General features: G+C 41.5%; 4 protein-coding genes across 5 annotated transcripts in view; 3 read left to right on the top strand and 1 right to left on the bottom strand.

The window, feature by feature from the left end:
* The first annotated feature begins 250 nt into the window (after positions 1-250).
* Positions 251-22,762, top strand: itgb1a (integrin, beta 1a). 2 transcript variants are annotated; one of them, XM_085467555.1, is made up of 17 exons: positions 251-581; positions 14,031-14,097; positions 14,458-14,543; positions 14,975-15,206; positions 15,299-15,469; positions 15,825-16,063; positions 16,308-16,463; positions 16,556-16,651; positions 17,030-17,119; positions 17,373-17,513; positions 17,627-17,829; positions 17,945-18,183; positions 18,287-18,509; positions 19,196-19,428; positions 19,632-19,798; positions 21,176-21,253; positions 21,644-21,708. In XM_085467555.1, the coding sequence occupies exons 2-16, from the start codon at positions 14,031-14,033 to the stop codon at positions 21,251-21,253; spliced, it is 2,421 nt and encodes an 806-aa protein (XP_085323681.1). In that variant the 5' UTR covers positions 251-581; the 3' UTR covers positions 21,644-21,708. The 2 variants fall into 2 exon arrangements, with proteins under 2 accessions (XP_085323681.1, XP_085323682.1); XM_085467556.1 differs by lacking the exon at positions 21,176-21,253 and having other exon boundaries at positions 21,644-22,762.
* A 708-nt stretch (positions 22,763-23,470) lies between these two features.
* Positions 23,471-24,558, top strand: LOC146701224 (uncharacterized). The gene has a single exon (XM_085467557.1). It carries the CDS (start codon positions 23,491-23,493, stop codon positions 24,274-24,276), a length of 786 nt encoding a protein of 261 aa, XP_085323683.1. The 5' UTR covers positions 23,471-23,490; the 3' UTR covers positions 24,277-24,558.
* A 691-nt stretch (positions 24,559-25,249) lies between these two features.
* LOC146701223 (ras-related protein Rab-18) lies at positions 25,250-38,451 on the top strand. Its single transcript, XM_085467554.1, has 7 exons — positions 25,250-25,478; positions 27,463-27,518; positions 34,019-34,080; positions 34,360-34,432; positions 35,277-35,395; positions 35,810-35,876; positions 36,553-38,451. Exons 1-7 carry the CDS (start codon positions 25,411-25,413, stop codon positions 36,720-36,722), a joined length of 615 nt encoding a protein of 204 aa, XP_085323680.1. The 5' UTR covers positions 25,250-25,410; the 3' UTR covers positions 36,723-38,451.
* Positions 38,452-58,626: 20,175 nt separating this feature from the next.
* mkxa (mohawk homeobox a) overlaps positions 58,627-60,948 on the bottom strand; it is a 24,471-nt gene continuing 22,149 nt past the window's right edge. The window contains exons 5-6 of the mRNA XM_085467553.1: positions 59,024-59,057; positions 58,627-58,920 (exon numbers count right to left, since the gene is read on the bottom strand). Coding sequence (XP_085323679.1) covers positions 58,701-58,920; positions 59,024-59,057 — 254 coding nt within the window. The 3' untranslated portion in view covers positions 58,627-58,700. The remainder of the gene's footprint in view (positions 58,921-59,023; positions 59,058-60,948) is intronic.

Below are 60,948 nucleotides of genomic sequence, written 5' to 3'. Positions count from 1 at the left end.
CCATTTACCAGAGAATTCTTACTCTTCTGTAAAGCTTTCGTCCTTCTCGAAAGGGGCTATAAAAATCTTTAACTTAAAAGTTATTGAAATTTTTTCCTATTTTTGTTATATATACAATTATAAAATATAAAGATAATAAACAAAAAAATAAAAAGATTTGAATTTGATTTTATGTTGAAGGAGCTGTAACCGGAAACGCTCGGTGTGCCATTGTCCGCGATGCTGCTGCATTTTTTATTTATTTTTTTTTAGGAACAGCGGCGGAGGACTGAGGATTTCACTCTTCGCTCGTCCCCTTCATTTAGTCCGCGGTAAAGAGGTCCGCCCAGGCAGTGTGCGGATACTGTCTCCCTCTCCAACTACCGAATATTTGGTTTTAAACATATATACTGCCGACATATTTCTCTGCAGAGAGGAATGAGCAGCAGGATAAATCTCCAGTGACTTTTCGGAGGAGAGAGTGGTCCCCGGTGCCAGCAGGGCAGATAGTTGCTGTCTGCCTGTGCCGCTGCTGCGGGCAGAGGACTACAAACGCTAGCTTACTTCTGCTTATGTCTCCTGTATGAAATAACAGCGCCAAGGTAAACTTCATTCGTTCATTTATTTCCTCTTTTTTCTTCTTTTTTCTTTATTTTTATAAACGTAACCAGCCCGGTTAAGTTTATACTGTCACTGTTACATTTTAATGGCAGGTATATAAAGTTTGTAACATTTTATTATTTTTCTCATCGCCCACGTTTTTTTCACTGATACTTGAACCCGTTTGCAATAATCTAATCACGGGCATTGTGTTGTGGTTTAATTTGACATGACAGACATGCAGATTTAAAATGTAAAGATTCTGGCTGTTTATGGGGCATAGTTGTGGTTACTGGCCATGTGTCAGTGTGTTACATTGTCATTAATAGTCAAACTGAAGTGTACTAATGTGTTCGGTGTTGTGCCAGAAATCTGATCGTCAAAAAGTGATTTCCGGTATTTGCAAAAAAGTGATTAAATAATATTAAAATTAGATAGATGAGTTGTTGGCCTATGATATGCAAAACATGTGCCAAATGTATAATAATAGATGATATCATAATAAATGATATCATCTTCAGACACAAACAACATTCCTGTCACAAGGTAGAACATGCAATCAGTTTTTGGCAAAGTGACTAAAATGTATTCTTTATTTATCTAGTTAAAAAGTATCGTTGGCATTAAAAATGGCTTTTTAAAGAGAATTTGCAACAAATAAAACATAATAGTTCTACAAAGATATTTTAAGTGGCCACAAAGGTCTGAATTAGTTATAATGTAGGTACAATGTCACATAAAGTCATAACTTCCAAAACATTAATTTATTTATTTTATATAGAACCACTTTGTAAATACTGTTGACCTCAGTCTATTTACCAATATACGCAAAAAAACAAACAAACTGCTAAAAACCTAAAAACAGAGCTATACGACTTTATAAGTGTTTACTGTCTGCTGCTTGTTGTTGCCCATGCAGTGCGTGATTGATAGGCTGAACAACTTCCATTTATTGAGTAACCCCCCAACCCCCCAGTCATTTAAAGGAGAGCTGGAGAGTGAAGGCCTTGTAAATAATATAGCCCACTGCACTGAAACCACCACTAGGTAAAGATCCTAGAAGTTTAATCAGGAAAATGGAGGCAGGAAGAGAGACAAGGATGGAGGGAGTTTGGAGGGGGGAGGGGGTAGAAGGCAATATGAAGGAGGGTGATGGGGCTGGAGGAAGGACAGTAAGGACATGGGGGAGGAATGCTAACTGAGGAGGAGGGTAAATGTAGGACAATGAGGGGAGTTGTAGCCAGTAGCCACCAGCTGAATAGATGTGACCTCAGGTTCCCTGGGGAGCAGCTGCTGGGGGGTGGGGGTGGGGGGCTCCCAGCTGATTTATAATGCCACTTAGACTCAGAGCCACACCCAGGCGTTTCTTCTGGATGTGTGATGTTTCCCATGAACGTGAGTGCGTTTGTTTCTTTGTTGGGGAGTGGCACACACGTTATGTGCGAACTTGTTACACTGAGATAGATGCGATCAATGTGTGTGTTTGTGTTGCTCTGTGAGACATAAGTGATGAATGTGTACAATTGCCCCCTGCGAGACATGCTTTGTGCCGTAGGGGAACATTTCAAGCGGAAAGATGTAACGTGGCACAAATAATTGCCTTTTAAAGCCATTCACCTCAATTGCCTGCACACGTGCCCATCCTACCTTGAGTTTGAAAGCAGGTCAACAACCTGATGAGCTCTGAAACAGCGAGACATTCACATGCGATCAGCCAGCACCAACCTCAGCAGTCTTTTCTATAACAAGTGCTCTCCAACCTTATGAGATTTAAAAATCCTATAAGAGCAACAATTTCTAAACAATATAATCACTTTGATTTGTTGCCTTTACTGGGTGCCATTCTCTTAGCGCACAGTTTTTTGGCACAAATACATTTGTTCACTCATATTTTCACCACATTGAACGCCAGTGCACCTCTAGCCCCTTTTCTTCCCTGTTCTTTTTTTAGATGGGGTGCCTCCTCTTTCTAAAATCAGCCCCGGAAACACCAGGGAGGTATGAAGCGGTTAACGCTGACCTCGGCTCTACAAGGTCTGCTGAGAAAATGAAGAATTTGTTCTGCTGGGAGTAAATGACAGCAGACATTTGCAGGGCTGTAAACTCTGTCATTCTTTGTTTATTATTGTGACAGCGTGAGTTTTTAACTGGAAGGCTCCGTGAGTTTGTGTAACTCACAAATAGAGGCAGTTTGTGTTTAGCAGGACAGAAAAATTACATGCGCTGTTTGCGCTGGGTTTCTTTGTCAGATAAGCAAATGTAAGGAAATGACAGGAAATGAGAGATGAGACAGCTATGGCGTGCAGTAAACATCCCCAACTGCACTCAAACTTGCAATTTTACAGCATTCCAAGTTTATTCCTTGTAATTTTAAAGAACATACTACGTCTTAGATTGCTGACATCTCACAGAGCAGCACGTTGGTACTTTAACTAATAATTGTTATTGACTGATCTGCAGGCATTTAACATGAGACTCTAAAGGTGTCATTTTAAATGTTAAAGCTCATGACAGTACAATTAGAACTGAACTGAACACCATTGCACGCTAGGAAAGTGTCTTCTCTATAAAAAAAAAACAAAACATGGCACCACAGCTTTGGTTTGCAAATTTGAAGAAACAATAAGGCTTCTGGGACAGTGTCCTTTGAATAGATGAGACCAAAGCAGAGGTGTATGGCTGTAATGCAGAGCACCATGTGGCGAGAGCCAGTTTATCAGCACAAACACCTCATACCAACTATCAAGCATGGCCGTAAAGGAATGATGATTTGGGCTTGTTTTGCAGCTACAGCACTTGGGCACCTTGGAGTCATTGAGCTGACCATGAACGCCTATTTATAACATTTATAAGCATATTGCATTTTATAACTTTGGGGCCATCTGCCCAAAAGCCAAAATTGAAATAAAACTGGGTCCTGAAACACGACAGTGCTTCCAAGAGTCTACAATAAAGTGACTGAGTGTTGCAGTGGCCCAGTCGAAGTCCAGACGTCAATCCAACTGAAATGCTGCAATGGGACCTAAAGAGAGCTGTGCATGAACAAATACCCGTAAACCTCAATAAACTGTAGCAACGTAGGAAAGAAGAGAGCACCACAGCGATGCCAGAGACTGGCAGAAAACAATTCTTTCAACTTACTGCTGCTGAAGGTACAAGCTATTGAATTGTGGGCTGTACTTCATTTTTATACAAGCCCTCTAAATTTTGGCTTAAAAATGTGTTAAATAAATAATGGCACAGTATAATATGTGAAGTCTTTGTATTTACCTAATTTTAAGACACACTGGAAGGGTTGCACCAGAAGTGTTATTGCTGTGCCAGATATGCAGAGCCACCCACTGTGATGATCCATTGTGAATAAGGAAGCAGCCAAAAGAAATGTTTAACATAAAACCTTAAAATTAAAAGAGAGTCTACTTTTTTCTACCACAACAGTAGGAGATATTTAGGGGGTGCATTCTATTACAATATAATACAGCGGGTAACATCTGTTAAATGTATTGTATACAGAGGTTTTTGCAGGCTCTTAGCTACAGTTATTAAATAGTTAAACTGCTGACATCACAATCTGTCTTCGTGCTCAAGTCCTCTTTTGAGCAATAATCTCTCCCCATGTGTCTGTCTAAATCACATGTATGCATGAACACATAAAACAGGAACAATTTGAGCTGTGAAGTGTTTACTGCTCCAGTCTCTCCTGGAAGCAGAAGGGGAGGTCCTTCACTTTTAGTGTAAAGTATGAAGCTCTAATGAAAGACATCTGAGTGTCTTTAATGAGCTGTGGTTTCGAGCAGGCTCTCCATAGAAAAACAGTTGAGGTGTCCATGGGTGGCCTCATGCAGTGAAACCAAATGTCAAAGTTTCTTTATTACATGTGTCCGTCCACATATCTGTAAAAAAAACATGTAATGTCAGATTGCTGGTACTGTAGTTTCTTCCCTTTGAGTGTGTTCTCTTTGATTACCACCATGTAGTCTACATTCATAGCCTTGATTAAAATACCTAAACAGCGGCTGAATGTCCAGATGAACAGGATCAACAAAACTTTACTGTTTTTCAATCTGTCTGAGAGAATGACATCATCTGTGATTGAGTTACTACTGGACAACTGCCTCACTCTAGTATTGCAAGTAAGTCACTGACAATCAACTAGCTTCACACCTCCAGAACTAACATGCTGTTGTGTGAGTCCTTGATATCACCCAGCTGCTTCCCCAGAGAGGATCTCATGGTTATAGCCAGACATACTCAAGCACCACCTTCTTTGACTGCAGCTGGCAATGTTGGTCCTTTTTCTGTAACAAAGAGAATGTCAATCTCTTGGAATTGCTGCAATTGTCACATCTAGTGCATAGACCTGGAGAATTGACCTATTTCTAGTCAGCAGTTGCCCAGATTACTGACTCTACTGGAGAAATAATGTTTATTCCTGTCTCCATCCCAACAGACAATTCATTAATCATTTCACAGCTGCAAATATTTATGGGAGACTGCAGGCTGCTGTCAGCCCAGGTTCTGCTCTGATTTTTGTAGAATTAAAAAATGCTTCAGCTGTCAGTTAATTTCCAGTCGCTCCCTTTGGCTCCAGTGCTGCTGTTGTTTAAAGCAGTTTCCAAGTTTGTTTAGCTTCTTGCACAGTTCCGATTACAGTGATGGACTGGTTTAGGTTTAGATCAGACACGCTTCATTCAGAAAGTCAATAAGCTGCTGTTCCGGCAGATCACAACCATTTCACCTCTTTGTAGTAAAGTAGCCTTTTCCTGGCTCTCGCTTGTCATTAACTTTCTTTGTTCTCCTATTTCCCACTGAACATCCATATATGTCATGCCTGGCTGGTTTCCAGGCATATTGATGCAGGCTTCTTGTACGTTCTTTAGCTTCCTGTGTTTTAGAGCAGGAAGGACAGAGTCAGCAAAGACAGGGAGTTTGGAAGGGCTTATTGTACAGCTGCTCCCAGCTCCACAGACTGAGCCCAAGGCTCACACTGTCACAGCAAGATAACCCCACAAGATTTCCACAGCCATCCTACAGTTTAGACTGGTGGTTGGTAGTGGTAAAAACTGGACCCTCTTGCCTTGTCTCACTCTGCTTTTATAGCATTGCTGTAAATGGTAAAACAGATGGCTCCTTAAAACTAAACAAAGCTTGTCTTCTGTCAAACAAATCTGCCTTACTTCAACAGCAATTCTTTTTTCAAGAATGCTACAGAATAAAGTGTCTCGTTACTTCTACAGAAACAAGTATTAAATTGGTTATATGTTTGTAGGCTCGAGGGAGATTTATGATTAACTTTGTGTCAAACCAAAGAGAGATTGGAGAGGCCAGGCAGGGAGGACAAGTCCAAAATAACGTTAGCATTGCACAGCTATTTTCAACACAGGGATAGAGCCCTGAAAAGCGATATGGTCTTGGCCCTCCACCAAAGGCTGTGGCTGGGTTTCGATTGTTTCTACTTAGCTACCATGCGAGGACGTGATGTGATGAGATACAAACCCAGTTTGATGTGCACTTTTCTTTTTAAGAAAAAAAGAAACCAGTCCTATGAAAGTGTTATAGATTATCTGAGTGGAAAAGTCCTTCAAATGCAGTATCCCTTCTCAGAAGTATATCTTTAGCCTCTGTCACACACAAGGAGAATGTTGGCAGGGCTCAAGAGAGCATGCGTGGCTAAGTGTTTTGTGTGAAAAGCTGCAGCAGAATTTTTAAGGCCAGCAACAGGCTCTCTGTCGAATCGCTGATAAAACTGTTTTTTAGGCTGTAGCTATTATCCTTATTACTCTATTAAACTATCACACTGTGCATAATTACAGGTCTCTCAGGGAAATATTCTGGAAAACTTTGACATTGCCTGAAACACTTTTTAACAGGATTCCTGATTAAGAAAACAACTAGACGGCTTCTACCGGTATTATGTAAATGAGCTATCACCTTTAATAGCCAAAATGTGAGCAGCTGTTGTTATATAATGGCACATCACTGCTTTAAGCGTCAGGGGTGACAGCACACTTTTTTTTAAAGGTGCTAGGGTTATAATGGCAAAAACAAATTCAAGGTTGGGTTTGCAGTGAAGCAGAAAGTGCATAAATACACATTTTTTCTTATTTACTCACTAAAGAAGATGCCTAAAATGCCACTGCCTGTAACTGTTAAGGTTTTTGAAATTATGTGCTCTCTATCTTATACAGATCACATTAGTGCATTTCACTAGCATTTAAAGCTAGCTAATTTGAATGGAATTCAGTGACTGTTGCTGATATATGGACTGCTTTTAGCTACAGAAAATAACTCTTTCAACGGCTTTGAATTAATAAGTAAAGGAACCTGACTTATACTTATAAGTCCGATACCAGCACTAATATCTGGTGATTTAAAAATCAGATATATCAGCTGATACTGTCTCACTTAGTGAGTATGATAATAAAGTTTAATATTGTTTTTAGGCACAATAGGTGGATTACTCATGTACTCTCTTCAGGCTCTGCCTGGCTCTGCTTGGATCAGATGCTGCTTGTCATTGTGTTTCAAATGTGCTCCCAACAGGGAAGCTGCAGAGACAAACTATGCAGCATCAATAACATGGTTGCAGGGTGTTTTTCTTCTCTGAATTTGAATCTCTTAATTTATAAATGTAGATAAGAAATTATTGTCAAATAGCTAATACTGGCCGTTATAGGTCAGGATCTTAGCAAATCTGCGCATCACTATTATGCCGCTACAGTTTTTATGTTACAGTTACTGGGTAATTGTTGCTTCTGTCAGTTTCCTAGTTGAATATTCAGTATGCATTTTATATTACATATTTTACCCATAATCAATGAAAAACTTGTTAGCCGCTCTTAGAACCCCTGGATGGTTTTCTCGCAATGGGAAAATAGAAATGGAAGCTGAATATTGACTGTATGTTTTTCAGACTAAAAATGGGAAAGAAAACTCACTGCTCATCCCGTCTCATGCCTTTCAGCCTCACTCTTCGGGCCAGTTATTTTTAGTGTTTTTTCCATTTCTGGAAGCTGTTTCGCTTGAGGAATCGCACAGAACTAACATGCTGATGTAACGTGGAAACTATGACATTTCTCAGCCGCTGTCACCTGGAGTGTTTTACTCTTTTCTTCTGTGCAAAAATTCACATCGACTACTAAATTGGATTGTCTGCACTTATCAATCCCCTTGAAACAAAGAAGCACCAAAAGATATTGTATTTTGTCTCATTAGTATTATTTAGCGCACAGAGGCCCTTTTAAGCCAAAAATTGGATGGTGAGTGGGAGCACTTTAAGTATCAGATCCTCGTGGTCTCAGAGGGCAGCCTGATTCATTACTTTTGAGAGGGTCCTCTGGATGATGGTGGGGGTGGATAGAGACACAGGCAGACACTGTTTGGTATTCTCCTTCAGTTCTGTCCGGCGGCTTGTACGTCTCAGAGCTCAGACATGTTCCCCACTCCGCTGTGTTTGAAGGGTATGTGGAGTCAAAGGGGCCACCGGCTTGGCTCCACTCACAGCGGAGGGAGTGAACTGAGCGATTGTGCCGGGGATATGAGGGAGGAGGGAGGCAGCGCAAGGGAGTGCGTTAGGGAAATGAGGGAGAGAAAATGGGAGGGATGGGAGTATAGGATGCCAAAGATATGCCACAGGCAACTCTGGAAACTGAACACATGTTGGAATGCTGGAATTAAATATCAACTAAAAACTCCAAGCTATCAGTGTCTATGAAATGTATCAGTCTTAAGCTGTGAAGACCTGTTAAAAGTTACGTAATTGTCATTACCAATTAAAGTTAATGACAGTAAAAGTACAGTAAAAGTGCAAATGGAGGAGAGAGGATTAGGAGATACATGAGCAGAAGTAAAGTCTGTGGGATCCTTTCCTTTGGACTTGAGGCTACCCTTTTTCCTTTGAGCTGTGGACCGCCCTTTCCTGTTTTTCCTTCTTTTCCATTCCCTCTTTTCACAAACTTAGAAGAACAGCCTTTCTGAGGGAACCAAGCACCCAGCCTTTAGCCACAAAGAGAGCTGTGACTCTGAGCAGCAACCAGTTCTTTGCAGCTCCACTGTATGGTTTACCGTGTCTCCCTGTTTCTCTCCCTTGACTCCAGTGGTCATTATTCATGGCAGTGCTTGCTGAAGTAAGTAGTCCTAAGTACTTGCAAATGCAGCTCAGCTTGAAGGGAAGTAAATCCAGTCTTTTAAAGTAGCTCAATTAATTTCTGCACCACAGATTTTCACGCAGGGATTCACCCCCCACTCACCTCAAGCTAATATCTGTTAACGTGATGTAAAAAAGTCATAAACAATATGTGCAGATGAGAAAAGTCGTGGAAAAATGGAAAAAGTGGGTTTGTAATCGGGTTTAATCAGGAAAATTGAGGCAGGAAGAGAGACAAGGATGGAGGGAGTTTGTTTATGCATCGTGGGTGTCACAACAGCTCACATTTCCCCAAAGTGCAGTAACAGTGTTATGGGTTACTATCCTGGTCAGGCAATGTTCAGGCTCTCTGGAATGCCTCAGCCCGTTTTAGTCACGCACCACAGCGTCTGCCATACATCACTTTCTCTTGCCAACTGATAGAGCCTTCAGAAGCCTACGAAACGCTGGGCTGCCACTAGTCACAGTTCAGGTGTGTGTGAAGAGTTAAATTTCCATGTATGTATGCAGACGTCTGAGTGGGGGAGAGACAGGGAGTTAAAGTAACTGCTCTTTCTGCTGTAGTCAGGGAATTTATCTATATTACCCTTTCCATCTACTCACACATTAAAGCACACACATGTCATTACATTTGTTACGTAATAACACATTACCAAGTTTGATTCATATATTTTTCATAGTAAAAATTACCAGGTTGTTTGTGAAAGCATACTTCTAGGTGTACGGTCTTTTCGAACCTCATGAATTTTGCAAAGTTAGCGCAAAGAGAATTATAGATGATAACGTGTTCTTAGCATTAGTTTGCATGTTCATAAAATCCTGGTTCCAGCATCCTGGTGCCTGGAACCAGTTCTCCCACACACCAGTGCAGGATAACGACAGTGTGTTAAAAGCCTGGTTTCCTAGGAACTTATAAATAATAATATGTGCTGCCGTTTATTTGCACAGCTTCTGTCCTTGTGGGTATGCTTTTTACATTTCACCATATCAAAACATGTCTGAGTGAATAGTAATAGTAATTCTCAAGCAATTTTATTAATTACAAAAATATGATTTGGTTTCTTCTTACAGCCTAACTGTGTTTCTCATCCTGTAGCAGCACCTGACAGATATAAGATTTTTAAGACCAATATCAATATGTTGTGATTTAAAAATCTGATATTCAGATATCCTAGTAAGTAGAGGAGACTCTACTTACTACACACCGGCTCACTCCTTGGCGGCCGCTTATCGGGGCCTGGAGCCTGGGGCTCGCTCGGGCCACTTCGGAGGTGGGGTGCCCCCGGCCTCTCGGCCTGGGGCTCGGTCACTCAGGCACGGCTGGCTGCCGGCGGAGCTCACGGGCGCGTCACTGCAACCCCCCCTGGCTTCTGCTCCGCGGCTGCTGAGTGAGCCCTCATCTGGGACTCTCCTCAGCTCTTTCTGGGACAGTGGCGCCTGCCCCTCTGTTGGTCTTTCTTGGTCTCTTGTGTTCTGGGGGCCTCTGGATGTCTGGAGTTTTGATCTCCTCCATACCTGCTTCATGCCCTGGAGGACGGGGCTGTGGCCCCCCCACACCCTCTAGCAGATCATTACATGAAGGAACCTTTTAAAAAAACAAGCGCGTCCATGCTCACAGGTGTACAAACGGGTGATCACACCCACAAACTACACCCTTTTTGGCTCCTACCTCAAAGCACACTGTGTTCTGTTGATCTTATGTGCTGCACAATAATGTTTAATATTTAGTATTTACTGTCATATTCCCATATATCATTGTGATGCTGTTTATTCTATTACTCTTGTTCTCTTCTGCTTGTTTTCTTTTTTCTTTCTCAACAGGTGATCCAGGTGATTGATATATGCATTTTTTTTCTGCTCATTCTGTTGGTTTTTGTCTTTTGCCCTTCTCCCCCGTCCCTCTTCTCAGCTGTTTCTCTTTCCCTCTTTCTTTCTCCCCTTCTTTCCCCCAGTCAAGTCTGTCCCGTATTCAGCAAGTGAAAATAAAATAAACAATAAAAGGTGAATCAAATGGACCATTATGGCAAGGCTGGGATGGTCAATTTGGTAAAGTAAATCCGTTGGGCATCTTTCTTTGCCTTTAGACAACAATTCTGATGGCAAAAGAGCCAAACGGAACAGGCCAAAAAAAAAAAAGGATCATTATTAGGTTATCTACATTATTATGTAAATAACAAAATAACTTAAAGCAAAAATTGGGAAACGTGAAGTCCGAAGTCTTTATATTAAGGGCCATCAGTCAAACAATATTGTTTGCTCTGGATCTAAACAGAGCGCGTTGTGTGTGACGCCTTCTTTTGCGCATGCGGGCCGCTTTGAGCGTTCACACTAGAGCGCGTTTGCTGTCGCATTTTATTTGTAGTGTGAACGAGCAGACAAAAAAATCGGATTTGATCAAAAAATCGGAATTGAGCATTAAGACCTGCAGTGTGAACGTAGCCTAAATCACGGACAAACAGTATCTCACAGCTGTTTATGTTTTTAAACCCATTTTGCACAGAGAGGCATTTTTTGAAAAGTGTATTGATAGCAATGTTGAATATTATTACACAGGAAAAAAAAACAACTACACGTAAAATAATCACACCGTGACGCCTCTGCCTTTGTAAATGGAGGGACAGTAACTGCGTGTGTGTATGTAAGCCTGTAAAAACTGAAGATAGATTAACATTTTGTCTCTATCTGCTATTCTGCAATTCATCTCATGTAAACAATAACGTGGCGCACAGTGTGATGTGAAAAAAGGCACATACCTTTGACGTTGTGTGACGAACTCTGTATTCCTCGTCCACACGTAAACGCAAAGAAGGAGTTTTAAAAAATCTCAGTTTTCGGTGATTCGAAACGCCGTTTACGTGTGGACGAAACAGCTGCATTTTCAAAAATACCTGTGTAGGTGTGGACGCAGCATAAAAGAGTTAGTAGTTTATTTTATTACTACCTGTAATTTATTGCAGATTACTTGTATTTGCTTAATTGCTTACTAAATGTTTGAGGTGTGAAATAAACCGCAATGGAGCAAAATATGGGCGTGTGTGGTTGGAGGATGTGTGCGCGTGCGGGGGGGGGGGGCATCTTGGCTGCTTTCAGACCCATGAAACATAAGCATTTCCCTAAAAAAATGTTGTGTAGTTTTTTGTTTTCTTATATTTACTCTGCTCAACTCTGCTTGGATCAGCTGACTGCCAGCAAGAAAAGTAAAGAGTAGTTGAAGGGTGTCTCTCCCATTTCTTTACCTGTTAAATTTTCATTTATCAGCAGTTACGCATGCAGACACCAATAGACCAGATGGCTAATATCAGCTGATAAATTGGTCTGATTGCATTCTACGCTGAATTTTATCATTTATGAATTGCATAAACTGCATTTCTGAAATGCAAACAGACAGATTACAGTTGAGTTTAAACATTCATGCTTATATAATAAACAACTTTCCACCAAGTATGTCCTACCTTATCAGTGGTGGGTTTTTGCTTTCGAAGTAATCGTTTTTCTACCTTTTTATTTTACTAAAATATATAACAGTGTGTGAGGAAAATATTGACAAGTTATTTAGTTGATTTAGAAGTCTGGGAAGTCTGACGTTTCTGGATGACCTGTTCCTGAACCTTCCTTGGGCTGCTCTCAGTCTTCAGCTCTATATCCTACTGTAGTTATTTACTAAGCATTCCTCTGTACAGCTGCAAAGCTTCATGGGATTGAAGACAGCATGGTTATTTTTCTAACTTGACACCTGAAAAGAGTCTTATTGCCATTGTTTTTATTTGACTGCAAACAAGAAACATACACAGAAATATCATGTTTGTGAACCTCTTTGATTTTAAGATCAGGATTTTCACCTGAGTCACTTCTTTATCCTGTATACTGACTACACATAAACCAATCATTCGCAACATTTAAAGCTGGGTCATAGATCTGTATTCTACCATAGAAGATGCTATGGGATCTTTTTATTCTATTAAATGTCCAGCTCCAACACCAACTAGAACATGCTGCCCATGCCCAGCAGTGCCAAGCCAGCTGATCTAATCTGGGGGGCTGTAGACAGGCCGTCTGTCCCTCTGTGTCTGGATAAACGCACACACACATTCACACAAGTGCTTAGGAATGCATCAGTCAACACAGTGAACACTGAACATCAGAGCTTCCTTTAGCACAGTGTGAGGGAATGCAGTCTTTTATTGCAGCCTCCATGAATAGCCAGCAGCAGCCAGTAGTCTAAATAAGTTAAAATCAAAGTTTTGTGACTTTACCGCTGTCTGTCTGTCAGTCTCTAATTTGGATCCTTGACCTGTAGTGTGGTAGACTTCTATATTCTGAGAATATTTTAGCAATGACTCACCATCAGTTTGTGTTTTATGGTCAGATGGAGTGTTGGGTATACCTTCCACATGTTTTAGATTCAACATGATCTGATCCTTTGCTGGCTGGTGGTTGGTTGACAGTTCTGTCGAGGAGCTTTCTCAGCTGCGGCTGAGTAGGTCTGCCAGTAAGAGGTGCTGCGAATCTTAAAGAATGCCAGCACAAACTATATCTTAATATAATCATCGGTTATGCAGAATTTATAGTGACACAGAGGCATAAAAACGAAACACTGTGAAAACAGTAAAAAAAAAAACATAAAACGTAAAATACATAAAAATAAAGCCTGTAAACTCGAACTCAGCTGTTTTTAGCTAGGCTATGAGCTCGTGCCTACTTATTTGGGCATTAGCATGTTTGTTGCTAAAATAAGTTGTTGAGCATTTTAGCAGCTTTGAGCTATCTGTGATAAAATATGTCCACACACAGCAACTAGCCAACCAAATGGCCTGCAGTCAGACAGGGATCAATGTACACGACGACAGAGGGGATGACTCTAGGGAGCTGATGCTATTTACAGTAAAAGGAATTGTGGGAGAGAAATAAATAATAGGTACAGTCCAAGCTAAGGATGAGTTGATGTAATCTTGTGTGTGTGCGTGAGTGAAAGTGGTTTGATTTAAATGAGCGGCCTGTTACCCTATGACCATCTGAGAATAGCCAAGCACGCTATAACGGGATAATTTATTACCTCCAATTATAACCAAGCTATTTGCAGGTTTAATCTCTCATCTCTTGGACACTCGTTCTCACTCTTGTGGACCTTTTTATCCGGGGATATTATTAATTCAGACACTCAGGCCACCAAGCACACCAGATCCTGTTATTGGAAATAAAGGCACAGTCAAAATGGCATTGTGCTTTTCAAAACAGCAGTCGCTCTGTTTATGTCAAGACCAGAACACCTTGATGTATATATTTTTTCCCCTTGTGTGTTTTTCAGATGGACCTGAAGGTGATCTTGATATCTCTGTTGTTAGGAGTCTTTTGCTACTGTAATCCTCAGAAAGGTAAGATTTTCCTCTTGATATTTCCGTAGCATCCTTCATGTGTCCCAATTATATCATTTTGTTGATGTCAGCTCGTATAGTAAACATGCAGTTTATTTTGATGAGTCCCACTGTGGCGAGGGAGGGTTAATGATGTTGCTGAGCAGAGCTCCACTTCAGCATCAGGGCATAGAGGATAATGGAAAAAATGGAATTATCCGTCTCTGTCTCCCATTACCATTGAGACGCGGAGTGTTGCAGAGGAACCGATTTGTAAGCGCGCAGGCGGGGGCTTAACAGGACTGCTTATTTTGCAGCGACTGCGCTATACCTCTCCTCCCTCTGACTCTGCTCTCTCTTCTCTCTTTGTTTTCCATCTAGAGGGGAACGAGTGCATCAGTGCCAATGCCAAACACTGTGGGGAATGCATCCAGGCTGGAGCCAAATGTGGCTGGTGTGAACAGGAAGTACGTGAACTGAAGTGGTCAGCTGTTTTCACTGCTGCGGAAGTGAAAACAGCTGTTAAGCCTAACATTATGTTTTATGTTAGGCTTATACTCTTTGTTATCTTTGAAACATCGATAGATTCGTCAATTCCCAAAGAGAAGGGTGGCATTTTTAGCAATCTTTTATATCAATGATATACAGAGGAGCAAGAAGCCAGTATTTTACACTCATCCAATTTACAAAGACTGCTCCTACCTAGGAGCGCAGGGTAGGCTGTAGTCTGTTATACTTTTCTAGTCTCCACTCTCTCTCTCCAAAGTGATCATTTGGCTTGTTGTACATTGTAGAACATCCTTGTTTACACATAACAAAGATGCCTACATATGAACAGATTTTAACTTGTTAAACTGACAGACTGCTCCTTTAATTCTCTCTGTGCTGCTGCTCTTAGAACTTCCTGAAACAGGGTGAAGCCTTGTCAACCCGTTGTGATGAGGTAGAGTCTTTAAAAGACAGGGGTTGTAATGATTCGCAAATTCAGAATCCAACCGGCAAGAAGTGGATCATCACAAACAAGCGTGTGACCAATCGCAAAAAGGTTACTGGGGTCGAAACCAATAAACCAAAGCCAGAGGAAATCACTCAGATCCAGCCCCAGAAACTCAGACTCAACCTTCGATCTGGTGAGAACACATTTTATACTGTTACTGGAAGTGCATCCAGGCTGGAGCAACCTCAGTTTTATTTAAACTTTAAATGTGATCTCTTTATGTAGGTCAGCCCCAGTCTTTTGACTTGAAGTTCAAACGAGCTGAAGATTATCCCATTGACCTGTACTACTTGATGGACCTGTCCTACTCAATGAAGGATGATCTGGAGAATGTCAAGAACCTGGGAACCAGTCTCATGTTGGAGATGAAAAAGATCACCAGTGACTTTCATATAGGTGGGGATTATCAATAACACCTGTTTAATTTTCTCACTATAAAATGTAATTACACAAGTAAAGAAAGACTTTTATAACTGCACAAATATACATTTGTAGCCCCCCTCAAAATTATAAAAATAAATAGATAGACAGTTTAGAGGTATACTCTTAAAGCAATTTTGAGGTTGGATGAAGTTCTTTTCAATTCAATTCAATTCTCATTTAAAAACAAGCAAAAAAAACAAACAACTAATCATATGCAGGATTAAAAGATAATCAGGCCGTTGTGCCTCACACCTAACCCCACAGTTACAGACATACGCATTGTCAAAGCAAACATCTAGTTTAGTTTAGTTTAAAATTTATTTTGCAGGTTTTGGTTCGTTTGTGGAGAAGACGGTCATGCCTTACATCAGCACCACTCCATCCAAGCTGCTAAACCCATGCACAGGGGACCAGAACTGCACCAGCCCCTTCAGCTACAAGAATGTCTTGAGTCTGACCAGTGACGGCAATATGTTCAACTCTCTGGTGGGCAAGCAGCAAATCTCAGGAAACCTGGACTCTCCAGAGGGGGGCTTTGACGCCATCATGCAAGTGGCTGTTTGCGGGGTAAGCATCAAGAAAAGGAAAGTGATCCTGTGGGAAATTTTCACTCTCAAGTAATTTTCCAGTCATTATGGGGCTTGCTTGGAGGGATATAGTGCCAGTAAAAGTGTTTAGATGTAGTGTCAAAAAGGTATTTTATGAGTGCTTGGTGTTTACAAGGAGATTTGTGGATGTAGTCAAAAGTTCATGTGTCACATATTAAGCTGTTCTGGTAATTACTTAATATATTTTCTTTTTTATTTATCAGAAGGAAATTGGCTGGAGGAATGTTACGCGTCTGCTGGTGTTCTCCACTGATGCCGGTTTCCACTTTGCTGGAGATGGCAAACTGGGAGGCATTGTACTGCCTAATGATGGAAAATGTCACTTGGAGGACAATGTGTACACAATGAGCCACTATTATGTAAGTAGTTCCTTTGTGCTTTGGTTGTTTTGTACAGGTTAGCTGTGTTGATTTTGTAAATATGGCTTTTTCTCTTCCTTGGTCTTTTTAAGGATTATCCCTCAATTGCTCACCTGGTCCAGAAGCTAAGCGACAACAACATTCAGACTATCTTTGCAGTCACAGAGGAGTTTCAGCCTGTGTACCAAGTTAGTTCTTCTTCTTGTTATCCCTGTGATACTCATTCACGTCTTTCTTCATTGTCATTTTTTAAGCATGCATGTGTTTGTCCAGTGCAACAAAAACATCTGCAAAAAGCTTAGCCATCTGCTAAGTTAAGACTACCATCCCCTTGAAGTTCTCATTATTTCTTGCTAACAAGCTGTTGCTTTTTAGGTCCACCTTTCGAAGTGTGAACACCCATCAAAGCAATAGTTGAAATTTGTGTGATCAGAATCTGCAATAAAATGGTTAAAATATTATTTTGTGGGCTGTAGTGTAAGTTGAAACAACTTGTGTCTCTTTCTGAGGCCACGAGATTAATAGAGTTCTGAAGTTTTGCTCTGAACATGCCTCTTCCTCCACAGGAACTGAAAAATCTGATACCAAAGTCTGCAGTGGGTACACTGTCTGCCAACTCCAGCAATGTAATCAACCTCATCATAGACGCTTACAATGTAAGTACATTGTTGAGATTTTTTGCTGTTAGCATAATGTCATAAAACTTTGATCAAGTTATCATTTCCTCATATGAACTCTGTTAAAATCTTGTAGCGATTACTGAGCTGGAACATTCCTTTTTTGTACTTGTATTCTCATTTAACCTACAGCCATGCCTTTGTGTGTTGTACTCTGTCAAAACAAAGCTACCAGATGAAATTCCAAAGCAGGAAAAAACCTTCATGTTGTTATGTTTTTGGTTTTTGGCAGTCTCTCTCATCTGAAGTTATTCTAGACAACAGCAAGCTCCCAGAGGGAGTGGAGATAGAATACAAATCACAGTGTAAGAACGGAGTGGTTAACGACAAGGACGATGGACGAAAGTGCTCCAATATCTCAATTGGAGATGAGGTGGGAAATACAGAATGACTTCTTGTTGTTGCAGTTCACAGTTCATATTTTCCATTTCAGTTTTCACACCATTCTTCTCTCATTTAGGCTTTCTTTCTTATTCCATTACTCAGGTCAACTTTAACATCACTGTGACATCTAAGGGCTGTCCAAATGAAGGCAAGAGTGAGACCATCAAGATAAAGCCCCTGGGATTCACAGAGGAGGTGGAGATTATCCTCAACTTCATCTGTGACTGTCAATGCCAGAATAACGATGTTGTTAAAAAAAGCGAAAAGTGCTCCTTAAATGGGACCTTTGAGTGTGGAGCGTGCAGGTAAGCCTTTAATTCAAAAGATATTTTGCTGAAAAATGCCATCGTTCACTTCTCGCCTTCGCATGTACTTGGACTTCTTTTAAAATGCATCACAACCTCCCCTTTATTGTCTCAGGTGTTTTGAAGGCCGTGTGGGTAGAAATTGCGAATGCAGCAGCAACGACATGGCTACAGACGACATGGATCAGACCTGCCGTAAAGACAACAGCACGGACATCTGCAGCAACAACGGAGAATGCGTGTGCGGCACATGCGAGTGCAAGAAGAGACCCAACCCAGAGGAAAGGTACAGCGGCCAGTTCTGCGAGTGTGACAACTTCAACTGTGATCGCTCTGAAAACAAACTGTGTGGAGGTGAGTGTGTCAATGTTACAGATTATATCTGTGGCTTCATTTAAGTGTTTAGGCCATTTACAGTATTTAATCACAATTTTCCTTTTTTAACTTTTTTCCTTAGGGAATGGACGATGTGTGTGCAGGGAGTGTATCTGCGACCCCATGTGGAGCGGTAGAGCCTGTGACTGTTCTCTGGACAACAGCACATGTTTGGCCACCAACAAGCAGATCTGTAACGGCAGAGGAAGATGTGAGTGTGGCGTTTGCAAGTGCACAGACCCCAAGTTCCAGGGTCCCACATGTGAAACCTGCCCTACCTGTCCAGGAGTCTGCGCTGAACACAAGTAAGTCTGATGTGTAGAAATAGTTCTGGTTTTGCATATATTTCATAGATGACAAGTTGTGTAAAATGTAAATAAAACCAGCATGCAATGATTTACAAACCCATATTTTATTTACTATAGAAAAGAAAAATATGTCTGATGTTTAAAAGAATATACTTATAAATCACAAGGCATCACAAGGTAATTAAAGGCTCAATTGGGAGTGCTGACAAGATACTGTAGTGATTGGTGCAGATATCTACAGCTTTACTACGGCTGTGAGTGCATGCTCACTGAAATTATTGCAAACCTCTACTGTGTGCATGCATTAAAATAATAGGTGATTGGCATGTGTGTTCCTGTTCAGCTGCTGAACACTTCTCTTTAAGTGTTTGCTCTCATAATGTCTCTGTACTATGCAAGTACATGTACGTAAATCAGCTTTGAGTAAAATCTGACTGCATATCCACTGCAAATAAGAACTTAGTAATAGCTGATCTGTCATATATTCATTGCTAATAATAACATGTCAACATATAACAAAAAAGATAACAAAAAAAAAGAAAATTATCAAAAATCTAAATAAAATATAGAAATAAGGCTACGTTAACTGAGGAGGTAGATGGGCTGCTGCAGTTGTTTCTTTTTTGTTGTCACGTGGCAAATCTAACTGAGTGTTTACTAACAACACTCCTTGTCCTTTCCAGACTGTGTGTCCAGTGCCGGGCGTTTGGCACCGGTGAGAAGATGAAAACATGCAAAGAGGAGTGCAGCTACTTTAACCTGATTACAGTGAAGGACAGGAACAAGCTGCCGCAGCCCAATGACTACCCTTACCCCGTGATGCACTGCAAGGAGAGGGATGCCAATGACTGCTGGTTCTACTATACCTACGCTGTCAACGACACGGAAAGGGAAGTCCATGTGGTCGACAAGCTGGGTAAGGAGAGGGCTGGGCTCACTGGGAACAGGGTGTGGAAGGTTTCTGTTACAGAAAAAGCTAATTACAGGGGCCATGGTGGTTGGCTTACAAAAATAGAGCTTTTGTTTACTCACATATAGCTGTGTGATGGTATGTTACTCCCATGGTGTTATTGCTGCACTGCGATTTCAAGCTGCCTGCTGAACCCTGCTCTTTTTCAGACTGCCCCTCCGGTCCTGACATCATCCCCATTGTGGCCGGCGTGGTCGCAGGCATTGTCCTCATTGGCTTAGCCCTGCTGCTGATCTGGAAGCTGCTGATGATCATCCACGACAGAAGAGAGTTCGCCAAGTTTGAAAAGGAGAAGATGAACGCCAAATGGGACACGGTGAGTGCCTGGAACAGGAAGTGGCTCTGTGAAAGACGAGCAGGATAAATGTTTTTGATTGTTTTAGTTTTGGTTTTTTTGGATGAGGTTAGTAAGTTAAATGTGGAAAACAGGTGTCGGTTGGCTGCTCAGCAACAGCAGCCGCTGTCAGAGAATTAAGTTGCGAAGATCATTGTTGTTTTTTAGCAACGGACGAGATTTGCAGACTTTTCGAAATCATTATGAAGTATCTTGTTCTCACTCTCCACCGTCCCACAGCTGCACACACAGACTGTATTTGTTGCTTTTGAGCGGAGCTCAAAATAAAGAGGGAAAAATGTTGAAGACTGTGTGGACTTTTTTGGGAATGCTATGCACTCTGAGCATAGCTGGACTTTTTCTGGGGAGTAGCCACAACTCCTCCCCTCCCTGCTTCTTCCACATCATCTGCCAATATCTATATAACAAAAATCTGGATTTCAGCATAATTCCATGTGCAGTAATATTCCCCCATCTAGTGGCAGGAGTTTGTCAAACCTGCAGTGAATAATGGGGTTGATGGTGCAGATGTCTCTAATCAGCAGCAGTAAAGCTGCTCTGCATTTTGGGGTCTTTCTTATTCCCACAGGCAGCGTGGCCTAAAGCTCCACATCCCTGTAATATTGAAAAATAAGAGTGCATGTAATCCTGCTCCCTGACAAGATAAAAGGAAGACGTCTGTGTCAAATATCATACCCAGATGCTTTGTTTGATTTGTTTTTATCTTCATCCTATAATTTTTAGGTATCTATCATCAGTTATGATCTATATATATATATATATATATATATATATATATATATATATATATATATATATATATATATATATATATATATATGTCCTCATTGGCAATATATATATTGTGTATATTGACATGATACAGTTGTATTTAAGCTGCAACAACACTTACATTCAGTACAGGTCTTTAGGTGCAATTGACAACGAAAATAAACATCACAGGTGCCCTTCATGTTTTTCTGTAAATGTTTTAATCTGATGGCAAGTTCTTTTTATCCTTTTATTTGAGAGGTGGGAAACTGCCAGACAGGGAGGGGAGGATTAAATGCTTCAGCACCTTCAGCACCTTCCGGTTAACCAAAAGCAAAAAGACAAGAAAGACTGCAAGTGAACAAGTGAATCATAGATGAGCTATGTTAGGAAAAATGCTTTGGTGGCTCATTGCTTAATAAGAGCTTCCAGCTAAATTCCTTCTATTTCACATGCTGTCTTTTCTTCTGTCACCGCACCTGATTCCTGCTTTTTCATTTTATCTCGCCTTTTGTATTTTTTTCTCTCCTGTACTGTCACTCTTTGTTTCCTCATTCATCTCTGCCCTGTGCTCATCTGCACCCATAGCAAGAGAACCCCATATACAAGAGTCCCATCAATCAGTTCCAGAACCCAAACTATGGACGTAAAGCTGCTGTTCTTTAAGTTTGTATTTCTTTTACTTTCCACTTGGTTTTCCCTGCACGGGCTGTTTATGTGTGTGCTGTGATCTCTCTCTCTCTCACCTGTCTTTTTAAAGACCTACAGACTCTGCAGCTACATTAAGAGTAGATTAATGAAGACTGCATGAACAGGCTGTGACAAGCAAAGTTGCTTGGTGATTTTTACCTTCTGGTGTTTAGTATGTGGTCACAAAAGCATGTCTGTTTGCAAAGTGTGATACAACAAAAACTGAAACTAAATTCTGTGAATATCCCAAGTTGTTGTATATTTAATCATAACCGGTGTTTTTGGAAGAATAACACACACACACACAAACATGCATGGTTTGATTGAGTTTTAGAATTTGACCAAATTTCAACTTTTCTTTTCCAGGGTGAAAATCCAATCTACAAAAGCGCCGTGACGACTGTGGTCAATCCCAAATATGAAGGCAAATGTTAGCTCCACAGTTCAGCTCTGCTATCAAGTATCCGACAGCCGCAGCCTTTACCGTAGCTTTGAGTTCTGACAGGAGCGTGCGGAGGAATTTATGTGCATTTTTTTTTCCTATTTGCTTTATCATTACAGTGTATACATTTGCCCACTGATTCAGTATTTTTACTAACACTTGATGATATGATTTTTATGCATTTGTTGTATTTTAGATGTACAGTATGTGTATATACTTTTAAGTTGCGTATTAGTTCTCCTGCCGCTGGACTGGTACGGGCAGAGGACTTGGCTTTTTTTTTAGCAACACAGCGTAGACGCCATGGATAATATAACACGTGCACAACACTCCTTCAGCTTCTGTCTGTCTCTACTCGTCTGACTCTGTCTGCACTGACCTCCTGTGAGTTTCTGTATGTTTGCTGACAGGGCCTGAGTTTAATATGTAAATTCTTGGCCATATCAGGACAGTATGCCGGTGTGTATATATCGAAAACAACTGCAATAGGAAGTACTGAGTAATGTTGAGCATTCGACTTAGATTAGGCTATTGCACAGTCTATTATACAGTATATATTATATTGAGTGCGGCGTAAGAACATCTAGTGATTCAAATATCATTAAAGGGAATGCATACCACTTGTTCAGATTTTGAAAATGTGGTGGTAATGAACAATCAATGGATTTTTATTACTATAAAATAAATTACTGCTTAACTAATGAGATATGATTGTATATGGTAAATGAAGTAACTTTGACACTCATTCTCAGGTCCTTTGCTGTCTTCTTTTCAAGTACACCAAACGCATGTCCTGTCAGTGAACTGGTGAAGTTGCCCATTTGATCCGATCGTGCTGGTTTGTTTTTGAGACTGTGAGGCTGAAACTGTCTTTGAAACGTCACATGAAGAACCTCTGAAATGTTTCCCAAACCCAAATGCCTCTGATACCACACTCAAGCCTTTTACAGTATTATTTTCAAAGTGCCTTTTATCTCAGTATCATGTTCTCCCACAGTGCTGTTTATGACTTATTTATTAAATAATGGACAAAAAAAAGTGTATTTTCTTTCTTTCAGGTGTTTCATTTGTGGAAGGGCTGTAAATACTGTTAGGTTCATAAAGTTTGTGGACGATAATTCAGTTTTTTTTAAGTTTGCATGTGTAAGCAATCACAGCAGAGTGTAAATGAAACAGTCAAGTCAATATGTGATGGAAGCGCAGACTTTCAGCTTTTCAGCTTGCATGAACTGTTTAGGAATTATGGACATTTTTATGCACAATCACAAAATTTCAGAGTCAAAAGTAATTGGGGAGTTGATTGAGAAGTATCAATCAACTGTGTTTTCTAATTAGTTTTTATTTTATTTTATTTCTTTTTTTTTATTTCAATTCAGTTTAGTTTCACAAAGGTTTGATATTTCTTCTATATTTTTATTTGAGTTTAGTTTTCCAAGTTCACAGTATCGTTTCAGTTAGTTTGAATTATTTTCCAAAATTCGAATTATCCCATCAGCTGCAAGCATCTTGGGATAGGCACCAGTTTAGCTCGGGTGTGAGCATTTGACCATATGCAATATAGCCGGAGAGCAATAGGCCTGGGTTCCGGTTTGACCCATGGCTCTTTGCTTCATGTCTTCCATTTCTCTCTCCCCACTTTCCTCTCTGTCTTCACTGTCCATATTCAGTAAACCCCCCCAAAAAATATCTTGTATTCGTATCCTCCTAAGACCTGAACACTTTCATTGCAAGCATTTTTAATTTATCTTTGAGCCGTGAGCTGAAGAACAGCATGTCAGGGGAGGAGACTTTGATACATGTTGACTTCTCAGAAAACTACAGCTGTAAATACAGTTCTCAAGTTCAGGCAGTCCACTTTGGGGCTTCACATCAGCAGGCCATCCTTCATACTTGTGTGTTGTATGTTGGTGGACTCTCAGTGCCTGTGTGCTTTAGCACCATCTCCCCCAGTAGACATAAAGGCCCTCCAGCAATATGGCAGCACCTAAATCCTGTACTAGATTACCTTCAAGGCCAACATCCACAAGTGTCTGTGCTGCACCTTTTAAGCGACGGAGCCTGTACGCAATACAAACAACCAAGAAACTTCTACCTTTTCACTACAGAACTGGACAGAAGAGGATTCAAGGCTGGCTCTTGGAATTTTTTCGAGGCTCGTAATGGAAAAGGAGCACCAGATGGTGTCGGGGGAGCCTTAAAAAGAGCAGCTGACATGATGGGGCATGACATCCCAGATGCAGAAGAGTTATTCAGGGCCTTTTCTGAAACAAACACAAGTGTGAAACTGTTCTTTGTGAAAAGTGAAGATGTTGAGGAAGCTATGAAGAAAATGCCAAAGCAGATACCAGCTGTTCCTGGAACCATGAGAATTCACCAGGTCATTACTGGAGCTCCAGGAGAACTGATGGTTTGTGATGTAAGCTGCATGTGCAGTTTAACTGCAAGTGCTGCAACACCAAGTGTTTCACTTTTGGCCAGAAGACAGAAACAGCTGTATCACAGGCAGGCAGTGGGGGGAATCCAGAAAAAGAAATCCAGTGGGAAAGTCCAGAGCTGATTGGTAAATGGTGTATCCTCAGATATGATGATGATTTGTAAGTATGTATGTAAATAGCAAAGTTGCTATTTGGGCTGATTAGGAACTGATGAATGTAAAAACAAAGAATTGCGTGATTTTTATTTTTTTTATTACCTTATTTTTGTTTCTGAGAAAAATGAGATCCACATATGAGGATTCACTTTAAATTTCGATAGAACAGTGGCAGTATAACGCCCTCATAAGTGGATATCAGATCCTTGTAGAGCAAAATTTAGCATTTTGGTCTATACAACCCAAAATGTGATTTCCACATATGTGGACGCCAGGTCCTAGGAGGTTAAAAAAAGGCTGATGGAGTATAGTTGACTGTTTTGACTAAAGACAAAATAAAATTGTATTTGGTATTCTACATAGATGTAATTACCTTTTGCCATTGTCGAGCTAGTTATGGACCTGACCATAAGAGGACCAAAAATGTAGCCTTTGAAAACAACATATATTGTTTTGTACAGTTACATGTGTAAATACTGACCAAAAACCTTCCCTGTCTTTAGAATAGGATTAAAACATTAATAAGATCATGTTCAGTGATACTGGTGAACATGAGTGGAAAATTCATAGGAGCCTATATTTTTCATATATAAACCAATACTTTTTTGGTACACAGAGGGCAAGAAGTAAAATTCGGTGACATGCATAAATACCTCATGTAAACAAATGAGCCATTTTCAAAATGTCAAAATTGCCAGTCACGATCAATTCACTGTGACTGTCATTGACATAAGAATTTCAAATGGTTGACTTTGAAATTACATTAGTAACAAATGTATCGGAGTGTGAAAAATCCCCGTTTAAAGAGTCCAGTAGCAAATATACAGTACTATTAAAATGACACGAACACATGACGTCGACATGTTGCAACACTGCGTCCTTTGTCTTACATAATCTTCTCCCAAGATATCCTGTAAGATCTCCAGCGGAAGTAGTGACAAGTCATACCGGAAATGGTTGGAGTGAGACGTCTCACCAAAGGGCTGTCATATTATTATCTGTGCTGTGAGCTGTAAACAGGGACGCAAGTTAGTCAGCTTCACTTTAACAAGTCTCTTTTAGAGATTTACTGAGAGTAACACAGCATACAGTGAAGAAAGAATGGAAGACGACGTGCTTACCACGCTGAAGATACTGATAATAGGAGAAAGCGGCGTTGGGAAGTCCAGGTAAGACCAAGTGATCAACAAAGTGATGTCGTGGCTCCCTGCTAACGTTAGCCAGCGCTAGCAGGGATGTAGCAGGTGGATAAAGAGAATTTAGTTTTTAAAACGATGTAGACGGTTCAGTGCTGGTTTGTCCTGTTCTTTATTCTAACAGAGGTCAGACTGTCTTGGTACAACATGTACAAGAAATGCTTACAGTGTGCACACTGTTTAGCTAACGCATTAGTCAGATGCCAGAAGCTCTGTACGTGACATCAACTATGTGCACGTCTGACATAATTGCTAGAAACAGGCTGTTTTTGTTCACACTAATTTGATGGCTAAACGAGAAGCTGACACTCTTTTAAGTCCATTTACTTGTACTGCTAGCATCTCCGTCATTAAGAACCCAGCAGAAGGATCGATCCGAACCGGTCACGCTCAAGTAAGCGTACCCCTTCTCCAGATGGGACTTCAAAACATGTAAACGATACACTTGCTCTTGTCGTCATGTGGTAATCAGAGTCCTTATTAACAACATGATAATATTCCACGCAGGGTAAAATGCTTTTTACCCACATCAGCATGGAAGTTTATAGCGTGTGTCCCTGCCAAAAGAGATCATGATCCAGGTTTGCAGGTCTCCATAACAGTGGTCCCGGCTGCTGGAGGAATTCTGATAGCCTTCCTGAGCCATCAACCATCACATTGTAGACTATGGTGTTTACAAGCGTGCCTTCCATAGCCATAGAACATTCCGAGAAAATTATGCCATTGTAAGCCTTTAAACAAGTTCTTGACCAAAAGTACACCCATCTATTGAAAATAGACCAAAGAGAGGCAATAATAAGACTTGGAACTTCAGCATCAACAAGGACAGAGTGTTAAAGTTAAAATCAGCTATGTTTTAAACCAGAAAGCAGAGATGATAATTAATAAAAAGTTTGCAGTAATTTATGTTCTTTGCAGCTGATATTTTAACGCCCAGTACTGTGTCCGCTGTTAGCTGAAATTTTTCCAATTTCCTGGGTCAGTTCATTGATGTGCAACATGTGTCTACTTATACTAAAGAGTTCCCTTTTTTTTTTGAACAGGGCTTGTACTGCTAGTTGGCATCTTTTAATGGCTGGTCTGTATAAGCTCTGCCCAGAGGAAGGACTGGCTTTATGCCGACACCATAACACAGATCTGTGTTTGCTTATATTTCCAGAAAACAGAAGAATATCTAGACGGCTGTACTGCATGCTGTCTGCCGTGGCATCGTCCAGGCCGTGATGCATTGTTTCCAGAAAGCAATTTAGTATTATTATTAAATAGGATTTCGCTTAATACAATAAACAAAATCAGACCATGATTAGTTTCAAATGTCCTAATTTGAATCATCCATAGCCAGCTTTGGTAATATCAAATAGGTACACTTATTTTTGAATAGTTTACAGATATTTATTTTGTTTCCCTGCAATCTGAAGGCCTTAAATCATGACAGATTTGAATGCTTGGCAGGGAATGTATGTGTTTCATGTTTCCTGACCTGTACAGAATACATTTCTAACTTGGCTGTTTCCCTGCATGAGTTCATCAGCCATATGGCCCTCAAACAATAAACACTTACTGCTTCAGCATCTCTTCTGATGGCCCGTGAGGAAAAAGTACGAGAATTATGTCTGGGTCAAGGGAGAGGAGCGAGCATATTGCCATCGTCAGCGGGGCTGTTAAGGCCTTTGCACTCGATTAGTCATGGTTAAGAAACGAACCCTGTCCTCCTGACTGCAATCTAGTGGTGATGTCATCTGGAGCTTGACATCACCTCTTGCTTGCAAGTGAAGGACAGAGTGATCAATAGAAGGAGATAGAGAAAGAGACTGTCTCCTGCCGCAGGAGTCAGGGCAACTGGAAACCTGACTTCAGCTCAAAAGCATCCTCAAGAGAGGAGAATACAATTACTAAAAAACACACGTGTGAGTCATGATGAGGTCTAATCTTCTTATTTCCATCTTCTTGTCAACAGCCTCCTACTAAGATTTACAGAAGACACATTCGACCCGGAACAATCAGCAACAATAGGTGAGTTGAACATGTGAGGTCTGTTAAAGGGTAAAATGGATCATCATCATCAGCAGCAGCAGAGATTAAATAAGACACAGACGTAGAGTAGTAAACAGTCACAAAGACAAGGATCTTGAATTTGAGTAATAATAAGCAATACATCGATTCATCTGAGGCACAAACAGCATGAGCTCATTTAAACCTGTTGTCTCATGGGTTAGTAATGATGTCCACATTACATATGAGTATGCTAACACTTTAGCATTCAACCAGTGTCAGGAGTAGAGACTAAAATAGGGGTGCTTTTGGTCTATGCTGCATAGAACAACACATGCATTTGTCCTCCACAAGATGAACATGAAAGAATAGGAGGAATTAAAAAAATTGCTTTTATCTATCAAAATACTATCAAATATGACTATGAGTTTATATCAGCACTGAATCTTTAGTGGTTAATGTTCACATGCAACACTTGTTGTGATCTCAGTCAGCAGCAGCACAGCTCCTGCAGGCAGCTGTATAACCACGGTGGAGCCAGGAAGGAAAAGGAGGAGTAGATTTTCAAAAAGTTTGATGAAGCAGCAGGTTGCTGCCAGCATAGAGCCCGACCAGTATAGGACTTTAAGATCAATATGAATATTGTTGTGACTTGAGACATTTCTTGAATTTCTTCAGGCATACAAAAGAGTTTTGTTTTGTTTGTCTGTTAATTATTTATGTGTCCTTATTCGAACAGTATGATAGTGCAGGTTAAAAAAGAACTTGTTTTAATGTCACAGCAGGTTGTGGATTATTCATTTATGCTGTGCTTAAAGTGTTGTCTATACCTAATACCTCTGTCGTCAGTCAGTTAGTGTGAGGGTCTGTGCAGACATCCACATGTCTGCCAGTTTTTTTTTGTTTGATTTTTTTGACCACGTGGACTTGTCCTCAGAGAATTTACATTACAGCGCATCAACTACACATGCAACCAGGGAGCAGACGTCAAGAAGTGTAACAGGAATGACTACTCAGCCAGTCGTACTCCAGCTGTCCGTGTCTGTAATTCAGGCTGGTAGTTGTTTGTAGTTTCTAAAGACTTGTTGTTTGAGACTTGGAGTTTGCATGTTCTCCTTGTGTCTGTGTGGGTTCTCTTCAGGTACTCTGGCTTCCTCCCAAATTCCACAGACATGCAGTTGGTGGGATTAGGTTAGTTGGTAACTAAATTGCCCATAGGTGTGAAGGTGAGCGGGAACGGTCTCTCTGTGTTAGACCTGTAATAGACTGGCAATATAGAATAGAATTAGAATAGAATTCAACTTTATTGTCATTGCACATGCACAGGTACAGGGCAACGAAATGCAGTTTGCATCCATCCAGAAGTGCTTTAGCCGTGATATAGATATATTACAATATATATTAGCAATAATATAGATATGTAAGTATATTACAGAAATGGGTCTATTATGGTATGTTATAATGTACACGGTATGAAGTATGTTATGAATATTCTATAACTATAAGTATGTACAGGCTGTAGTGAGTACAGGCTATGTACAGGATATAAATATGAAAAACTATACAGAAATCGGAGATATACAGCTATACAGAAATGTGAACTATGCAAGTTATAAACAGTTGTAGGATTAAAAATTATCGTATGTACAGAATGATTATTTACACAGAATAATATAGGGCGAGAGACACAATCATTCCGGTTCCAAAAAAGTCATCTCCCTCCTGCTTTAATGACTACCGTCCTGTTGCACTTACTCCCATCCTGATGAAGTGCTTCGAACGACTAGTCATGCAACACATCAAGACTGTCCTGCCCCCCTCCCTGGATCCCTTCCAGTTTGCCTATCGGCCCAACCGCTCAACCGATGATGCCATCTCCACTGCACTCCACTCGGCACTCACACACCTGGACAAAAATGTTCGAATGCTGTTCATAGATTTCAGTTCAGCATTCAACACCATAATCCCCCAACAGCTCATTCAAAAACTGGTCCAGCTGGGGCTCAACACCTCACTGTGCAACTGGCTGTTGGATTTCCTCACCGGAAGACCTCAAGCAGTACGGGTTGGCAGTAATACATCCAGCACCATCATTTTAAACACGGGGGCCCCGCAGGGATGTGTGCTGAGCCCCCTCCTCTTCACTCTGCTGACCCATGACTGCACTCCATCATACAGCTCCAACCTCTTCATCAAGTTTGCGGACGACACAACGGTGGTGGGTCTCATTAGCAACAGGGATGAGACCGACTACAGAAGTGAGGTGAGACGCCTGGCCACGTGGTGTGCTGACAACAATCTCTCTCTGAATGTGGAGAAGACGAAGGAGATTGTTGTGGACTTCAGGAGAATGCACACCCAACATGCTCCTCTGACCATTGACGGAGCGTCTGTGGAGAGAGTGAGCAACACCAAGTTCTTGGGTGTGCACATCACAGAGGATCTCTCCTGGACGTACAACACCACAGCACTGGCCAAGAAATCACAGCAGCGTCTCTTCTTTCTCCGCAAACTAAGAAGAGCAGGAGCACCAGCCCCCATCATGTACACTTTCTACAGAGGCACCATCGAGAGCATCCTGTCGAGCTGCATCACTGTGTGGTTTGGAGCCTGCAATGCGTCCTGTCATAGAACCCTCCAACGCATAGTGAGAGCTGCAGAGAGGATCATTGGTGTCTCTCTCCCCTCCCTCCAGGACATTTACAGCACCCGTCTCACTAAAAAAGCCCTTTGCATAGCGGCTGATCCCACACACCCAATGCAAAGCTTCTTCAAGCTGCTGCCGTCGGGGAGGAGACTGCGGAGTCTCCAGGCCAGGACCAGCAGGCTGAAGGACAGCTTCATCCATCAGGCTGTCAGGAAGCTTAACTCCCTCCCGATTCTGCCCCCTCTCCCCTCTCTCCTCCACGGTCTCACTGAACTCTGTCACACACACACAAACACACACACTCTCTGACTCACTCACTGGCCTGCACCAGTTACCAGTCACTTTGTGGAGCATTGGACTGCCATTACCTCATAAGACTTTGTTGTTACACTTTCTCTTACCGTACACTACTAAATCTCCATTTGCACTATTTGCCTATTTGCACTACTCTGCCTGGTTTACACTCAATGTCACTTACCCATTATATTGTATATTATATAGCTTTCTTGTTATATGTAAAATTGTATTTATTTAAATTTTTACTTTTTAATTATTTTACTTGCATTTTTTAATCACTTTTATATTTAAATATATTTAAATGTTCATTTGCTATTTATCTAGGGATTGAAGAGTAACGCAATTTCTATTCTCCGTATGTCCTGTACATGTGGCAGAATCGACAAATAAAGTTGACTTTGACTTTGACTTTGACAGGATACACCCTGGACAGATTGCCAGGGTGTATCCTGTCTCTCGCCCTATGACAGCTTGGATAGGCTTCAACCCTCTCGCAACCCTAAAATTGGATAAACGGAAGAGAAGTGATGGATGTCAGTCGGGCTCTAGAACAACGTTTTCTACATTAAAATAAATGAATTTGTCATAAACAGTTGCAATATGGCCATTTAAGCTGATTAAACACACAAAAGCAGCGTGATACCAGATAGAACTGTCTGATATTTGATGTTTGTGCACTCAGACTCTTAGACCAGCGAAACATGAGAGGGCAGAAGAGACAGTTATGCTGTATATCTGTAGTAATGATTTTTAATTAGAAACGTTGAAATGGATGATTTGGAAACTCTACAGAATGACTTGCTGCACTATTTTCTAGTACATACTGAATCATTCAACTGGTGCCTGGTTTTAGGCTTTACATGAGGATATTTTCTCCATAAATGGATACAGTTGGTGTCCAAAAGACCAAATATGCTGAGGGAGGACCACCAGACCAGATGCCCGCTGTCCCAATGCGAAAGCCAGTCGTGGTCATACATGACGTGAACTTCTGCCGTTGTGTGTACAGCATTAAACTCTAGCTCACCACAACACATAAGTTGAAGTACACCCTCAGTTGACACATGCATTTGATCTTTTCATAGATCGTGGTATTCAATTTTGATTAGGAATATCAGAAAGGTCTTAAATTAGCTGTAGTAACAATGAGGTTACGGGGTTTTTTTTTTTTCAATCCTGTTGCTCAGCACTATTTGCAAACACCACCACTTATCAGGACCTCAGTAATGTAAGGATGTTAGTGATGCCTGCCAGAATATTTGTGCTGTGACACACCCACGCAAAGTTGGAGTTTTTAACAACTTTAAACAACTGCAGTAGACTAAAGTGACAACCATGCTCAGCTAAATGTACTGTCCTTCACTCTGTTTCCCAGCCTGTAGTGTGCAGGCCTGGCTGAGGCTGCTGACAGATACTGTACATGGTCTGGAGCAACGCAGCCACAAGTTGACGGACTTTTTATGTTATCTGTTCAAGGCTCAGTCAGCATACTGGCTGCATGTGTTTGCTAAACCCCCAGTACCTACTGCAGATAACTGTAAAAGAGACGTTAAAGTTTAGCTTTTTTCTTCTTTTTCCTTTTTAAGTCAAGCTAGGGTCGCTAGGCAGAAATGTGGACGTTTAGGAGATTCTGCAGCACTTGGTGAGCTAAAACTAAAGTCACCACAATCCCACACACTGAGACAGCCACAAAGCTTTCAGATTAATTTTAAAGTTAATGCTGTGTGGAGAAAAAAAACAATCTGTGGCAGACCAAACTATCCATCTTATCTGGTAAAGGTTTTTAGAAGTAGTGGCAACCCCAAACTGTGTATCTGCAAATAATATCAGCCTTTTTTTGTTAATTGAATAAATCAGTTGACGGATCGAGGACACACCGACTATACTTTCATAAGCTATTAAAGCTGCAGCTACCTTAATTATTTTATTTTGACAAAAGCATCCCTGAGCTCCAGATTTAAAATATTTTGGAGAGAATTTGGATGAAGAATTCTACTTTCTTTTCTTTTTTTTCTTTTTAGTTTTTCAAACCAAACTAATGTGGTTTTGTGAATCGCTTGTAGCTCACAATGCTGTCTTTGTTAAAACGGCCGAAAAGCACAGATCCCAAGAGGGGTTGGAACGGAGAAAATACTTTGTTTTGTCAAGGTCAAGGCACGGGCCGCTACTGTTTTACTTGGCCAGCTGGGATTCTCTGCCAAACAGATGTCTTTATTGGAGTCAGTTCTGTGCTTTGACTTGAGATTCAGTTTTTTTTAATCTGGTATCATTCAGTCTCAGTTGAAGTATTTTCTTCATCTCACCACCCCGAGGCTGGATTTCTCCCATTGCCAAAGGCTGTCTCGACACATCATCACACTAGCACACAGAGTGTTAAATGATCTTTTGCAACGATGATCAGCAGGCACATTAGCAGCTTTGCATTTATGATACTCTTACTGGTGGCTTAAAGCACCTTGTTTCTTCTCGGTGCCATCGTTGCCAAAGGTTACAGACAAAAGAGAATACAGGCTAACAATGATGTGTCATTCCCCACCACCACTCTCTCTGTGTCGAACTAGTGGGTTGTGCTGCTCTGCCTTTGGTGTATTTATATCGTACAGAGAAGGGCCTGCAGAGAGCAGCCCAGCCTTGACCTGTAGCACTAGTAGCATCTTGTTGTGTTGTGATATTGCAAACAGATGCATTACTGTGCGTTCCCTGGGCAAGGCCCGTCTGTATATGTAGTGAATTAGAGCAGAAGAGACTGGTCCAGGTTCAGGGAAATGTTTAGTGTAAACTCGTCTCCACATGCGCCTGGCAGCAGTATCTGAGCAACCCTGCTGGACGAGAGGAAGAGCTAGTTGTTGTGATGGGCTTTGTGAACAGACTGTGTATTTGTGTGTGAGTGCGGTGCCATATATCAGCCTGTCTTCATGTCCCCTTTCTCCTGCTCGATCTCTCTTCTGTTTTGGCTCCCAGCTGAACTCCCCTCCTCAGTCCCAGATGTAAAAACAAGCCCATCACAAGTGTACATTGCCCTGGTAAATCTGTCAGTGGATGCTAAAACACGGCCTATATGTCATCCAGACGCCGCACGCTCCGCTCGCCGAGACACTGCAAAGAGGCAATAGAGGAGATTTACTTGTTGGAGGGGGGCAACATTGTTATTTTCACGTCTGCTCCTCTGGGACCTGGCAGGGATTTTTAAGACTGAGTCATTGCTCACTGAGCCATTTTACAGGTGCCGGCCTTTCATTTTTTTTCGTCGGTTTTCGTTCAGGACGTTAAACCGTACTGTCCTTTCGTCGTGTATGTGAATGCACGGTCACACTGTAATTTAAGTGCAGGACATGGGACGGGCGTAATGCCAGTCTGAATAACCAGAGGTTAACACAAGTTCATAGACATTGTGTTTTGACAATTCATCTTCAATAATTATGGTCTGTCACCATGATATGATATTGTTGGCAGTAATTGAACAAACCTGTAGGAGTCATCATATTGGGCCTGAAGCAGGATGAGGTAATCATGTGGGTTTCGGTGATTAACTGCCCCTTTCTTTTTTTTTCTGTTTTCTTTTTTTTTCATTGTCTAGGCGTTGACTTCAAAGTGAAGACCATTTCTGTGGATGGCAACAAGGCAAAGCTGGCAATATGGGTATGTTACAGACTCTATCATTATTCCAGTGCTTTAGTATCACTCGGTTAAACAAACATGCAGCTCTTGTTTGTCAGAGCAGAAAAATTAACTATGAAACAGCTCCAGCTCAGGTCTAGACCGGCTCTTCTCTCAAGTAACCAGAAGATGGCGCTTATGTAACACTATTTCCACCCCTTGATACCAAGGAGTGTGTCTGTGTTGTTCGTGTTTGTCTGCCCTGGTTTGTAGCCACTGGTTTTTTCCTTGCAAGTGTGAGCAGTAGTGTGCGTTTTGCAGGACACCGCGGGACAGGAGCGCTTCCGAACCCTGACGCCCAGTTACTACCGCGGTGCCCAGGGAGTCATCCTGGGTAAGCAAAGCTATTAGCACCGTCATTGCTCAAACACCTGTGTGCGTGCGTGTGTGTGTGTGTGTGTGTGTGTGTGTGTGTGTGTGTGTGTGCAAGCGCACATGTGTGCGACCTTTGACTTTACAGTCATGCCCCTGTTGTAAAGTGAGTGATGGCTTTTCATCCTGTGACTCACACACATACGCCTGCCTCTTTCTGGAAGTTAGTTTATACTCTTAAATCAGAGTCTTCATAAGGTCATGCATGTGCAGCATGTATACACACACACACACTACGGAAAGTTAAACCTCTAAAGCAGACTTCCTCTACAGTTCATGGTTTTTGACCACACTAATGATGTAAAGTAACAGAAGGCGCCTCGTTGTATCAGTGGGATTTTGACACCCCCCCCCCCCCCCCCCCCCGTTTTTCTTTTGTTTTTGTTTTTTCAAATAAACCAGCCATGTGTTTAAGTTGATGTTCCTTTATTTTATTGCGGTATTTATTTTAACTTTTTTGTTAGATGATAATGAGGATTATTATTAGTATTAATATTATTATTACCGAAGTGGAAATTACAGTGTTATTGTCAGTAAAGTTTCATTTGCTCTGTGATTTTCAATGATAAACCAGTCAAAAAGGTTCAGCAGTCAAGGACTTCTTACACCTGTCAGATTAATTTTAGTGTGTCAGATGGTCCTATTGCCTTACACACCATAACTACTTTTGCATAATTATTGCAGTTCTCTCAATCGTGCATCCAGAAAATCCACTCACTCATTCTGCACTTAAAATATTTTTTTCTCATCCTGTGAATGAATATTTTCCTGCATTCTGAGCATGCCCTGTTCATTCTGTGTCACAGTGTACGACGTCACGAGACGGGAAACCTTTACAAAGCTCGACAACTGGCTGAGTGAGCTGGAGACATACTGTACAAGGAATGACCTTGTTAAAATGCTTGTAGGGAACAAAATTGATAAGGTCAGTGTGTTTGTCTATAAAATTGTGATGTTAAGGGTGCGCGTGACATTTTTAATATTTAGCTTCAGTGCAGTCTTCCCTTGGTTTATGCTCTTTAGATATATATGTGATACACACACAGAACAGGGAGATGGATTGCCCCAAAAATAAGTGTGTTTTACAAAGTGAGCCCTCGACCAGCTGATGGATTGCTAAGCTAAACGATAGTAGCACTTTCATATTTTCTGGCAGCTGGTCCTTTGCCAGGATACCAGAATCAGTAAGTGGAGTTAAAAACGTGTACTGTTATGAATTCATTGCGTTCTGATCTCTGTCTGTGAAAACCACTTTCTCTCTCTGGCCCGTGACGACCACAGTAGCTGACAGCCCAACCCGACAGACCTCAAATAATCCATTACCTTTCCTTTGTTTTAGGAAAACCACGAGTTAGACAGGGCCGAAGGGCTGAAGTTTGCAAGAAAACATTCCATGCTTTTTATAGGTAAGTCAGGAGGATTCCCCGCTCTACAAAGAGCTGCCGGGCACATGAGTTACACCAGACTGTTTCACAGGGGAGGCAGAGTTTGAAATAACTATCATACTCACCGAGGAATGCTTGCATACTTCTATTTATAAAGCAGGCTTCATATATCATCTTTAGTGCACTCTCTTTTTTCCCCCTCTGCTGTTATTTTTCAGGTTTGTCAGTAAAAAGGGGGAACTTAAAAGTTAACACCTAGTTTTTATCTTGAGCACTTAAAGTGTTATTTGGTAATATGTAAAGATTTCTTGACATGTTTTCCAAGCAATTCTCAAAGATATTTCTCGTGATTTGTCATAGTAGGATTTATTTCTTTATGCTATGGTTATTACAATTGAAATGTTCCTGGATGTTATCATGCTACGCAGCAGGTGCTGACTAGAGCCAATAATAACCTGCTATGGTCCAGTATTAGCATCGTGGAGCTGACAGTTACTGTTGAGATGTTTTCCACCACTCTGCACTCCTGCTGGGGGGGCCAGCAGATGATGACATCAAGACGCAGACATTAACAGTTGTTGTTTCTGCGTTTTGTCTTCTTTTTCTCCACCTTTTCCAATCTCTGCCTCCTCCCCATTCCCGTCCCTGTCACTTCTCCCCTCCTCTCTCCTTCCCTCTGCACTCTCTGTCCTCCCAGAGGCGAGTGCAAAGACGAGGGACGGCGTTCAGTGTGCGTTTGAGGAGCTGGTGGAGAAGATAATCCAGACTCCTGGCTTATGGCAGAGCGAGAACCACGGCCGAGCAGTCCAGCTCACCGACGAAGACGCAGGAGGTGGAACCTGCGGCGGCTACTGCTCCCTTGTCTAGACTACCTATACACACACATTTAAAGATTTACACGGGACAAATACCCTCGAATACAAGCATATCCACACACACACAAGCATACACACTTTAAAAGAACAGCTTCCCTTCCTGCTGTGTGCTGTCCTGAGCTCCGTCCTCACACATCAAGGCATTAGAGATCCAACTTTCTCCTCTCTTCTTAGGTGAAAGTGTTTATTTCTCTCTCGCAGACAGACACACACACACACACACACAGACCTTTTGCACACTTTCTAGTGACAACGCGGCGCTAAAATGCAAATACAGCTCAGCTTTCCTGTTAATGGAATTTGAGTGTTTCTCTCTTTCTGTTTTGAGTCGCAGTTTTGTGCAGTCGCAGTGCCACGGTCAACACATTAACCGTTCTCGCTTGATACTCGTGTGATTTAGTTATAGGGATGCAGTAAAGCGAGTCCAGAATCGTGAGCCAAAGCTTGTCAGACATATGGCTAAATCTCTGAAGTATGATAATGAGAGTTGAAACTCTTGTATTTGACCTAGGTTTCTTTTTGTATCAAGCATGCTTTTTGTCCTTGGCGTACCTCGCCTTAGCAAGCACAGCTGCATCAAAGCAGGGCAGACTTTTCTCCAGTGTTAGTGTCACTTTTCTTCTTCCCTGCACTTTGTCCTGTTCCCCGTGCACAGGCTCTAAGATTATAATGCCGCTTATGGAGGAGCTTATCAAGCCGAGCCGTCTTGTATTTTATCTCGGCACTCTCGGTCAAAGGCTTGGATCAAATGACTCTGTTGTGCACATGACTGCCTCATTTCTTTCCAAGTGTTTGGAATGGTGTTTTATGACTTTTATTGACTTGGACTTCAAACTAGTGCTGTGTTTTTTGAAAAGAGCATAAATCGAAGAGACTGGCACCAACATGCTTTCCACTGGGTGCTGAAGAAGAGGGGACCTCTTAAAATTGCACGCCTTTTTAAAAAAAAATTTTTTTTTAATGTGTGTAACAAGTTGCTTTAATGGAGTGCGACCTACTGGCACTCATTCACTCAGACAGATAATATCAGTAATATCACCACCACTGCTAGTCTTTCATATAGATCCCTTTGACTGGACAGAGACAAAGGAAAAGTGTTCAATATTAAAGAGGGCAGTGAGTCATACGGGTGTCTCCACTGAATTTGGAAAAATCAAAGAAAAAGCTGTGCGCTCCACATTGCTAATGGATTTCGCAGTTCTCCCATCTCTGTGTTAGCATCTGAGAAACACTCATAAATGTACTGTACCCCTGACCTCTGACCATGTTTGCAGTATTCAAGCGCTGGCATATGTTCCAGGAAATGTACTTCTGGGGGTTTGATCTCCTAACAGGGATAGTGAAAGTGACATGAATTTGAGCATGTCTCATCACACATTGATTTTTATTATTTTTTTTAATTGCATGGGAAATCTGTGTGCCATTTTTTTCCCCAGTTTGTCTGCTGGTGAATGACGTTTAGAGGCTTACTTATATTTAGCTGAAAATAAATGCTAATTTACCATTTAAATTTAATGGTTACAATAAAAAGGAAGTAGGCTTTTACTTATTAAACTGGTATAGCTGTCTCTTTTGTGTTGAAATATGTCAAAACATTTATAAACGTTGTATTTTAAGACTTTGTCGGGGAACCTTTGTGTAAAGCTGAATGTATCCATATTTCACTACAAATTGCCCTATGTATTAAACTAAATAAAGTTCTTTTTTTAAGTGAATATAAATGGATGTGTTGCTGCTGATGTGTTACTTGACGTGCCCCTGTCATCATTGCCATGTTAGAAATGTGGCTGCTAGGTGATGGGTTTTCACCCGGCACCCGTCACATTCCTGTGTCTTCAGAATAAAGACTTGGTGTTTAAACAGTGTCCGAGGAGCCCTCAGACCCCAGACGTGAGATCTGTCTAAATCATCTTTTTGGCGAACTCCTCAGGAAGCACCGCCGCAGCCATAATTCACTCTATCAGTGCTTTAACTGGGATGTGAATAATTCCTGAGCCATTATAAAAGGGTCAGGGTTGGCAGCTAAACCAAGAACTCTTCCCTTGTAGCATATCCCTCATTTCTTGCCACACTCTGGGCAGCTGTATGTCCCAGTCAAACAAAAGAGACGCGGAGCCCAAAGTCTTCCTGTGGTCCAACCATGTGCTGAGCTGCAGCACCACTGTTTCCTCATGCCTACACTGAAAAAACAGTCTTCGAGGAGCTGAGAGATTATATATTTTGGAGAATACGTTTGTTTGGTTTACCTTTTAGTGACATATTGTGCAAAGTTGTGCAGTGGATGGTAATTTTCGAACCCCCACCCCAACCTCAAATGCTGTATGCATCAGAACCTGAACCTTTTATTTAAAGAAGGAAATGGAACTTTTTGCGATTTAGAATCTGTTTTTTGTGAAACTGTCCTTGGCAAAGACAGATGGACAACTTAGATATTAGATCTACTGTGAAGACAAGGTTAGAACGCGCAAACTCCACACATAACCAGAGGCACTAGAAGACGAGGTTCTACTGAAGCACCAATGGCCTTTACATAAATGGACACTGCACTCCAACAGTTACTGAATAGTTGCATGCCCATGCAAAAAAGTAGACTAACTATAAAACTATGGTATATCTGAATTTCACCGTAGTGTTTGACTAAAAAGACACGACTCATGTCAATTAAGGTTAAAAAAAAAAAAGAAAAAAGGTCACCTTTTTCCAAAGTGAGTTGGAAAGTGTTTGAATGTTAAAAAAGTGATGATTAAAAATTAAATTGTCTTTTTGGCAAAAAGGTTAATGTGTTGACAATGGCTCAACTTACATTCAGAATACAGGGATATCAGGGCAGTGTAGCAGCTTGGATTTGGGGTGGAACTCTATCAAGTCAAATCAAGTATTTTTATGACTTTAAGTGTCAGGCTAAATTCAGAGATTCATCACAATCAAACCTGCGACTGAGTAAAATGGGTCTAGCGATACCCAGGATGCTAACCTCTGAGAAGCCTTTAGTTGTAACAGTTCCACCTCTGGGGTAGATGTTCCAAATTTATCCACCTAAAGCCAAAAAAGTCAAACTTTGTGCTGGCATTGCAGGAACATGACTGGATTACCACATCAATAACTTGATCACCCTCAGTGTCTGTGGTTTCAATGCAATTCATGCAGCAGAAGATTCAACAGTATGGCTTGAAGGGGTGGATGAAAGACGGTGGTTTCCCTGGGGAAAAGAGTTTTTGGTAAACCTTGGTCAAACAGAAAAGCACTGAAAGGAGGATTAAACACTCTTTGGCACCCAACATGTCACATGAAAACACCCAGAACACCTCATGTCCTGACACACCTCGCTGTCTGAGAAAGCCTGAAAGCTGCTCTGGGGGGCACTGCTTGATAGACTGCTCTCTGTCCTGCTGCCTGCGTTTGAGCATGCAGCCAGGCACAAAGCTAACAGAGCAGATCTGGCTCTCATTAGCACAACCTGGTCTTCCTGCTCCTCCTCTGCCTGCCAGAGCAGCAGGCCTTATGGGTTAGCGTTCAGATGAGCTCCTCAGGAGAGCAGTCATTCTGTCGTGTGTAAAAACCTTATGAGACATTGGGCATCGTTTCATAAGGTGTCGGGTTCCCAGACGGCACTCACGTCGTCATGCTTATTGCCATTTTGCTATCAGGTGATTGTTTTGCCATGTTAACTTATATAAGTGAGGAAGAGAGTGAGAAGGTGATTGGAAAAAGATCATCCTCTAGTACAACCACCTGCACTGACTATTGTAGTGAGGAGCTGTGATATGGTAGGGGATAGGGCTGAAAGGTGCAGCAGGCCTTTGCTGAGTTTAACAGAACTTCTGGACAAGAGCTCAATGTCCTCTGCACTTAGGGGTTTAACCTCACTTGTTGATTGTAAAAGGAGCCCGTAGGTCTGCAGATTGTTTCACTATTTTCTTTCTGAGGTAAGTTAGAGGAAAATGCCCCTTTGCTCCTTTTCCTTCCTCTAAAGTCGGGCAAAGTCGAGCTCAGGCCTCCCTTAGGTAAGCCACTGAGTCCCAGAAAACTGGGAGGTAATGACCTGCATGACCAGAACTGATGGCTCTGGCACTGCAGGTGGAAACACTTTGATTAAAAGGAACCTAGTGTTTACATTGTTGCACTCGTTCACATTTAGACCCTTTGACATTTTTGTCAGGCAGCCGTAGAATCCAGTTTCAGGCCTGATCTCTTGAACTTGAACTGTGCAACCTCCTGTGTCCTTTGCCTCACAAAGAACACCCACCACCTCAACCACCTACATTCTACAAAATCTTGAACCTTGTATGGGCTTGTTGGAATTAAGCAAAGTACTTGAATGGTAAACTCCAATACGGTTCACAACTAAGGCCACAGTTTCCATGTAATTAAATAAAATTCCGCCATTACAACAAAACCTTAAATAAAGGTGTAAAAAGGCAAGCATAAGTTACTCCATAATACAGCCCATGCCCTGAAATGGAAGGCATACTTACAATGTAAGATGAAATATGGTTTTGCCATGAAATGACCAGGTTATTATAAACTTCAAATTATTCACAGGATAATTTGTGTCACCTTTTCTGTAAAAGATGTGGAAATAGTTAAGGTTAAGCCCCTCCCCAATATGACCTCCTCTCCAAAATGTACAGCATAGTGAACACTACTTACCTGCTTTTAAGTATTTGTTTGTAAATATAACTATATCATAATTTCAAGTAAAATATTATCACAAAACAAATAAAGTAAATTCTATTTAATTATAGGGAGATTGCGACATTAGTCCCTGGGTGTATTATAGTGTTACCAGAATTTCTATAGATTTTGTCGACACATATGCTCCTCCACATCCTCAGGAGCAGCATGTTTGTTGCATATGTGTATAATAACATCAGGCTCCACATAACCTAATAAGAACAGGCCCAGGGTGAACAGGTGACCTCGGTCTTTGTTCGGCGTGAACCTCTGGCCTCGGATGCATGTAAGTCAGTTCAGCGCATAATAGATCTGTAACTGAGTTTCCTCATATTTGATACCCTGTCAATCTAATTTGAACCTAAATGATTGTATTGTAACTCACTCCTGTTATTTTCAAAAACACAGCACCGTGTGTACTAGTCCTAAAGAAAGCAGGAGATGGGTGCTCTTCAACCTCGAAAAGAAAAGTCCTCTTGCTGTTGGGGTTGCTTTCATCCCGGCCTCAGGTTACTGTGGCAATAAGCGGGAGGGCTGAGGACAGGCTGGCAGGATGAGTAACTTCATTCATCGTCTCCCCACCCATAATTCCCCATGTTCACGTCACTTCCATCCCGTGTGGCATATCTCCTGCCACTCACTGCCTCTGCGTCTCGCATTCCGCAGCCGTGTCATCATCATCCGCCGTGTCAGATCGCCCCACCAGATGCTACCGCTGCAACATGGAAGCAAACAGCCATGTACTCAGGCCATCGGCTTCTATAATAAACTAATCACATTGTATCAACATGGACTGGGTGTAAGCTTTCCACATGCCTCAAACATTTTCATGGACAGGACGCATGTTTGACTGCAGCACTGCAGAAAAAAAATTAATAAACTCCCTTCTGGGTGAGATGATTGGCATGTATAGAAACAAATTCATTATTTTGTATAAATAATCTGGGCCCCTGTGTAGTAATTTCACTGCTTATTTTTCTTTTCCAAGCTGATCTTAATTTTGGGGCCAGACCAGAGAATTTTGTTGTAAACCACCAAGACTAAAAGACCCCAATTTCATTCTCTTTGAAGAGGCAAGGAGGTCTGTAAGGTCCTGGAAGATCCACAGTTATTCGACAGAAGCCGTTTTTCCGCCAGGCCAGAGCTTAGCTTGAAAGAAGGGAGAGATTTCTGAGGTTGAAACTTCCAGACACTGTCGAGATTTCCCAGCGTCTTGTAGCTTACGTCCCTAACCTTATATAGAAGTCCAGATCACTTTGTTTTTTTTCTGACAATTTGCTGTCCTTTACGCCTTGGATGAAACCTGAGCCTAAGTTTATTACTACACGCCACAGGAAACCTGGGCTCCTTAACTGTATAGTGGACAATTGAATTTGAAGACACAAAGCCAACCTACATCTCCCACCCTCCTACCAGCACCCTTTAGTCAAATAAAGCTCTCTCCAGGGAAATCGCAGCCAGGTCATGCAAACACAAAATACTTTCATTTCATTCTGGTTGTGTGTCTTCCGCGATCCACTTTGTTGCAGGAGTTCCTTTCAATCAGATTATATGGAATAACAGAGACATGACAGTTGTTTTGTAACCACATAGCTTACAAGAGTCATTTAGCGGGTTCAAGTACAGGTATGTCTGTCCGTTCAATGGCCTGACAGAATTCGTGGTTTGATCTTATGTTACCTAAGGCTATAGCGATCATAATTAAGCAGGTCTTTGGGTGGAGATCTGCCAGTTCACTCCTCCTGGGGAGTACACCACATTTTAGCAGCTTTGTTATACTGAGGAGAAAAAAACCTGCAAAAAACAAAACATTAAGAAACTACCAGTTATGAAAAAATCTACATTTTAATTGAAATATTTTGAAGTTACATTTGATAAGCGTTAGCAATCTCCACAAATTTGATTCACAATAAATGTTTTTTGACTAGCACATTTAATTCTTTTTAATTCAATTTTATTTTATTTATGGGTGGGGTGGCTGTAGCTCAGGTGGCAGAGCAGGTCAGCCACGAATCAGAAGGTCGGTGGTTCGATCCCAGGCTGCCTCCTGGCTGCATGTCAAATATCCTTGGGCAAGATACTAACCCCATGTTTGCCTACTGGTGGTGGTCAGAGGGCCTGGTGGCGCCTATGTCCGGCAGCCTCGCCTCTGTCAGTGCGCCCCAGGGCAGCTGTGGCTACAATGTAGCTTGCCAATGTGTGAATGACTGAATGTAGTGTAAAGCACTTTGGGGTCCTATGGACTAGAAAAGCGCTATACAAATGCAGGCCATTTACCATTTTTATATAGTGCCAAATCATAACAACAGTCACCTCAAAGCGCTTTATATTGTAAGGTAGATATTACAATAATACATACAGAGAAAACAATCATATAAACCCCTATGAGCAAGCGCTTTGGAGACAGTGGGAAAAAACCCCTCCCCTTTAACAGGAAGACAACTCCAGCAGAACCAGGGCGGCAGATGGCTGCCTCTCCCTGGCAGATTTCTCACAGTCACAGTTGCATATCAGACAGAATGCAGGTTTAAGAAACTTCTGCATTGGCTTAATTTTTTGAACCTGACAACTAGGGGTGTGGGGTTTAGCACTGTTGCCTCACAGCAAAAAGTCTTGGATTTGACTCCACTATTTGGCCGGGGCCTTTCTGTGTAGAGTCTGCATGCTCTCCCCGTGTCTGTGTGGGTTCTCTCTTGGTACTGTGCTTCCTTCCACAGACATGTGGTTAGTGGGTGATTCTAAATGGCCTGTAAGTGTAAATGGTTATCTTTCTCTGTGTTAGCCCTGCATCAGATTGATGACCCGTCCAGTGTGTACTCCCCTCTTACCCTATGGTAGATTTACACCAGCTAGTGGGCCTGATATGTTATTTCCAACACTACAGTTTTTCTGGACACTTCTAGAGTTGTTTTGCATGATTCACAGTTCAAATTAATCCTTATAGGAACTAAAAACCCTTTTAAGCTCAATTCTATGTTACTTTGAGCCAACTTTCTTTGGATTGATTGTGTGAGGTGAGCATATACTAAAGGTTCTGCTTCTGGATTTTGACTTCTAGTGAGTTCTATAACTTATAGATGCAATTTTTATTTTCTTTTGAGCACACATTTCTGTTGCCTATTCTACTGCCAAGAAGCCATATTTGGTTTTCACTCACGTTTGATGAATTTCATCTTGTGTTTCAGCTTTAGGTGGCTGTGAATTTCTTGGAATTTGGAAAGGAACTGTTTTTGATTGTTTGTTTCAGATGTCAGATGAAACCGACACCTTCAGATGCCATAGACTTGGTAACCAGATGTGCATACATGTGGACATTCCTGTATGCCTGCCTGCAATATCTTTGTGGCTGTGTTGGTGTGTGAGCGTAGTGAGATATAAAGGAAGCTGTAGTGCTAGATTGGCTACTTCGGGATCCCCCAGTTGCAATATGGCTCATGTTATTACCCGCTGAGCTCCAGCTTGTGTTAACGCAGAGCAGTACCGTCTGCATGTCTTGCTTTACATCAGCTTTCACAAACACTGTGCCCAGAGCAGGTTGTAATAAAAAAACAGACCCCCCACCAGCACCACACCCTACTAATACCTTGTGCCTCCCCTGGGGCTGTGAACTGATATTGTAACAATAGTGTGTATGGGATTGGTGGAGGGGTAGCCTCTTGCTTCCCCACAGCTATAACCTTGACTTCTTCACAGGGCTCAGAGCAACTCCCAAATTCACTTATGGAGATGGATTTCTGGGCTCGTTTTCCCAGGAGGCAGCAGTCCTGCACTCAGATATTTACATTCATCCAATCAAGTGTCAGACAGTAGCACGTATATATATTTCATTGAGCTCATGAGCTGCCAGCCATTACCACCTCCACTGTGTGGAGATCAAAGTCTGACTCCTTTATTTCACTTTCTCGCTGAATGGTATGAGAATAGGGATACACCTCTCAGGCATGTATGAAGCTACTGCCAACAGCTAGTTAGCTTAAAATGTAAACATAGGTATATCATAAACGTCAGCCTAGAACTGGAAGCAGGGGGCAAACAGCTTGCCCGGCTCCAAAGGTAACACAATCCTACCAGCATATTTAGAGTTCACTAATAAACACTTGCCAGACTAGCTGTTTCCACTCAAAATACTAAGGTAAAAATGTGCAGAAGCACTCCTTATCTAACTCTTGGCAACAAAGCAGATGAGCACATTTACCAAAGTATCCATATACCCCTTCAAATCAGACAATGTGCCATTCAGACACATTTTTGCTTCAGTAGCCTATTAACTGACAGATCTGTCTCCCTAAATACAAACCAAACAGGCCATTAGGCTTTAATTCAATATTTTACTGGTCTTCATTCTAACATTGCTCAGCCAAGCTATTTCAGCTGCAAGGAACCTGACAGTTATCATATTTACCTTCTGTCATGGCAACGCTGACAAGAAGCGTTTAAGCTAATGCTGGTTGTGGCCTGGTACCACGAATGCACTGGGTGAAAAAAAAAAAGCTGTGAGGTAAGACTTTGTGCACATTCTGCTGCAGTGTAAATACAACCTCATTTCTGAATGTCCCTTCTTTGTAATGCCGACTCAGGGAAGTATCTCCTATCTGTCTTTTCACAATCACTAACAAGAAGCCCATAAAAATCACAGCCAGACTGCTCCGAATAAAAGCGATACTGTCTGTGACCATATATGTCCCGTAGCAGTGGTCCCGTGGCCATCTGCACCCAAAAATTATAATAAGCATTATAAGCATGTTGATTGAACTCGGAAAGAAGAATTGTTACAGAGTGTCCTCTGTAGCAGTGAAAGGATCATATTTTCCAAAGGCCTCAGGAGGTCTTGTACAGTCCTTGCCAAATGGTGCTAAAGTCACGCAGCAGGCTATAAAGCGCTACTGTACACAGTAACTGAGGTCTCCTTAGAGGCAGATGAACCACAGCTGAAGATAGAAACCATGCAGATGTCCACTTAAGAAACTGGTCTTGGTTTTGAAACGTCTACCTTGGCTACCGCTGGATTTCCAATGAGTCAGGTTGGTCCAAGATTTTAGAATAACTTTGATTGCTTTCCCCCCATGAATTCAGACTTCTGTCCTGGAATACTGTGTACATTGGGTTTATGCAGTCTAAATAGTGATTAGTCCATGTAGGTCTTCTTTTTTTGTTTAACCAAACAACAGTATTTGTGAGAAAAGAAAAAAAAATCAGGCTTTTAACCCTCAGGTGATTGTACGTGGCCCTCATTCATTGGGGTCATTTATGACATCTGTTTTCTTTTACTGTAAATAGACAAAACAAATTGCAATACAATCAATTCAATTCAATTCAAAGCCTATAATATTAAAATGCATCTATTCCTTTACCCTGCACAACTTTCAGTTCATGTAAGAAAATCAAAGAAGGTGGAAAGTTGAAAACATCTTTTATGATTAAAAATATCACAACAGCAACTATAAATGTAAGACTGGAGTCACTTTGTTACTTAAATAGCTAATTGTGATCTCTACATATGGTTTGTGATATAAATAATAGTCTTTTGGATGATTCCTAAAAAATAAGAATAGCACAAATATACAAGCAGTGTTAAGTATGTTTAAACACATAAACAGGGTTTATAAATTACGGTGTTACGGTTAATGTTTTAGTTGCTAAACACCAGCAACCGTCTCTACAGTCTCCAATTAAAGATAGCAAGTCACACATCACCAGAAGATTAAAAGAATCATTCAGTTTTAAACACAAATAAAAGATTCTTTTAAGAAATATCAACACTGAACTGGAAGTCTTAGCTCTGCTTTTTAAATGTACTAGATAGCTTAAACATTATTAATAATAAGAAGTAATCAAAAAAGTAATGATAAGTAAGTCCATGGCGTATCAAACAACAGCCAAGGAACACAGATGCATTTCTATATGTTATCCCTGCATAAACATAGAAAAACAATGCTAATGGGCTTATCTATAGCCAGAAGTCACATGCTCACATTTTTTGGACTAGGCTAGATATCTGATAAATGTCAGCAGTCTGCTTAAGCAGAACGGTTGTTTGTAACCTGACTTCATCAAACTGATGAAATTCTGAATCCAGACAGCTTCTCTGTGCAATTTCATGCCTAACATGTGTACACATTTATCTGAGTAGGGGGAGAAAACAAAGGGGATCCATAACTAACATCTGGAAGAATGAGCTCCTGCATTGGCCGAGTGTGCCCACTCAATTCCAGATTTATGGTAACATTACAGCTTTGGCTCCGGGTATGTGCTTGAGCAATGTGAAGCCTATTTATTTGCTGGCCTTCGAAACTGCCTGCCACACTCATGCAGTTTGCCAGGTCTGCTGCCTCACACACTGTCGCTATGTCTCTCCTCCAACCTCCCAGAATGTTTAAAAATCACAATATGTTCTTATAAAATGGTAAAATATGTTTTAGCATCTGTGTTTAAGACCTTTTAAATACCACTCTGATTGTTCTGTAATGCCATCGTTTTAAAATACAAACCCAATTCCAATGGGATGCTGTGTAAAACCGAAATAAAAACAGAATGCAATGATTTTGCAAATCTCATAAACCCATATTTTGTTCTCAACAGAACATAGTAAACATGTCAGATGCTTAAACTAAGCTTTTTACTATTTTTTGAAAAGTATTAGCTCATTTTGAATTTGATGACAGTAACAAAAAAGTTGTGATGAGGCGATCAAAAGGCTGGAAAAGTAACTAAAGTACTAAAAAGAAAAAGCTGGAAGAACATTTTGCAGCTACTAGGTTAACTGGCGACAGGTCAGTAACATGATTGGGTATAAAAAGAGCATCTTAGTGAGCCAGAGTTTCTCAGATGTAAAAAACTGCATCAACAAATTGTGGAACAATTTCAGAACGATGCTGTTAAAAATGAAATTCTGAAGACTTTGAAACTGTTGTCATCTACAGTACATAATATCAGCCAAAGACTCTGAGAATCTGCACAAAGGATAAGACTGAAAAACGATAATTGATGACTGTGATCTTTGGTAAATGGTAAATGGACTGGTTCTTATATAGACCTTTTACTCTTTCTGAGCACTCAAAGCGCTGTACACAACTTGTATATTCACCCATTCACACCCATTTGCACAAGCACATTTTTCTAAGTGCTTTCTAAGTAACATTCACACACACATTCATACTTCGATGGATGCATCGGAGAGCAATTTGGGGTTAGTATCTTGCCCAAGGTGGTCAGACGAATTGAAATTTGAAGTTATTTTTGGACACTGCATCCTCCAGACAGAAGAGCTTATATATATTTTTCTTCAGGGAAAGCCTTGCATATTTGAGCAAGACAATGCTAAACCACCTACTGCAGCTATTGCAATAGCATGGTTTTGTGGTAGAAGACTCCAGTGCTGAACTAGCCTGCGTGCAAAATTTGGCATATCATGAAATGAAAAATTTAACTATCCTCTATCAGAGAACAGTGGGACAACACTCCTCTCCCAAAAGAACAGAAACTGCTCTTTTGGGAGAGAAATGACTGTTGGTAAAAAACAGAGCAGATGTTTCCCTGTCCCAACTTTTTAGAGAAAAGCTGTTATCAAATTTAAAATGAGCCAATATTTTTTTTCTTAAATCGTCCATCTTCTCAGTTTAAACATTTGATATATGTTCTATGATCCATTGTGATTAAAATATAAGATTATGAGATTTGCAAATCATTGGATTTGATTATTTACACTTATGGGCACAATATCCCAACTTTTTTGGAATTGGGTTTGTATGTTTCACTAGATCAGGACTGTGTGGGATTTCTTTCAATGTGACCACAAAGATGAGACCCACAAGCAACCCCCCCCCCCGGCAGACCTGACTGAATCCTGCTCAGTCTATCAACAATGTATTTTTGTGTTCCCAAACACAGAAAGTGTTAACGTGACAGGACCTTCCAGTCTCTCTCCAGGCCTCACTTGCTGCCAAACCACATTCCTCCAGCAGCTGCCATTTCTTACATCTGCTGCATTGACGTGGTTACACTTGACTGTAGTAAGGAATTTATTTAGATTTTCTATGATGAAATATTACACAGAGACACCAGGCCGTGCTCTCCTCTATGTCTTATTTGTGATCCCCCAGTTGTCATTATGTTACGGGTGGTTGTGGCTTCTGTTTTACTCTGGAGTGAAACAACATAAGTCAACGTAAGCCTTTATGAGTATTTTGTACATTTATTATCACTAAACGAGTCTTTTTGTTATTTTTTATACAGCAACTTGTGGTTAAAAAACTTGTAAAAATGCTTTTGAATTCTAATTATGCTCACAATAATCATACATAAAGAGTAAACAAAAAAACAAAAAATGCCATCAACAACCTAAAAATATCAGTTAATGGTACATCCAGTGGATCAGTGGCAAAAAATGACTGTAATGTTTTGGCCAGTATAAAACACTAGCACCTCAAGATGAGATCATTTTATCCCAGATTTATAATGAACGTCAATGCATAAGTATAAAAATCCCCATCTAACTTAAATGATGAGCTGGTGTTGTGTCCACACATAACAGACAACTTGTGTCTTAAAGTGTATCTTTAGACACTTTGTTACTAGCAGCTGCCATTAAACATATAATTTATTCCTATTTCTTCAGCAGACTCTGTGAAAAATACCACAGATACACACGGGCCCAATTATTCAGCATGACAATCATCCCAAAGACACGGTCATATCGGTAAAAGAATACCTGGATAGAAGAAGACACAATGAAACAGTATCAGTCGTAGATTGGCCTCACCAGAGCCTCAACATTGTTAAAGGCTGTACTGAGAATTTCAGGCTTGTTAGAATTGCACAAACCCTCTGTGCAAACTCTATATACTGTATTTTCATGTATGTTTGTATGCTTAATAGCACCTGTTTCCTGTTTTTCTACCAAAATATAAAGACATTAGTGTGGCTCAAGACTTTTCGACATTACCTTACAACAGAATGTATTTATTAACTATATCTAAGCAAAAATAAAGAGAGAGAGAGAGAGAGAGAGAGAGAGAGAGAGAAAAGTTAAAGTTGTGTGCCCATCTGAGTAAAAAATCCAAGAACTCCTTTTTTTTTTACATGTGGAAAGTGGGACCATGATGCACCCACCTCAATGAGGCACTCTGTGTGCAAATTGCAAACCTTGCAAGATTCCACTTTCCTCAACTGCTCAATACATCAGGCTAAAACCCACATTTCAGTGCCTGGCTGAGGTTTTACCCCACATGGAATGGGGAGCCATATCAGCATTGGAGGGCAAAGTGGCTGCTGGTGACACCACAGAATGCGAAAACAACAATCATGCAATCATGGCTTATCGTGCCGCCATGAGTGTTATTTTTGAATTATGCTGCCTCGCTAACTGGCAACACCCAAAGTTCATTCACAGGAACCGAAATAAGACTTAAATGAAAGGTTTCTTCCTGCGGAACAATAAGGCCTGTTTGTAATGAAAGTTATGAAACCTCATGACCATGTCCTTTGCCTGTACACCAAATTTTCTAACTCTTCCATGTTCCAATACGACTGCTATATTAAGGCCTAGAAAAAAGTTGTTTTCGACAGTAGCTGACACTGTTTTAGGTGACATGACATTGACAGTGCCTTTGATAAGACAGCGATAATTGTGCTATTGTGTCCTTAACTACAGTAGCTGAATTTAGACTAGTCTAACCTTAACCTTAAACCTTGATTGATGTCAGGTTGTCATAACACACACACAAAATAATGGCAGCTTTGCATTAAAAAGTACACAGCTGAACAAATGACACTTAAAGCTGGGGTAGGCATCACTGGGGAAACATGCAGTAATAACCTTTCAGCAAACTGTGATTAAAGTTGTCTGAGAGGAAATTTGACTTGTGCACCTCCTGTGGGATCTGGTTTCAGGCTTCAGAAAAAGTGTCCACATTGGCAGTGGGATGTGGTGGATGAATGGGTTAAACAGAGCAGTTTTACTAAAGAAAGTGGAGTTCCTGTCATTTGTAAAGCCAAATGTCTATGTAGTGTTTGGCGTTACTATTTATAGGGTGTTTCTATGCACATGCTGGTCTGGTTGGAGGGGTTAGACGGGAGAGAGAACTTTTTTTATATTCTAATCTCTCCCCTTTGCCAATTTGGACTCCCAGGCTGGGAACCAGTGTCCTAGCATTTAGACTGCTGATCATAATGGTGCTAATCTATGGAGCAGCAGATCTAGAAAATCGTGTTTGTTAATAACACATTGTGAAAGTAAGTACAAACTTGGGGCGAACATTGAGTCCTGAGGCATTTCAAATCCTTCCACGGTTCCCCTTTGGATCTGAAACGAGATGCATTGTACTTTGATGAGGCTGGATGCTGGAAGGCCAGCAGCAAGTTTGGAGTTCGTCAATTCCAAAACAATGACTGTGAATAATCTCAAGTCCAACTCAAAAGAGAAACTGAGTTCAAAACATTCTCAGGGTAATTTTAAGTGCTGAAATATGGACATAACGACTCCCATTGGGGGATTTCATGTGTATATGAAAATAGATATGTCTTCTTGACTTTTGTTTGCACCAACACAAGTAAAAGTACCAGTTCTCACCCCTTGGCTTGCATGTCATCCTGCCTGTCCCTGATCCCTTGTTGGCAGCTGTATGTTGGCTTGGGAACACAACACCTCTGGAAGGGGTGTCATTGTTTGTAGCAGCTGTTTAGTCGGCCTGTCTCAGGAGCTCAGGGGAAGGCCAATTACCAGGATTTAGGCTGTTGGGAAACAGCTGAGGTGCAGGCAGCTTAACTGCTTGTGCAGCATTGTTACTATCACTGTGTGCGTGTGTGACACTTGGATGGACTGAAAAGAGGGATCCAGGGAGGAAATTCACAAGCATTGTCCTCCAATAAACAAACAGGGAGCTCTACTTCATGTGGCGGTTCATGGTGGGCTTGTTTGGATGGTAGAGGGAAACAGTAAAAGATCTGACTAACCTCTGGACAACAGCGCTGAACATGAGAGCTGTTGTGTTGCAGGGCTTTGCGGTGAGACTGCGACTGGGATTATGTCAGTTTACGGCGGAGAGGAACACACGATTTGCGTGGTTGGACTTTGTGTAAGCATTTTCTTGCCGACAACACGGCGTGGCACATGCGCGGCACATGTAGGAGCGCCTGCGGTCAATGAAATCATGTGAATGAAAGCTGAAAAACTTGACACCAGGTATCAAAGCATAGATTTCCTGCCCCCGAAGACCCGTTCGTGTTCCGTTTCACGAAGAGCATGTCTCTCTTTTCTGTGAGAGGAGTTTACTCTGGCAACTCAACCACCTACACTTATCCATTTCCTAGTGCTCTCAGGTCAGAACAATGTGCATGCCTCCACATGCTGTTCTTACAAGTGCAACTGACCTTTTTTGTTTCAAACTGGCATGTGTCACAATTTTCCCTCCGACCCTCTCTCAAAACAAAACGGAGATGATGTCCACCTGTAATAACACCCAGCGTGTCCTCGTTTGGCCAAAACCAGTGTTTACTTGCGGTTCCGTGTAAGCACGGCTCTCTCCGTCTTGTTCTCGGTGGTTTGCGAAGACGTTTATTATGAGAAACGAAGACAGGAAATATTTTTCAACTGCCTTAGGTTAGCTCAACAAGGAGAGGGAGTCAGAAACCACACCACAATAAAGCGCAACGCAGAAGAAGTGCAGAGAAATGTGGCTTTAATATAATAGTGGAATCAAGAAGAGAAAGGCGGAATGTGAGTGATTTGAGGAAATGATACATAATGAAAGAGAACGTAAGACAAGACAAATGAAGCGTGAAAGGCAGGAGTCGGATTCCTTCTTGGGTGAAAAAAATGTTGTCTTCACTGTGAAAATGAAATATCTACAGGTAAAACAAAAATCTGAAATAATGAAAGTAATCCTTTTAGTTTGTTATCTATGCGCTCCCTGTGCAGTGCAGTTCAGCTCATTCTTGCATGTCTACTCAAAGCTCCCAGACTAATGCAAACTTAAAGTGAAACTGATCTACAGTACAGATGTGCCCATTGGGAAAACATAATAATTTATAGGGTCTAATTTGTAATAATAAGGCTTCGCTGACCCTTTTTCCCTCCCATGTGATTAGTTCTGTTCACACAGTGTCCGTGATCTAAGCGGTGGCCTTAATGTCTCGCCTTCTCAAACACCCATGAAGTTCCAGTTGATCCAAAACAGTCCCAAACCTGAAATGATTGCAAGGCCGGATGAATTTTTTAATCAGTCAATTCTTTCAGGAATCTAACAATTAGGCCCAGCGGTTCCCTTGTATTTGCATCCAAAAGACAAAGTCCTGGTTTGAATGAACAGAGGCTCCTCGAAGCATCCTTCGCAGCAAGGTAACTAATTACTTCAGCATGCCACTGGAGTCGTGTTTCTTCATCGAATGGGGAAATGGTTTTCAGAACGTCTGCTTTCTTAGATTTCCCTCTGTGTGGTTTTACCTGGTGTCAGCGAGAGTTTAGTTTGCAGCAAAATGGCGAAGGTGAAGTCCAGAGAAGTCTGTCTCATGCGCTGAGATAACCGTGCACTTCCATGCCTCCTGTCAAGTCCTTCACCAGCAAATGCAGAGAAGCCACAGATAAAAAGGTGACTGGGAAAGCTATAGGCAGAGTGGAATATCACTTAGGTTTTCAATGGAAAATGTTGCTCAGGGAATCTGGGGTTTGGCCAGCTAAGTGCAGTGAGGGATGAGAGGTCAAAAAAGCTGAAAGGATTCTTTCAGGAAGTGTCAGCGAGAGCCATCTCGCAGGTCCAGAGACAGCTGTGTAACAGGAAAACCGAAGGGACATCCTGATTGGTTCTGATTCGTAATGAAACCACAGGATGCCTCTTGCAACACTAGCCAGATTGTGGTGTTCACTCCCTTCAGTTTGGTAAAAGCTCTGTCACCATCTTACAAAACCCTTGCAGCCTTGTTTCCTCTAGCTTGTTACCTCTCCTGCCAAGAGAGAGGTCTTGGCCTCAGCTCCGTGGCAGAGCTCAGGTTTGGGAAACGCAGTGGCATGGTAGAGCCATTAATATACAGGAAGGACTGAGCCCCAAGGAAAAGGACACACCTCGGAAGTGTGAGGCATAAATTCAGTCTTTCCCCTGGACTTCCTGAGGTGCCACATCACTGTATAAAAGCTTGTTGCTTTGTCTGTTGGCTTTATCATGCAGAATCCACCGTACCGCAAATGTTCAAATTATAGTCGCAGACTATAGTAGGTATCCACATCATGAAAACCAAAACTTTATGAAACCTATATTCAAAGCCATTTATCTCCTTCTGCTCTCTTCAACTGCAAAGAGACAGATTTTGATGTGATCCCAAGTTGAACAAATAAAGTCAAACATTCTCGTTAAGGTAGCAAAAATACACATGAGATAGCAAACGCTGGGGCCCAAACCACTAATGTGTGGTATGCGGTTGACGCAGCTAACTGCTGTGTACATTCAGCTCTCCCAATGGTTTGTCATGATTAGTTTGTTTAGCTCTTAAAAACCACCACGCCTTTTGTGTCATAAACAAACATCTCCTATATTACATTTAGTGTCGAGCCGTGGCCCGTAGATGGAATTAAAACTTTGGCCTCCTTACATATACAAAAGAAGGCTAAAGTTGCCCAAAGTGACTGTTTACAGAATTTGTGTTTGCATGTTCTTCACTCATCAAAACGTTTGAAATGATAAAAAATAACACTCCTGTGTGTAATTTGCGGCACTTTCATTCTCTCTAAATACTCTTACCATGTAAAATTTCTTCAGTTTGTGTTTAAATCTGGACTATAACTGAATAAAGTAACTGAACGTACTATTAGAGGTTTCGCTTATTGTTGTAAACCCAAATAGATTTATTACAAATCTCCTCAGTTCCACACAGGCTATATACGTTTTTGTGTTTCTTCTTTTTTTTACATGTAGAAACCCTACATTTGATCGCACATTTCTCACCAATGTTCTTTACATCTACGATGAAAGCGTCACTTCCGGTGATTGCTGATATTGCTAACAGTTTAACATGTTAGCAATTTTTTAACATTTAAGCTTTAATTGTATATGCATGTACCCACCTTAACCACCTGTAGCTTGTAATAGCCTGTTTTAAAGCCTTGATTTGAGAATTGCCTTTTTGTTTTTTGGGGTGTGTTAAAGGATCAGAGGGTGGAGTGCTAAGTTATCAGTTAACACTAGGAAGCTTGGTTAACAAGGCCAGATGCACGTAGTTGTAAGTAATATCACAGCTCAGTCACACTAGAGTGAAAATAGAATGGCAGCCTACTTACCACTAGGAAAAATTGTTGGTTTCTTGTTTTTTTTCTTCTTACTTGTTTTTACTTTCAGCAGCTGATTGCAAGTAGTTACAGTGACCTGTCTCCAAACAACAACAGTCTGACTGCAATCACTGTCAGACAGATTGTTGAAGGTTTGCAAATCATTGCCAAATAATTTCAAAATGTGGACAGATTGCCAACGGGTTGCAATCAGTCAGAGTCAGCTTGCACAACATGCATCTCTTTGCAATAGGAGGCTCAACTTAAAAGGTTGCACTCTTGTTTTCTTTTCAAACCTATGAGCTTCTGGCTTGACCTGCAAGCTAATGTGAAATTCCATTTGGTGCAATTTTTGTTGTGTATGCAGACAACAGCAGATTTGTGATTCCTCTTCTATTTATCACAGTTAATCGCCCTATCAGCACAAACAGATACCTGTCTGCGAAACAGAGGGCCTCAATTGGCCAAATGAGGAAGGTTACAGGAACTTCCACATTGGCTTAATTTTCACCCGTGGAAGTTGTTGCTTGGTATTAAGTTCGTTAGTGAACCAGTAACATGGAAAAAAACAAACAAAAACAAACCCCAAACCCCATCGATTTCATTTAGAGGTTTATTCATTGCTTTCATCAAGTAACAACTGTTTTTATAAAAGATATTTTACATGAGAGCAAATCGGACAAGATGAGGAGATATGTGTTTGGTCATTGGATTGAAAATCCAGTCTCTATCAAAACAAACAAACAAATAAACATAACATTTCAATTTATATAACTTAACAATAAAAGAACCAAACTATGGTCACCACTTTCTTTGTTTCGACAAAGTCTGAAATAATAATTTATAAGCTTTAATATACGTTTGCTTTCCATTCGTCAGCATGGTTGTGAAAGCATGGTTTGTGCTGGAGAAAGACATATACAGTACCAAAACTCGTGGCTTTGTTTATACTTGTAGGGTTTTCTTTGGGGGAGGGGGGGGGGGGGGCAGGTAGGAACAACAAAGGCATCTTTGTTGTCTCTGAAGCCTCCGTCCTTTTGCTCTGCCTCTTCCCAGAAAGCGGGTATTGTGTGAGGTGTGAGGGTCACGAGCGGCCCAGAGGTTCAGAAGTGCGATTAGAAACACAAGGAGCGGGTCCGATGGTACCCCGCAGCCACCCTGCCTGGATCAGGTGTATAAAAAACACATGTGGGAGCCCCCCCACCTGCATAAGCAAATAGTGCCTGGGGAGTGGCTAGTGCGATTCATTCCATAATACTTCCATAGTCACACTAACAGGAATAACATAGAGTTGTCCTTCATTTCTCTTTACTTCCATTCATTTTTATGTAAAAACACCTCCACTGAAAACTGTAAGTGCAGCTTTTTTTTAAAACAGTTTGCACATTCAAGACACATAAAAAGGTCAAAAAGTTACTTTGTGCAGCTTCACTCCCTCTCAAAGTCCTTGACCAGATGCACAGTCTGGGTTTGTCAAAAAAAAGAAGGAAAACTGCACAATTTCTGAAGGAGTGTACATTTTGACACATATAAACAGTACCTTGAAGATATACATAAAATTAAAAAGTCAGCACAGAGAGCCAACTTCAACTTCTCCCATTGACTTCAATTTCATTCCCCCTGTTTGTGAAGTTGGCATCGGTCCCCCCAAACGTTTCTAACATATGCACCGTACATTAGTACATTCTAGATTCTTTCCATTGGATGACAGAAGAAGCGCTTGATGCTTAAGAGAAACTGAGTTTTGATCAAGAACAAAACAGACACACACACACAGACGGACAATAACAAATACTTGCTTGGCCGACGAAAAGATAATACTGAAATGTATTTTTGAAGTCAGGGGTAAAAAAAACGGAGCAAAGGGGAAGAAAGTCAAACTTTTAAGCCTGTCCTCTGGCTCCTTGTAAACAGCAATTAGAATGTAATGCTAAACAGCTGAGAGGGCTGAGGATCAAAAGGCTGGGGGTGCTCGTGGCGGTGGCTTTTTTTTCTCATACTGGACCATCTTGTTCTGAGCGCAGACGTGAAAAGGCAACAGTGTCCGCATAAAACACTGATAATGCAAAGCAAAAACATCCCTTTTAGGTCATGGCATTCCTCCACTGAGCCTTAAAGCACGCCTCTAATGCGTATATCTTTGTCACTGCGTCTTCATTTGGGTCCAGCTGAGTGTCATGTGCACATTTGAGCAAGTAAAAAGCCACGATAAGAAAGGAATCCTTCGCTGGTTAATGAAATCCAAGGCCGAGATGTGGACAAGGAGGAGAGAGCTGGCTGCTTATCTGCGTAGCCAGCAGTTGCTGTTGGCCCGCCATCGACGTGGCTGGGACTGGGACAGAGTTCAGTTTACAGTCAAAATGAAGACTCCAGTCAAAACAAGAACAATGCCTTCAGAGGATTCACACCGGGCATTTTCCCAAGCCCAGTGCGCACCCGTACAAGTGTGTGCCACTCGAGTTCGTCGGCGCCTCGGATTGCTGAGCTCACTCAGCCCTTAAGGCACATGCTGTTGCTGGGAATTTTCATTCACAAATTGAATCCTGAATCCTGAATCTTGACTGGGACCCTAAAAAAGTGTTCCAGAGGCACGTCAGTATCTGTGCTCCACATCGACCACAGTCAGTGAGTTATTTGTCTAAACAACAAAGGCACTTTGGCAAAAAGACTCAATTTGTAGCGTTAAAAAAAGAAGAAATAAAAAATAAAACATGAAAAAAAATAAGTTAACATTACAAAAGTTTTTTTCTTTTTTTTTTTAAGGAAATACTGCTGCTAAAACTAGTACTCGCAAAAGAGAAGATAGCCAAGGCCTCTTATGAACCTTTTTTTTCAGACATCAATAACAACCAAAAAGAATGAAAGTTCTTTTTCTGCCTCACACTTCCTGACTTCAAATACCCCCACCCCACGACCACCCTCCCTAAACAACAGTTCTTTTCATTTTGGGGTGGGGAGGGGGGAGTTTATTTGGACTCTGGTGAGTTTGCTGAAACAGGAATGTTTGCTGGTTTGCATAGAAGGGACGGGAGGACGGCGTCCAGGCTAATATTTCTGCACCAGCGGCACTTTGACAGTCTTGATCTCTGCTATATGAGAGGACTTCTGGATAATGCAGCTGGTGGTCCCGGAGGCACTGTCCTTCCCCTGTGCCAGGTTGGTCAAGGCCATGGCGGCGTTGATCTCCTTCCAGTATGTCTCGTCTTTGCCTTTCGCCTTTTCTTTCTGTGTGGCTCTGGGGCCACCGCTGCTGCTGATGAGCGAGCTGACCATGCAACATGAAAGGACAAAAACAGAGAGCGTTACGATCAGCTCGCAAATGCAAATGACTCGATCTGGTCTGCAGCGTTAAGAGAAAGGCTGCTCACCTGTCACATTTACTTGATCCATGCTCTGTGGCTTCTGAAAGCAAGGAGAGAGAGAGAAAAAAAGGTTAATTTTGCTGAGTTCATCGGGGTCAATGAGGATTTATTGGAATGTCGCTGAACATACACTCTCGCAGTGTGTGTGCAGTAGTGTGTGAGGTCTATGCTGTGCGCTCTTATGCGTACACCCTGCTTTGTGAAAACATGTGTTGCTCTGTTTTCTCTCTTCGCTCAGATGCTGGACAAAAAGGACGTTTTTTTTGTTGTTTTTGGGGTTTTTTTGCAATAAGCCGTCAAGAAACAAGGTGACTAATAGGATCGAGTTGAAAGATGTTTCTTATGACTCACAAGCTCCATTCTCTAATATTTTGTTGGAAAACAAATGGGCCCGGGCCAACGTAATTGAGTTGTCTGAGGAAATCAGATCAAAAATGACTGAGCGCAGATTTAAAGGGGGAATGAAAAGGCAGCAAGTGAGTCAGTGAGAGAAAGATGGATGCCTGCTCTCCCTTTCTTTTTTCCTCTCTTCAAATGGGAGCAATCTTTATCTCATATGTGAAACATTAGCAGAGGGAATAGCAGAGTCATTAAACAATGAAACCCAACTTCTCTTCGGGGGAAACCAGTGTGTTTATTTCAGCGTGCTCTTGTTGCCTGAATGCGTGTGTGTGAGTGAAAGAGGAGTTCATTTGGGTGTTTGAGCTGAACCTGTCCTGCTGTCTTGGTTCCAGCCTTAGGTGAGATCTGCCCAACAGTGAGTATGAGGACACAGGCTTGGCGTTTCATGAGGCATTAACCAAAAAGAAAAAAGCAGAGCATCTGGATTTTTCTAGTCGCGTCGCCCCCGGGCGCTCTCTTTAAGTTAACTAAACACGCGTCTGAGGCCCCATGAGCTTTTAAGAAGTTCGGTCTTGACCAGATATAGATGACTGGATGACTCAAGAATGTTCAAAGGAGGGCAAACTCTCCCCAAATTTTCATTTCGTCCAAAGATAACAGAGTTCGTCATACCTGGGTTGTCTCCTGCTCGGCTGTCAATCTGATTTCCTGAATGTTCTCACCAACAGCACAGGGTCACCCAGTCTTTTATACCCCGCCAATGTCGCATTTCCCCATAAAGCAAGTGTCTAAACCTGAGCTAGTGTTTTAACGAGACCCTTCCACCAGCCACCGTCACCACAAGGCAGCAGTTGGCGGGCGTGCATTAACGTTCTCCTTTGCTAATAAAAATCTGCACCCTTCATTCTCGCTGGAATTTCATTTGCTATCGTGGTAAGAAGGGACTGGAAGAGGTTGAGCGAGGACACTGTGTTCAGGCTTCGACATAGCCAACAGAGACCCACTGAGAGCAAAGGAGCCAAAGCTCGTTCAGCGACGGGGAAAGCACATGCAACATTTAACCGTTCTGTTGTGTCACCTCTAACCTCGCCAAACCCTCCGTAGATTTTCCAAATATCTGGATACAGCGTTCAGGCTTGAAGCGCCTAATTACTCCCAACGCCGCGCTCTGTTCCTCTTTCATGACAGCGTCGGGGTTCAAGAGGCCCCAGAGCTAATGCGAGCCTGATTATAACATTTCCTGCGCTTTTCCCGCTCATTCCGTAATAGGTGTAATCCACAGAGAGAGGGAGAGAGAAAGAGACAGACAGAAGAAGCCAATCATTCTTAGACAGAAGAAGAGCAGGAATGTGTGTGTGCACGTGTGTGAGAGCGATGAGGACGTGATAACCCAGTACTACAAACCACAGGATGAGATTTGGGGCTTCAGCGTGTAAGTGTTCCAAAAAAAATCCTCTCATTCCCATCCGACCACAACTCCCTGCTGTCCCGTCTTTTGCTCTGCCTTTATCTCACTTCATCAGCGAGTCCCCTTTTCCTTTACTGATGTCCCCCAGGTCGACTGTTCACCTTTTGATTTGCTGTAATAC

Source organism: Copadichromis virginalis, linkage group LG9 (genome assembly GCF_057382275.1).
Source record: "Copadichromis virginalis isolate Kocher_CV1m ecotype Utaka linkage group LG9, C_Virginalis_male_GT1.1, whole genome shotgun sequence".
In the NCBI taxonomy this organism is placed as follows: domain Eukaryota; kingdom Metazoa; phylum Chordata; class Actinopteri; order Cichliformes; family Cichlidae; genus Copadichromis; species Copadichromis virginalis.
Note: the sequence above shows the minus strand (reverse complement) of the source record. Positions and strands in the feature narration are given on the sequence as shown.

Bases quoted from the DNA above. Each gene is read 5' to 3' on its own strand.
- itgb1a (XM_085467555.1), top strand. From the start codon at position 14,031: ATGGACCTGAAGGTGATCTTGATATCTCTGTTGTTAGGAGTCTTTTGC. The intron at 14,098-14,457 runs GTAAGATTTTCC...TTTTCCATCTAG, and splicing joins CTACTGTAATCCTCAGAAAG to AGGGGAACGAGTGCATCAGT. The intron at 17,120-17,372 runs GTAAGTACATTG...GGTTTTTGGCAG, and splicing joins TCATCATAGACGCTTACAAT to TCTCTCTCATCTGAAGTTAT.
- LOC146701224 (XM_085467557.1), top strand. From the start codon at position 23,491: ATGTCAGGGGAGGAGACTTTGATACATGTTGACTTCTCAGAAAACTAC.
- LOC146701223 (XM_085467554.1), top strand. From the start codon at position 25,411: ATGGAAGACGACGTGCTTACCACGCTGAAGATACTGATAATAGGAGAA. The intron at 25,479-27,462 runs GTAAGACCAAGT...TCTTGTCAACAG, and splicing joins AGCGGCGTTGGGAAGTCCAG to CCTCCTACTAAGATTTACAG. The intron at 27,519-34,018 runs GTGAGTTGAACA...TTCATTGTCTAG, and splicing joins GGAACAATCAGCAACAATAG to GCGTTGACTTCAAAGTGAAG.